Source organism: Pleurodeles waltl, chromosome 7 (assembly GCF_031143425.1).
Source record: "Pleurodeles waltl isolate 20211129_DDA chromosome 7, aPleWal1.hap1.20221129, whole genome shotgun sequence".
In the NCBI taxonomy this organism is placed as follows: Eukaryota; Metazoa; Chordata; class Amphibia; order Caudata; family Salamandridae; genus Pleurodeles; species Pleurodeles waltl.
In genome coordinates this window covers 1494401891-1494473979 of record NC_090446.1, presented here as the reverse complement: position 1 = coordinate 1494473979, position 72089 = coordinate 1494401891, and the positions used below count along the sequence as shown (strand labels likewise).

At 45.9% G+C, this 72089-nt stretch overlaps 1 protein-coding gene across 1 annotated transcript; it reads left to right on the top strand.

The window, feature by feature from the left end:
* The first annotated feature begins 25406 nt into the window (after positions 1-25406).
* On the top strand, positions 25407-60284 carry LOC138246567 (chemerin-like receptor 1). The gene is made up of 2 exons (XM_069201249.1): positions 25407-25857; positions 58578-60284. The coding sequence occupies exon 2, from the start codon at positions 58604-58606 to the stop codon at positions 59714-59716; it is 1113 nt and encodes a 370-aa protein (XP_069057350.1). The 5' UTR covers positions 25407-25857; positions 58578-58603; the 3' UTR covers positions 59717-60284.
* The last annotated feature ends 11805 nt before the right edge of the window (positions 60285-72089 follow it).

Here is a 72089-nt window from a genome sequence, read left to right as displayed (position 1 = left end):
AGTTACATGCACCCTGATTCGAGGGACTATTCTTTCTACTCTATGTTCACTCCACGTACTCACGCATCGATTATATCTTTATCACCCATACCCTTCTCCATGCTTTAGATTCTGCTGAGATCTCAGACATCTCTATATCGGATCATGTGCATGTTGAGATCCATTGGTCCTGATCGACCCACACTATGGCAGAGCCACCACAATGGCACTTACCACCATGACTACTCCGAGACCCTGTTGACATAGCAGAAGTATGCAAAGGGATCACTGATTACTTCACTCACAACAATTACCAAGAGTCTCTCCCCACATGCTGTGGGATGGATTCAAAGCAACTATACAAGGAATATTTTCATTGAGAGTCATTGCACGGCGTAAGGAGAACAGACTTGTGGAAGATGGATTAACCTCTAAAATTAAGATCCTGGAACAATTAGACAAGCTGGGTAAAGACCCAACCCTCTGCTCATCATACTGCCCCATTGCCCTTCTAAACACTGACGCAAAACTCTTTACAAAGATCCTCTCCTCTAGATTGAATGCATTATCGACCCAGATCATGTTGGATTTATTTGAAACCGCCAAGGCATAAATTATGTGAGTAGAGTGGCTCATCTAGTGGGGAAGGCCCACCATCATCAAATCCTGCCCTGCCTCCTATCCCTGGACATGGAGAAGGCATTCAATAGAGTTATTTAGACCTTTCTCCACTCAGTGCTGTGGAAAATTTGGCTAGGACCTACTGTGATCAATAGGATCATTGCCTCCTGTACGGCTCCAATGGCATCAATATGGGTCAATGTGTGCACTACATTCCCTATAACCATAGGCAGAAGGACTAGACAGGCTACCCACTCTCACCTCTGTTGTCTGCGCTGGCGGTAGAGCCCCTGGCAATTGCGATACACCAGACCCAGGATATCTGTGGAATCCCTTTTGGGGGTCAATAAATTAGGTCAGTCTCTTTGCTGATGACTTGCTGCTTACTTTGACACATCACCAAACCTCACTCCCGGCTTTGGTAACCTGCCTTTGCGCTTTCAAGGCAGTCTCTGGCTTTAATGTAAATATGTCAAAATCTATCTTGAACCTGACTATCCTGACTGCGACATGCCTAAACTACAACGATTAGCATCCTTCACTTTCTCTTCACTACACTCAAATACCTGGGTCTTAACCTGACAACTACATTAACAACCTGGTTGGCACTATGCTAAGCCACAGCTGAAGAACTTAGGCATTGGAAAAACCTATTCATCTCATGGCTGGGTAGGATCAATGTAATCAAAATGAATATCCTCCTCCAGGTCCTGTACCTCTTCCAAACTCTTACCACCCTAATACCCCATGACGATATCCTACAGCTCCAACGTGAGCTGCGAACATTTATCTAGGGAGGAAAAAAACAATGTATATCCACAATGCTCCTGACACAACCTAGGGACAGGTTAGTGTTGGCATGCCCTAATCTCTTAGAGTACTATTGGGCAGCACACCTGCGCTTCATGTCAGCCTGGGTGGCATGTGAAAGCCACTGGTTCCGCAAGAACAGGGCAGTAGCCTGTAGGCCTTTATGGGACTTGGCTTGGCTTCCCAAACACGCCCGTCACCACAGCACGTACACAGCAACCCCAACCAAGGCAGCACTAGATATATGGGATAAGCTAGTAACATTGTACAGTTTGACTCCCTTTCCTTCTCCAAACACCCCGATCTCCCATAACCCAGAATTCACTACAGGCTGTACCCTCACGCCTTCCAGGCATGGACCGATAAGGACTGCAGAATGCTGAGAGACCTTTTTCAGGGACCCATGCTAAAGACTTTTGAGCAATGTCGGGAGGAAAATCGTCCCCCGGACACAGCTAGATTGGAGCACCTACAGCTGCTCCACTGGGCACTTCAACCCACAGTCTACCCTGTGGGCATACGCCCCTATAGCCTATTTGAAAGACTGGTGTGATCATGAGATGGGACGAAAGGGCTCAAATCCAACACATATCAAACACTTTAACCCTCAACACCTATTGTCACAAACCATTACCAAACCTTATGGAATGGGGAAGCTGTTTAAGCAATTACACCCAAACAGTGGGATACCCTCTGGCGTGATATTACTATCATATATTGTAGCCTCTCCCTGTTGGAAACCACCTATAAACTCATGTACCTATGGGATTGTACTCCCTCTCGCTTGTGAACCATCTACCCTGGCACTTAAGTAACTTATAAGTCACCCATATGTCTAACCCTCACCCAGTGAGGGTTAGGTGCAAAGTTACTAAGTGTGAGGGCACACTGGCACTAGCCAAGGTGCCCCCACATTGTTCAGGGCAATTTCCCCACACTTTGTGAGTGCGGGACACCATTACATGTGTGAACTACATATAGGTCAATACCTATGTGTAGCTTCACATTGCTAACTCTGAACATGGCCATGTAACATGTCTAAGATCATGGAAGTGTACCCCCAAGCCAAATCTGGTATTGGGGTGCCAAACCCATGCATCCCCGGGGCTCCAGCATGGACCCTGGGTTCTGCCAAACTAGCTCTCTGGGGTTTTCTCTGCAGCTACCGCTGCTGCCAACCCTCAGACAGGTTTCTGCCCCCCTGAGGTCTGGGCAGCCCAGTCCCAGGAAGGCAGAACAAAGGATTTGCTCTGAGAGAGGGTGTTACACCCTCTCCCTTTGGAAATAGGTGTTAAGGGCCTGAGAGGAGTAGCCTCTCCTGGCCTCTGGAAATACTTTGAAGGGCACAGATGGTGCCCTCCGTGCATAAACCAGTCTACACTGGTTCAGGGATCCCCCAGCCCCTGCTCTGGCACGAAACTGGACAAAGGAAAGGGGAGTCACCACTCCCCTGTCCATCACCACCCCAGGGGTAGTGCCCAGAGCTCCTCCAGTGTGTCCCAGACCTTTGCCATCTTGAATGCAGAGGTGTGAGGGCACAATGGAGACCTCTGGGTGGCCAGTGCCAGCAGGTGACGTCAGAGACCCTTCCTGATAGGCTCTTACCTGGTTAGGTAGCCAATCCTCCTCTGAGGGCTATTTAGGATCTATCCTGTGGGTTTCTCGTCAGATAACAAATGCAAGAGCTCACCAGAGTTCCTCTGCACTTCTCTCTTCGACTTCTGCCAAGGATCGACCGCTGACTGCTCCAGGACGTCTGCAAAACTGCAACAAAGTAGCAAGATGACTACCAGCAACATTGTAGCGCCTAATCCTGCTGGCTTTCTCGACTGTTTCCTGGTGGTGAATGCTCTGAGGGCTGTCTGCCTTCACCCTGCACTGGAAGCCAAGAAGAAATCTCCTGTGGGTCGACGGAATCGTCCCCCTGCTAACGCAGGCACCAAACTTCTGCATCACCGGTCCTCTGGGTCCCCTCTCATCTTGACAAGCGTGGTCCCTGGAACACAGGAGCTGGATCCAAGTGACCCGGACAGTCCAGTGGTCCTTCTGTCTAAATTTTGTGGAGGTAAGTCCTTGCCTCGCCACGCCAGACAGTGTGTACTGCGTCATCTGCAGCTGCTAGGGCTTCTGTACACTTTTGCAAGACTTCCTTCGCGCACAGCACAGCCCAGGTCCCCAGCACTCTGTCCTGCATTACCCAACTCGCTGAGGCGACCTCCGGCTTCGTGGACCCTCTTTTGTTGTGTTGAGATGACTGCCATGCTCAGATTCCCTGAACGCCTGCTCGGGTGCTTCTGCGGGTGCTGCCTGCTTCTGCATGGGCTTTCTCTGTTGCTGAGCGTCCCCTCTGTCTCCTCCTCCAAGGGGCAACCTCCTGGTCCTTCCTGGGCCCTGGCAGCACCCAAAATCTTCAACTACGACTCTTGCAGCTAGCAAGGCTTGTTAGCAGTATTTCTGCGTGGAAACAACTCTGCATCCTCCAGTATGACGTGGGACATCTTCTTACCAAAGGAGAAGTTCATGGCACCTTCCATTGCAGAATCTTTGGCTTCTTCCACCCGGAGGCAGCCCTTTTGAACCTTCATCCGGGGTTTAGTGGGCTCCTGCCCCCCCCCCCGGACACTTGCGTGACTCTTGGACTTGGTCCCCTTCCTTTGCAGGTCCTCAGGTCCAGGAATCCATCTTCAGTGCTTTGCAGTCAGTTGTTGCCTTTGCAGAATCCCCTATCTCAACTTTACTGTCTTTCTGGGGTAATAGGGTAATTTTACTCCTACTTTTCAGGGTCTTGGCGTGGGGTATCTTGGACGCCCTTAGTGTTTTCTTACACTCCCAGCGACCCTCTACACACTACACTAGGCCTGGGGTCCATTCGTGGTTCGCATTCACTTTTGGAGTATATGGTTTGTGTTGCCCCTAGGCCTATTGTCTCCTATTGCATTCTATTGTGTCCTACAGTGTTTGCACTACTTTTCTAAGTGTTTTACTTACCTGATTTTGGTTTGTGTGTATATTTTGTGTATTTTACTTACCTCCTAAGGGAGTATATCCTCTGAGATACTTTTGGCATATTGTCACTAAAATAAAGTACTTTTATTTTTAGTAACTCTGAGTATTGTGATTCTTATGATATAGTGCTATATGATATAAGTGGTATAGTAGGAGCTTTGCATGTCTCCTAGTTCAGCCTAAGCTGCTCTGCTATAGCTACCTCCATCAGCCTAAGCTGCTAGAACACTACTAGTCTACTAATAAGGGATAACTGGTACTGGCACAAGGTGTAAGTACCATCAGGTACCCACTATAAGCCAGGCCAGCCTCCTACATTGGTGGTGCAGCGGTGGGATAAGTACTTGTAACTGCTTTACCACTTTGTCATTGGTGCTTTTCATAAGAAAAACATATACCAAATACGTCAGAATATATGCAGTAACCTAAACAGTTTAACTTTCCTTCTCTAAAACTTTCTAAAACGTTTCTGAAACATTTCTGAAAACTTTTAAAAGTTTTCAAAAGTTTGAAAAAGTTTTTCTCTGTTCTTTAAAAAGTTCCCAAAAACTTTTTTCTCTCACTGTCCTAAACCTTTTCTGTAATGTCTGCAATAGAGCTTACTCCCACAGTTGTCCAGGTAACATATGGGAATCTAAACTTTAAAAGTTTGAGGGGTCTCTGCATTGAAAGAGGTTTAGCAATTGGTAAGAATCCTACCAAAGATCTTCTCCTTAGCCTTCTCCTAGAAAGTGACCAGAACCAGTCTGGCCCATCCCAGGATCTGGAGGTAGAGGAGGGGGGTACACAGCCAGACTCAGAGGAGTCCCAGGGGATGCTGGGGATGGTTCTTCTAAGGACCTGCCAGCTAACAAGCCACCTAGTGACACTGGTAGTGGGAGGGGGGTCACACACAAATAGGGCACCTTTCACTCCTAAAGGCCAGGTTACTAGAGTCCAGCCTGTTAGGGACAGGTCTCTCTCTGCCAGTTCCCACATTTCTTCTGTGTCTCACAATTCCCAAGCCTCCCACCCTGAGGATAATTTAATGGAAAGAGAACTCTGAAAGCTGAAGTTGGAAGAGGCCAGGCTGAAGCTTAAACAGCAGCAGCTGGCCTTAGGCAGGGAATCTCTGGATGTAGAAAGGGAAAGGCAGAGGTGGGGTTAGTTCCCCATGGTTGCAGCAGCAGTGTTTTTGATAGTAATCCTGTTAAAGAGCAAGATTCCAGAAACCTGCATAAGATAGTTCCCCCTTACAAGGAGGGGGTGACATTAACAAGTAGTTTGCTGCACTTGAGAGGACCTGTATGGTACAGTTGGTCCCTCAAAGGCAGTGGGCTGCTATCTTGTGGCTATCTTTCACTGGTAAGGGTAGGGATAGGCTCCTTACTGTCAGAGAAAGCGATGCTAATAACTACAAAGTTTTGAAGGATGCACTCTTGGATGGATTTGGCTTAACCACTGAACAATACAGGACTAAGTTCAGAGACACCAGAAAAGAGGTCTCTCAAGACTGGAAAGACTTTGTAGACTGTTCAGTGAAGGCCTTGGATGGTTTGTTACATGGCAGTAAGGTGACTGACTATGAAAGCCTGTATAATCTAATCCTGAGAGAGCATATTTTGAACAATTGTGTGTCTGATTTGTTGCACCAGTACTTGGTAGACTCAGATCTGACCTCTCCCCAAGAATTGGGAAAGAAGGCAGACAAATGGGTCAGAACAAGAGTGAACAGAAAAGTTCATACAGGGGGAGACAATGATGGCAAGAAGAAGGATGGTACGTCTTCTGACAAGGGTGGGGACAAAGATAAAAAAACAGTCTGAGTCTTCATCAGGCCCACAGAAATCCCAGGGGTGGTGGGTCCAAATCCTCTTCTCACAATCAGAAAAAGCCATGGTGTTATTTATGTAAAGTAAAAGGCCATTGGGCAAGTGATGCCACTTGTCCAAAGAAAAACACCAAGGCTCCCACTACCACAACCCCAACTGCAACCTCTAGTGCCCCTAGTAATAGCAGTGGTGGTGGGATGTCTACTACAAATAGCCAATCCAAGGGTGTAGCTGGGCTCACTATTGGCAGTGTAGTTGGGGTTGGTCTTGTTAGGGAGACCGCAGAGGCTGTTTTAGTCTCTGATGGTGGCATTGACTTTGCCAGCTTGGTTGCTTGTCCCCTTAATATGGGTAAGTACAAGCAACTACCCCTAATTAATGGTGTTGAGGTTGAGGCCTACAGGGACACAGGGGCCAGTGTAACTATCGTTATAGAGAAACTGGTTCACCCTGATCAAAAGAACGATGGATTAAACCCAGATCTGTGACTGAGGGTGAGTGTTTGCATTGTTCAGCATTCCGTCCATCATCCTTTTATGTTGCTAAAGTTGCCCTAAGTGGGAAGGGTATTCCCAGATGTGGGTCCCTTGCTCACTGTGCCACTGGATTCAAGCTAGCCTGGCTGATGAAGGATGGAACCCTGAAACCGGTCCCAGGATGCTTGTTTCTGGTCCAGTGAGGACCTGGCTTGGCAGTTCGGGCTGGACTGTTCCCATGAGGAACGGGGTCAAGACTGATTTGCATATGGCTGGGTCCAAACTGGGGTGGCATGGTGAGCACAAGAACGATGGACTAAACCCAGATCTGTGACTGGGGGGTGAGTGTTTGCATTGTGGGGGTGAGTGTTTGCATTGTTCAGCACTCCGTCCATTGAAAGTTGTGGTAGCCACTGAATTACCTGTAGATTGCTTACTAGGCAATGATTTGGAGACATCAGCTTGGGCTGAAGTGGAGTTGGAGGCTCATGCAGCAATGCTGGGTATTCCTGGGCATATGTTTGCTTTAACAAGGGCTCAGGGCAAAAAGCAAAAAGGACAGGTAAACTTGGATCTTGGAACAATGGACCAAGTGCTCCCAAAAGCTAGGGGTAGGAAGGGTAAATCCTTGCCCACAATCCCTCCCTCACCAGAAGATTCCCCTTTTGAGGAAGAGGAATCCTCTCCCTATGCAGAACCTACACCAGAGGAACTAGCAGCAGACACTGCTGAGCTTTTGGGTGCAGGGGGGCCTGCTAGGGAAGAGCTGAGTGTGTCACAGCAGACCCGTCCCACACTAGAGGGTTTGAGACAGCAAGCTGTCAAACAGCAGAATGGGGATATCAGAGATAGCCATAAGGTGTATTGGGAAGACAACCTCCTGTATACTGAATCAAGGGACCCTAAACCTGGAGCTACCACGAGATTGGTCATCCCTTTGCAGTACAGGGAGTTCCTTCTTACCTTGGCACATGACATTCCTTTGGCTGGGCATTTGGGCCAAAGTAAAACTTGGGACAGACTTGTTCCCCTGTTTCATTGGCCTCATATGTCAGAGGACACAAAATAGTTTTGTCGCTCTTGTGTCACCTGCCAAGCCTGTGGTAAGACTGGTGGCACTCCAAAGGCCCCCTTAATTCCACTTCCTGTGGTTGGGGTGCCCTTTGAAAGGGTAGGGGTTGACATAGTTGGCCCCTTGACCCTCCAACAGCTTTAGGCAATAGGTTTATCCTTGTGGTAGTGGACCATGCCACTAGGTATCCTGAAGCTATCCCCTTAAGGACCACTACAGCTCCTGCAGTGGCAAAGGCCCTCCTGGGAATCTTTTCCAGGGTGGGCTTCCCTAAGGAAGTGGTGTCAGACAGACGTAGTAACTTCATGTCTGCATACCTCAAAGCAATGTGGAAGGAGTGTGGTGTAACATACAAGTTCACTACTCCTTATCATCCACAAACAAATGGTCTGGTTGAGAGGTTTAATAAAACTCTCAAAGGTATGATAATGGGTCTCCCTGAAAAACTCAGAAGGAGATGGGATGTCCTGTTACCTTGCCTCCTTTTTGCTTACAGGGAGGTACCCCAAAATGGAGTGGGCTTTAGCCTCTTTGAACTCCTCTTTGGACACCCTGTGAGAGGTCCCCTTGCACTTGTTAAGGAGGGTTGGGAACAACCTTTAAAAGCTCCTAAACAGGACATTGTGGATTATGTTCTTGGCCTAAGATCAAGAATGGTTGAGTACATGAAAAAGGCCAGTAAAAACCTTCAGGCCAGCCAGGAGCTGCAAAAGCAGTGGCATGACCAGAAGGCTGTCCTGACCCAGTACCACCCAGGACAGAAGGTGTGGGTATTGTAGCCTGTGGCCCCAAGAGCACTCCAGGACAAATGGAGTGGACCCCATCTAATTGTTGAGAAAAAGGGTGAGGTTACCTACTTGGTAGTCCTGGGCACTGCCAGGAGTCCCCTTACGGTGCTCCATGTCAACCGCCTAAACCCTACTATGACAGGGCTGATCTCACCCTGCTCATGGCAACTGATGAGGGACAGGAAGAAGAGAGTGACCCTCTCCCTGATCTCTTCTCCACCACTGAAGCTGATGGCTTAGTGGAGGGAGTAGTACTTGCAGATTGTCTTACTGCAGAGCAGAAGGGCAACTGTGTAAATCTCTTAAGTCAGTTTTATGAACACTTCTCACTGATACCAGGTACCACTACTTGGTGTGAGCATACAAGCAATAGAGAAGACAGTTTACCTGTCAAAAGTAAGATTTATAGGCAGCCTGACCATGTCAGAGACTGCATAAAACAAGAGGTTCAGAAAATGTTAGGCTTAGGAGTGATTGAGCCTTCAGAAAGCCAATGGGCTAGCCCAGTGTTGCTTGTTCCAAAACCTCACAGTAAGGGTGGTAAAAATGAGATGAGGTTTTGTGTTGACTATAGAGGGCTCAACCAAGTAACCAAGACAGATGCTCACCCTATACCCAGGGCAGATGAGCTGATAGATACATTGGCTTCTGCCAAGTATCTAAGCACTTTTGATTTAACTGCAGGGTATTGGCAGATTAAACTATCAGAAGATGCTAAACCCAAGACTGCATTTTCAACCATTGGAGGGCACTATCAATTCACTGTGATGCCCTTTGGTCTGAAGAATGCACCTACCACCTTTCAAAGGTTGGTGAACACAGTCCTGCAAGGGTTGGAAGCTTTTAGTGCAGCATATCTGGATGATATAGCTGTCTTTAGCTCCACCTGGGATGATCACCTGGTCCACCTGTGGAAAGCTTTGGAGGCCCTGCAAAAGGCAGGCCTCACTATCAAGGCTTCAAAGTGCCAGATATGGTAGGGGAAAGTGGTTTCTCTGGGCCACCTGGTAGGTGGGGAACAGATTGCACCACTGCAGGGGAAGATCCAGACCATTATGGAATGGGCTCCCCCTGCAACTCAAACCCAGGTGAGAGTCTTTCTAGGCCTCACAGGGTACTATAGAAGGTTTATTAAGAATGATGGCTCCATTGCAGCCCCCCTTAATGATCTCACTAGTAAGAAGATGCCTAAAAAGGTATTGTGGACAGCTGCTGTCAAAAAGCTTTTGGTGAGCTCAAACAGGCCATGTGCTCTGCACCTGTCCTAAAAAGCCCTTGCTACTCCAAAATGTTCATAGTCCAGACTGAGGCTTCTGAATTGGGGGTTGGGGCAGTGCTATCACAGCTTAATACTGAGGGCCAGGATCAACCTGTTGCTAGAGGTTGACCCCTAGAGAAAAGCGTTGGTCTGCCATAGAGAGGGAGGCCTTTGCTGTGGTCTGGGCACTGAAAAAGTTGAGACCATACCTGTTTGGTACTCACTTTATTGTTCAGACAGACCACAAAGCTCTACTTTGGCTAAAACAAATGAAAGGTGAAAACCCTAAATTGTTGAGGTGGTCCATCTCCCTACAGGGAATGGACTATACAGTGGAACATAGACCTGGGAGTACCCATTCCAATGCAGATGGACTCTCCAGATATTTCCACTTAGACAATGAAGACTCATCTGGGCAAGGTTAGCCTTATTGTCCCTCGTTTGGGGGGGGGGGGGTTGTGCAGGAAAGTACCATCTTGCCTGGCATGTTACCCCCATTTTTTTACTTGTATGTATATTTTTATTGCCTGTGTCACTGGGATCCTGCTAGCCAGGACCCCAGTGCTCATAACTTGTGTCCTGTGTGTGTTCCCTGTGTGGTGCCTAACTGTATCAGTGAGGCTCTGCTAACCAGAACCACAGTGTTTATGCTCTCTCTGCTTTTAAAATTGTCACTGCAGGCTAGTGATTAATTTGACCAATTCTGATTGGCACACTGGAAAACCCTTATAATCCCCTAGTATATGGTACCTAGGTACCCAGGGTATTGGGGTTCCAGAAGATACCTATGGGCAGCAGCATTTCCTTTGCCACCCATAGGGAGCTCAGACAATTCTTACACAGGACTGCCACTGCAGCCTGAGTGAAATAACTTCCACGTTATTTCACAGCCATTTTACACTGCACTTAAGTAACTTATAAGTCACCAATATGTCTAACCCTCACTCAGTGAAGGTTAGGTGCAAAGTTACTAAGTGTGAGGGCACCCTGGCACTAGCCAAGGTGCCCCCACATTGTTCAGTGCAATTTCCCCGGACTTTATGAGTGCGGGGACACCATTACACGTGTGAACTACATATAGGTCAATACCTATGTGTAGCTTCACAATGGTAACTCCGAACATGGCCATGTAACATGTCTAAGATCATGGAATTGTCCCCCCAAGCCAAATCTGGTGTTGGAGTGCCAATCCCATGCATCCCGGGGCTCCAGCATGGACCCCAGGTACTGCCAAACTAGGTCTCTGGGGTTTTCTCTGCAGCTACCGCTGTTGCCAACCCTCAGACAGGTTTCTGCCCCCCTGAGGCCTGGGCAGCCCAGTCCCAGGAAGGCAGAACAAAGGATTTCCTCTGAGAGAGGGTCTCCTTTTGGAAATAGGTGTTAAGGGCCTGAGAGGAGTAGCCTCTCCTGGCCTCTGGAAATGCTTTGAAGGGCACAGATGGTGCCCTCTTTGCATAAACCAGTCTACACTGGTTCAGGGATTCCCCAGCCCCGGCTCTGGCGCAAAACTGGACAAAGGAAAGGGGAGTGACCACTCCCCTGTCCATCACCCCCCCAGGGGTGGTGCCCAGGGCTCCTCCAGTGTGTCCCAGACCTCTGCCATCTTGAATGCAGAGGTGTGAGGGCACAATCGAGACCTCTGAGTGGCCAGTGCCAGCAGGTGACGTCAGAGACCCTTCCTGATAGGCTCTTACCTGGTTAGGTAGCCAGTCCTCCTCTGAGGTCTATTTAGTGTCTCTCCTGTGGGTTTCTCATCAGATAACGAATGAAAGAGCTCACCAGAGTTCCTCTGCACTTCTCTCTTCGACTTCTGCCAAGGATCGACCGCTGACTGCTGCAGGACGCCTGCAAAACCGCAACAAAGTAGCAAGACGGCTACCAGCAACATTGTAGCGCCTAATCCTGCCGGCTTTCTCAACTGTTTCCTGGTGGTGCATGCTCTGAGGGACCCTCTTTTGTTGTGTTGAGACAACCGCCGTGCTCAGATTTCCTGATCGCCTTTTCAGGTGCTTCTGCTGGTGCTGCCTGCTTCTGCGTGGCCTCTCTCTGTTGCTGTGTGCCCCCTCTGTCTCCTCCTCCAAGGGGCGACCTCCTGGTTCTTCCTGGGCCCTGGCAGCACCCAAAATCTTAAACCGTGACTCTTGCAGCTAGCAAGGCTTGTTAGAGGTCTTTCTGCATGGATATAACTCTGCATCCTCCAGCACGCCGTGGTACATCTTCTGACCAAAGGAGAAGTTCCTGGCACCTTCCGTTGTTGCAGAATCTTTGGCTTCTTCCACCCTGAGGCAGCCCTTTTGCACCTTCATCCGGGGTATAGTGGGCTCCTGCCCCCCCTGGACACTTGCGTGACTCTTGGACTTGGGCCCCTTCCTTTGTAGGTCCTCAGGTCCAGGAATCCATCTTCAGTGCTTTGCAGTCAGTTGTTGCCTTTGCAGAATCCCCTATCTCGCCTTTACTGTCTTTCTGGGGTAGTAGGGTAACTTTACTCCTACTTTTCAGGGTCTTGGGGTGGGGTATCTTGGACACCCTTAGTGTTTTCTTACACTCCCAGCCACCCTCTACACACTACACTAGGCCTGGGGTCCATTCGTGCTTCGCATTCCACTTTTGGAGTATATGGTTTGTGTTTCCCCTAGGCCTATTGTCTCCTATTGCATTATATTGTGTCCTACAGTGTTTGCACTACTTTTCTAAGTGTTTTACTTACCTGATTTTGGTTTGTGTGTATGTTTTGTGTATTTTACTTACCTCCTAAGGGAGTATATCCTCTGAGATACTTTTGGGACATTGTCACTAAAATAAAGTACCTTTATTTTTAGTAACTCTAAGTATTGTGTTTCTTATGACATAGTGCTATATGATATAAGTGGTATAGTAGGAGCTCTGCATGTCTCCTAGTTCAGCCTAAGCTGCTCTGCTATAGCTACCTCTATCAGCCTAAGCTGCTAGAACACTACTAATCTACTAATAAGGGATAACTGGACCTGGCACAAGGTGTAAGTACCATCAGGTACCCACTATAAGCCAGGCCAGCCTCCTACACCCAAAATCAAGGAGGTTTTATACATTATTCTTGTAAATGGAATAACAGTAATCACAGTAAGAGTAGTGTAAGCAAATGTATCATTTCATCAGCAAATACGAGCACATGTGTTAGCAATGGGGTCTTTGGTTGGCAGTCGGGTTACCCCCTGTCCAAGCAAGGACCCTCACCCTAGTCAGCTCATAGGAGAAACACACCTTGTTAACCCCCACTCACCCCCTTGGTAGCTTGGCACGAGCAGAAAGGCTTAACCCAGGAGCAATGTGTCAAATATTTGTACCAACACACACAGTAATAAAGTGAAAACACTAAAAAATGGACACCACACTAGTTTAGTAAAATAGGTAATATTTATCTAAATCAGATAATACAAAAATGACAAAAATCCAACATACACTAGTCAAGATATGAATTTTCAAAAGAATATAGGGGGTCATTCTAACCCTGGCGGTCCAAGACCGCCAGGGCTAAAATGACGGGGGCACCGCCAACAGGCTGGCGGTGCCCCGCTGGGCATTCTGACCGCGGCGGTTCGCCCGCGGTCAGAAGTGGAAAACCGGCGGTCTCCCACCGGTTTTCCGCTGCCCAAATGAATCCTCCATGGCGGCGCAGCAAGCTGCGCCGCCATGGAGGATTCTGACACCCCATACCGCCATCCTGTTCCTGGCGGTTCTCCCGCCAGGAACAGGATGGCGGTATGGGGTGTCGTGGGGCCCCTGGGGGCCCCTGCTGTGCCCATGCCAATGGCATGGGCACTGCAGGGGCCCCCGTAAGAGGGCCCCAAAAAGAATTTCAGTGTCTGCTTTGCAGACACTGAAATTCGCGACGGGTGCAACTGCACCCGTCGCACCTTCCCACTCCGCCGGCTCAATTCTGAGCCGGCGTCCTCGTGGGAAGGTAGTTTTACACTGGGCTGGCGGGCGGCCTTTTGGCGGTCGCCCGCCAGCCCAGTGTAAAACACAGAATAGCCGCAGCGGTCTTCCGACCGCGGTGCGGTATTCTGGAGGGGGGAAGTCTGGCGGGCGGCCTCCGCCGCCCGCCAGACTTAGAATCACCCCCATAGTCTTAATCCATAGAAAACAATGGAAATGTTGATCTTACATAAAGTACCTGGTTTGTGTCAAAAATAAAGCCGCACTGGCGAGTGTGCATTGGAAAAGTCAGGGATGCGTAGATTCCTTACTCGCAAGTGAGGCCGTGCATCGTTTCTTCTCCGGTCGGGTAGGCGAATCTTCTTTTTTCTCTCAAGAGAGCGATGCTTCAGTTTCCGGACGGAGGACCTCGGATCTGCGCAGGTTCATGATTTTTGACGCCCAGGGACGATGCCTGAGAAATCCGGTCGCACTGTGTTATAAAACCGTGCTGCGTGGTGTTTGCATCATTATGAGCAGCCGCAAGCGGGTGTTGCGTCATTTCTCCAGCCACGATGCGTTGATCTCCCAACCGCGATGCAGGTGGAGTGTTGATTATTGCTGCAAAGTGGGTGGTGCGTTGTTTATTAGCCATGTTAGAGATTGTGTGTCAAAAATTTCCCCACACAGCGTTCTCTGCATGGATTTGAGCTCTAGTTCTGCCAACTTCACCTTTCAAGGGCCCAGGGACTGGATAGGGCACCACTTGGCAGGGCAGGAGTCTCAGCCGAGAGTCCAGGTGCTGGCAGAGGAAGTCTTTAATGGCCCTGAGACTTCAACACAGGAGGCAAGCTCAGGTCAAGCCTTTGGAGATTCTTCTCAAGCAGGAATGTACAACAAAGTCCAGTCTTTGTCCCCTTTCACAGGCAGAAGCAGCAATGGCAGGATAGCCCAACAAAGAACAGGCAGGGGCAGCATTTCTGAGCTCTTCAGCTCTTCTCCTTGGCAGAGGTTCCTCTTGGTTCCAGAAGTGATCTAAAGTCTGGGGTTTTGGGTCCACTACTTGTACCCCTTTCTACCTTTGAAGTAGAAAAACTTCAAAGGAAAGTGTCTGTTGTTTACAGGATTCTACCTTGCCCAGGCCAGGCCAGGCCCCAGACACACACCATGGGGTTGGAGACTGCATTGTGTGAGGACAGGCACAGCCCATTCAGGTGTAAGTGACCACTCATCCCTCCACTCTAGCTCAGATGGCTCATCAGCGTATGCAGGCTACATCCGAGTTCCCTTTGTGTCACTGTCTAGAGGAGATTCACAAACAGCCCAACTGTCAGTCTGACCCAGACATGGAATCTACAAACAGAAAGAGTCACAGAATGGTTTAAGCAAGAAAATGCCCACTTTCTAAAAGTGGCATTTTCAAACCAAAAATTTAAAAACCAACTTTACCAAAAGATGTATATTTCAATTGTGAGTTCAGGGACCCCAAACTCCAAATTTCTATCTGCTCTCAAAGGGAATCTGCACTTTAAAAATATTTAAAGGCAGCCCCCATGTTAACCTATGAGAGAGATTGGCCTTGCACAGGGAAAACCGAATTTGGCAGTATTTCACTGTTAGGACATGTGAAACACACCAGCACATGCCCCACCTTTAACATATACTGCACCCTGCCCATGGTGCTACCTAGGGCCTACCTTAGGGGTACCTTAAATGTATAAAAAGGGAAGGTTTAGGCCTGGCAAGTGGGTACACTTGCCAGGTCGAATTGGCAGTTTAAAACTGCACACACAGACACTGGTCTGAGCCAATTTTACAGGGCTACTCATGTGGGTGGCACAACCAGTGCTGCAGGCTCACTAGTGGCATTTGATTTACAGGCCCTGGGCACCTCTAGGGCACTTTACTAGGGACTTACTAGTAAACCAAATGTGCCAATCATGGAAAAGCAAATTACCATACCCTTTACACGGGAGCACTTGCACTTTAGCACTGGTCAGCAGTGGTAAAGTGCCCAGAGTACCAAAAACAGCAAAAACAGAGTCCAGCACACAGTCAAAACATCAGAAGCAGAGGCAAAAAAGACAGGGGGAGACGATGCCAGGTCTAACAACATTTAAAATAAACATCACAATGCCTTCACACCTAAGCACTAACACACTACTTAAATAATAATTCAAATCCTCTATGCTAATGTTGCCCGGAGATGCTATAACAGAAAAAGATACATTAACAATAGCATGTTATGTGAATGAATAGAGCACAGTGATTCAGTGGAAAACCCCTTGGGATGTTACAAGTCACAACAGAACAAAGAAAAGTTAATTGAGAACAGAATAATGATGACTGGAAATAAATTGTTCAATGTCAGCTTCACTGTGTGCTGCAGTTTGCAAGAAGAGAAGGTGGGCAGGGGGGGCTAGGGCAGAATCAGTGACAGCGATTACTTACATTTCAAGCAATATGGAGTCTGCATTCAAATGTGATCTATTTAACATTCATTTGAAAAGCACATTACTACGCATCATAGAAACTTTGTTTCAAGGATAATAGCACTAAATCAATGTACACATATGAGTGTGAAAATTAATTCTGCTCATCATTAGAAATGCACACAATATAAACTTATAAAGGTATCTTACAGAGCTGACATGTTATGTCTAATGCCTTTGCCACTAATCTGTCTGACACGTTTAGCACTGTTTCATGCAGTTACTAGGGTCTCATTTCAGTCAATGTACCTACTTCATAACTTTAGATGTTCCTACTTCAACTTTGTGGTTCCAATTACATGCATTTTTTTGCAATGGTGAAAGCTTAAAGTGGCAGGTCTATGATTGAAATGAGTCTACAGGCTAAACATATGCCTTTGCAGTAGCAGGTTTTTAACTCAAACCACTATATTATCTGTTCACTACTCTGTCCAATAGTTTACTTTATATAGTCAAGCCTTTTAAGGATTTAAAAATTCACCAATGTTTTATATTTTTTCTTTAGTAATGTTGACCCCTTGGTTTTTGGATGCAGACATGTCGCTCCTGTATTCTTTTACTACTTTTTCTTAGGTCATTGTAAGTTGTGGGGTTGAATATGAAGGAGTTGTACTGGCGGAGCAAGCAGAGCTGGCCCTCCTCTTCCTCTTTAGAATCCATTGCTGTGTGGTAACAGATGGCTATATCTGCATCGCCATGTGGATGATACTCAGTGTAGGAAGGTATATTCTACTGCCCATCACACCAAAGATACCAGATGCATGGATTTTTTTGCCCACATGTTAGGAATTCAATGATGTAAAAGGTTGCACTAATTACTCATTTTTATGGTTAAACATCCTGTGGCAATATAGCATGGACCACAACGTGTATGTGTGCAACATTCAGTTGTAACTGTATATTGAATAGGGAATATTGTTTTCCATGCTTGGAATACCAAATGCAGTGCTCAACTTACATTTTTTGATAATGGTCAAAGTGTGCTAAAATTGTCAGTGCATACAATGGCGGTAGGCTTGGTAGGTCACTAAATTGTATTGCATTGATATTCACAATTATAGTTCGTAGCATTTTTAAAGCAATGCTTGAAATGTGTTTTGTTCTTGGTGCCTAGTTTAATATACCTAGACTGTAGCACCTAATGGGTTGCCAACCGTACTTAGCCACCAAATGTTATCCACATTTGAGCTGTTAATTCCTTCTGGCAGGAAACTCAAGTCACACACTTTAGTACTGATCAGCTTTCATTTGTTACATCTCTTAATGCACTCGAATGTACTCATGACAGACCTGCTAAGCATATGTGGGCGGTCTTAATGCATGATTTCACTTCTTGTGATAGCACTTCCTGTGAGGTTATAGGCCATGATGGCACTTCCTTTGAAGGCACAAACAAGATCACGCACAGTGATGTCACTCACACACTGCCTTACCTGGTTAAGTCTCTACACTTCTTTGTTTGGGACTTGCGTCCCAAGACTGGGGGTGGCAGACCAGGGATATCAGGGTAATTGTAACAGGCAGGCTCAAGAGACTCTAGGGCACCTAGGAGGCACGAGGTTCCCTACACCTCCACCCACGGTTCGAACTCTCACACAGCCTTGCCCAAAAAGCATATTATGGGGCCATAGCTGAAGAGGGATAAAGGAAGGGAGAGTTGGGCTGGGACATTCCCAAACTCTGTGGGCCGAATTTTTTAAAAGTGGCACTCCATCCAATGTAGTGCCACTTTTCTTGTGTCTCCCTATATCCCCGTAACGCCACCATGTTTGCGCCATATTTAAGATACGGCACACCATGGCAGTAGTTAGAACAATAGTGTCAAAAAATTTTACATTATTGTGGCGCTTTACTACACTAGCTTCAAAAATGTTGACGCTATTGTAGCAAAGTGCAAGGAGGCCCATTGATTTAAATGGGTGCGTCATTTTAATTCCTGCTCTGAGCAGGCGTTAAAAATGACAGAAAAAATGGTGCAGTGAAATCTTTTACATTTCACTGTACCATATTTTGGGGCCGCCTAACGGGAGAACGCTCCCCCTTCCATAAATTATGCCTGGCACAGGCATAATGTGGTGCAGGAGGTTACAAAGTGACTCAATGCATGCATTGCCCCACTTTGTAAATATGGGGCGGGGAAAAGGACACCTTAGCGCTGCCTTAAGTGGTGCTAAAGAGAGGCAAGTAGCTCTTAAATCTGCCCCGGTGTGTCTTGGACTGGGCTTTACATTCCCAAGGCCCCACCCTGGAAGGCCTCTCGGGCTCCCCTGGGAAACCATCTGTGCTCTTGGGCAGACCCTGCTGGAGCCCTGGTGAAGGATGCAGGGGACATCACCCCACCTGCTACCCTCTCAGATTTGCATGAGTCAACAGACTAGGGTATTAACTTAACTATGAGGCTGGTTCCTCAGGGAGAGATAAGGCGAAAGGATGCAGGTTACAGTAACCGTGATGTATGGGAGAGTGGAAGATGACTCCAATGCTGCTGGCACTCAGGGGCGTGTGTGGGCACTAGAAGCCTGGTACCAGGTATTGCTCATCATAAACTCACAGATAAGGCCAGCCTTGGGCAACATGTTTTATTTCAACTTTCATCAGAATGGAGTCTTCCTCGTAAGCCTTCATCCATTCATCATCTGGTACCACATCGGGCGCGCCTCTGAAATGCGTCAGTTGCCGCTTCCACGCATTCTTCAGTTTCATCCAATCCTCGTCGCCACGCGAAGAAGTAATTTAAAGTTAGTTTATTCGGATACGAAGAGCTCAGATGGGAGCACGAGCGAGCAGGGCATCAACGCGGCCAGGAAACTCCGTCTCCAACAGAAAGGTACGCGAAAGGCCCCAACAACCTGCGTCTACTCTCTGCCAGAACATTCATGACGCTGAGACGAAACACTCCGCACAGAAAAGCATCAGCAACATCAAGGAGGTACAAACAGGGGCGTGGCTTCAGGGGGTGTTTGGGGCGTTACACCCCCCTAATAAATGCATTTTCTGGTAAACAGTTGGGTACAGACGCTTTCAGTCGTGCATGGGGGGGGTCTCGAAGCTTCCACCAGTTTTGACATACACACAGACACAAAAGCGTAGACTCTCTTCCTTTCTCTGTTTTGATAGTCTTAAAAAATATTGGTAATTGTACAAAATACTGTGTTTATCCTTACTTAGTACCCCTAGCAATAGCGATCTGCATCCCTTGCCCTTTCCCCTGCACCTCAAGCCCCTCTCATGTGCCCTGCCCCCATATAATATATTTTTACATTATATGCCAGTCTGATTGTTGGGAATATCTGAGGTGCCCACCCCCCAATCTTACTGACCAAGCTACGCCCCTGGACACAAAGATGAAATAAATAAAATAACCAATGACGAATGAGTAATTGTACAACAAGTCATTAACAGCTCTCACTGTACAGCACTCGGGTGATCTGAGCTGTGTCCGCTACACATACACACTATGGGCCTCATTACAAGTTTGCCGGGTGGCAGGGGCCACCTGCCAAACGCATTCCTCCATCAGGCCGCCAGTGTGGACTGAACACTACCAGCCCTATTACGAGTTCACCACAGGACCGGCAGGCGGAAACAGTGTTTCCGCTTGCTGGTCTTGCGGTGAACAGAGCCTTAACATTGACGCCGGCTCCTAATGGAGCCGGTGCCAATGTGACGGTGCAGTGCACCCGTCATGCATTCCAGTGCCTGCAATACGGGCAGTGGAATGCGCGACGGGGCAGTGCAGGCGCCCCCAGGTGCCCCCCGACGCCCTCATTCTACCATCCTTTCCATGGCGGGGTACCCGCTATGGAAAGGCTGGTGGTGTTGGGACTCGTAATCCCCAGGGCAGTGCTGCTTGCAGTGCTGTCCTGGTGGATTACAACCGCCTGGACTGCCAGGCTGCCAGCTGCCAGCAGCCTGGAGGTGTCGGCGGTCAGACTGTGGCATTGTGTGCGACTACGGTGGTCAGACTGCCACCTTGGATCTGGCGGTCTGAGGACCGCCAGACTCATAATGAGACCCTATATGTCGTTATCATCCTTGGCGTAGCTCACATGTGCCTCTAGCACGGCTTTGTAGCACCCTGGCAGGCAGGGCTTTGAGTGGTCTGGGTCCCAGAACTGGTAGATTTTTTAACGGAGACTGAAACAGATCTGTATCGGGCCCTAAATATTCAGGTCCTTAACTTCACAGAGAAAAACAATGATGATTTCTGAACAATTAATGTAAAAGTTGTTCAGGTAATCCTTGTCAGTGACTTAGTTCCCTTTATATTTAACCCTGCACCCATTAGAGAGTTAGCTATCCCCAGGATGTCGGTTTTTGTATTTTTTTCGTTAAGCATATTACTCTTGTTTAATGCATGCTTTAAGCTGAACCTTTCTAGTGGTCAGTCTGAAAGCAATACGAGTTTTCCACAGTCTGACAGTAGGTCAAAAAGGTGTTCAGAATACATGGTCATCCAATTCTTGACCTCTCTGCAGAGCGCACACAGACAGCCATTGACAATGCCAATAGTCCTGGCTGGTTTTAGGGTTATGTAAGTTGTTTTATTTCTGGATGCAATAACAGAAAGCTCAGAGAGGCACCAAAATACTGGTCAGGTGCACACTATGGGAACCACAGAAATGTAATGTATGTGTTTAGGTTAGGCCTATAACTACCTAGGCCATGCCCATTGTAGAGACCCTCCACTTTTTCCATCCCACTAAAGCCCTGCTGAAGGGGGTAATTTCCAGGTGGTTCTAGGGTTTCCTCACAGGCATGAGTAGGAGCCGTCATACAAGGATGTGTCACGTTTATCGCATTCTGCTCTTTCCCAAAGACAGCGCACTATTCAATGTAAGGAAAGAAGCTTCAGAATACTTTACATCATCACTTGAATAATGACTTTAAACACTTAACTGAAGTCTCACATTGACCCAGTCTCTGACCTCATACACTTCAGTGAAGTCTCACTCATCCCCAGTCACTGGCCTCAGACTCTTCAGTGGACTCTCACTCATTCCCATAATCTGGCCTCAAACACTTCTGTGGAGTGTCACTCATTTACACACGGACGCTTCATACACCTCAGAGGGGTCTCACTCATTTCCACCCTTTGGCCTCATACACATCAGTGGAGTCTCACTCATTCCCATAATCTGGCCTCATACATTCAGGTGCGTCAGTGGAGTCTCACTGATTCCCACACTCTTGAATAGTACATGTCAGTGAAATCTTATTCATTCCCACACTCTGGCCTCAGACATGTCAGTAGAGTCTCACTCATTCCCACAAACTGGGCAAGTAAACATCAGTGGAATCTCATTCATTCCTACACTCTGGCCTCAGACACGTCAGTAGGGTCTCACTCATTTCCACACTCTGGCCATGAACACTATAGTGAAGTCTCAGTCATTCCCAATCTCCAGACTGGTATACATCAGTGGAATCTCATTCATTCCCACACTTTGGCCTCAGACATGTCAGTGGTTTTCACTCATTTCCACACTCTGTCCTCACACACGTCAGTGCAGTCTCACTAATTCCCACACTCTGGACTAGTACACTTCAGTGGAGTCTAACTCATTCTGATACTCTGGACTAGTACACTTTGTTGCGGTATCACTCATTCTCATACTTTTACACATCAGTGAAGTCTCATTCATTCTCATTCACTGGCCTCATGCACTCCAGTGGAGCCTCACACATTCCTCATCATTGGATTAATAAACATCAGTCAGGTCTCACTCATTCCCTCATCAATACCCTAATGTGTCTCAGTATCTTGGCACTCAGTCTGTATCAGTGGCCTCACATACTTCAAAGGAGACCCACTCACTCACTCACCTCAAACTCTTCAATAGAGACTCACTCGCTTCACACATGAACAAATGCAGAGTGTTCCCGGCCGCTCCACCATGACACTGTTGCATTCTGGGATTAATTCACTGAGGGTGCAGCGCTGGTTTACGCATTGGTGCTCCTTATCTGCGCTTGACACATGTAGCCTGGGATGGGGAGGGGGTGAGCTGAGATGCGTGGGGGCGGGGCTGAGCTCTGCAGAAAGAACAGAAACACTGTGGGCTTGATTCACAAACTGCGCTTTTGAGTAAGTTTACACTTTTGAACATATTTGTTACTTTTCTGGATTCACAAACTGCACTTTTTTAATGACATACACTTTTGTAGTAATTTGCACTTTTGTAGAAATGTACACTTTTGTAGTATGTCCAGCACTACACATGGCCAACCTCTGCAACACCCTCCCAGAGAAAATAATGGAGTTAAGGACTTAAAATAAAAATCCAAAGGAAATAATGTTCAATTAACTTTCATTATTTAAAATAGTAAAACATTATAAATAAATATAAATTAATGTTAAACATATATACAAATTATACATATTTATTTTGTAATTATAAAATGCACAATTATAAAATATTTAATATCCTACAGGTTGTTAAACATTTTACAATGAAATAATAAATATGTAGTTTTTTATATATTTGGTTTATTGAAGTCAACACTCTTGTTTGGAGATGTACAGCCAACACACGTTTCGTCCATTACAGCCAGAAGCCTTGGGCTTTTTCAGGACTCTTATTTGACGGTGAAGGTATCCGGTATTGGACCGTAACATGGAATGCCGTCTCTTGAGTATCCTGCGGAAGAGCATTTGAGGGACATTATCATGGTCTTTATCTTAGCCTGATGCTGTAGCTTGTTACTCCAACAGGGAACCTATGAACTTGTGGGGTACCAGTATGCAGCAATCGTAGACTCTGGTGTTGTGAAATACTCTGTAATCTGTGTTTGGACCTAGGTGAACTGGGACCAGAATTCAATTTGCCTAACGCGTATCAGACACCTCCCCACTTCTACTGTCAGTAGTTGAAATAGTATTAGAACATTGGAATGCTGGAGGCTCCATTGAAAACAATGGAGTGCTGCAGGCTTTTACTGGCTGGTAAAAGCCCGCAGCGCCAACATTCCAATGTTCGCTTTGTTCACGGGAAGCGGGCCTTTAATAGCCGGTAGAGCCCGCTACGGCGGGTTCTAAGGCTATATTAAAGAAGTTTCAGTATTGACCCCAAGGTACAAGTTTGCTACTGAGGAGACCGTGCATTCTCTCATGAAAAATATCAAACTTCCTACAGAGCGGTGCAAGTAGTCTCTGTGTAAAGTTTAAGGGCAGGCTGAACTCACGGAGTTTCACTCCACAGAATTACATAAAAACTCTATGAGATTCCTCATAGTTATGCAAGTGAGTGGAATCAGCCATGTTGCGCTGCTTGTGCTGATTTCTAGCACCGAAGGCTTCTTCCGTGCTGTAAAATCAGCTCTGCCGGCAAATTTCACTGAATTTTGCCCTCGCCACGTTCCTCTTGGAACCAGAGGGCGCTGCTTCTTTCTGCCGCTCGAGTACATTTTCTATTTGCGCATCCGTTTTCTCAAAATGAATGCTTGTGGCCTGCTACAATCTCCCATATTGAGAAATCTCACCAGGAGGCGTGCTAGCACCTGGAAATCATACTTGGGGACACAAATTCTTACTCGTGCTCAGTAACTTAACGTTGGCAAGCTATGCATGAGAAAAAAAAAAAACACACGTGGTGGTTGGCAGTGTTTTGTCCAAACTCTGCACTCCAAGAGGAACGTGGCAAGGGCAAAATTCAGTGAAATTTGCCGGCAGAGCTGAATTTTTCACCCACCCATAATAAAATTAAAGAAGTGCAGGTACTCAATACCTATGAGCACCTTCCCATTTAAAGCACTGCCTAATGGCCTATCAGCGGTGATCCTGAGATGTGACTGACTCTACCCCAAGTCTTCATGACTTTCAGTTTGTGTCCTTGAACCAGATTGACTATTCACCGGACCAATTGGTCTTTTAGAAATGATCCCAATATGTGATAATCTGTGTCCAACATCCACCCATTCATTGATCGACATGGCTTGTGACTGACAACCTCAGCCTGGCTAAGAGCCCGGCGCCATTTGCGGGTGGGCGTCATTAGTCGCTCCACCGTGGAGGGGTGGAGGTCTGAGGTGGGTTATGACCGGAAACAGTGGTGGGGATGTGACTGAGGGGAGCAGAGTAGGACCCTTTAAAAATGGGCTAAAACCTGGTGGCCCTCTTTTTGTCCCCCTGATCTGCTGTGTGCGACACGGAGGTCGCAGACTGAATTTTGCCACCCACCCCAGCATGTCAATATTAGAGCCCATTGTAGGGTAACGCAGAGATTGTGTGGGGCGTGGCCAAGAGTCACAGGATGCCCCAGCAGTGACCAATGCTGTATGCGGTCTCTGGAGCCATCAGCAATGTTTAATGTGGCACCTTATCTCACCTGCTCTTTCCTATCTATACTGCACCCAAATGGGGATGTTAAATAGGATATGTGCAATTCTGAGTTCAGGCTTGCTGTGTACTTTTCTCTCGTGTAATGTTATTGGTTGCAGTGGTTGTTATACCACCTTGTTTCATGTGAAGTAACTTTGCTGCGCCCTAAACCAAGACGTCTATTGCCTCTGTGGAGGGAGGAAGAGAGGACCACGGACCCCATCATCATTGCACGAGTGAGTGCACTATGAACTGTGGCAGACTTCTTGTGGCCCTTGTCGCTCCATATGAGGGCTTGCATTGTGGCTAGCTGTGCCCAGCGTCTTCTGTTCATTCACATATAGAGACATGGCTTGTGACTGATCCTACCCCAGCCTGCCAGCACTCAGCCTGAACCGTGACAGACTGCGTTGTGGCCCTCGCCTCCTTTCATATGTGGGTTTACCTTGTGACTGGCTGTGCCCAGCGTCTAACGCTCATTCTTTTACAGGCATGGGTTGTGACTGACTTTACCCCGGCCTCGCCAGCTATTAAGAGAACTGTGCCTGAACTGTGACGGACTGCTATGTGACCCTCGCCTTTTTCATATGTGGTTTGCCTTGTGACCGGCTGTGTCCAGCGTCATCCATCCATTCATATCTACACGTGGCTTGTGACTGACTCAACCCGACATTGTCAGCCTTTCAAGGCTGCACCAGACCTTTGTCTGACTAATGCCCCCGGCCCCACCATCTCCTGGACGAAGACCCAGCCATGGCAATCTTTCAGATATAGCGCTGACATGTGGCTGATTTTGCCCCAGCCGCGCCGGCCTCTCAGAGACTCTCGCCCATTAGAAGGTCTCTAGACAGGGCTGTAGTTCAGGTGCCCAGTGCCAGGCTCTGGCTGGGCATGGGCGGTTTCACTATGAGAAGGGCTGATGTACAGAGAGCCCTCGGCTGCCAGAGCGTCAAGGCGCACAAGGCTGGCGCGGCGCTGTGCATCCTGGCTGGGATGGGAGCCTGGCCTCTCTGCGGGCAGCGCTGGCAGCGAGTGCACCAGCCTGTCTCAGTGAGAGCGCTGGGGTGAGCCCTCCCTCCCACGGCGGGGGCCGGCACTCGGGACCAGAGTGGACCAGGGAGCGCTGCCCTCCACGCCCACAGCGCGGCCGGCATCGAGGCACGGGACAGCAACCGCAGCCAGCGCCGCCTCCGGGCAAGGATCCGGGAACTAACAATCCACTAGGAGGGAACCGGGAGGCAGAGAGAGCCGCAGGCAGCGATCGGGGTCTCGAGGCACCCCGGGCACGGAGTGGAGGCTTCCAGAGAGCGCTAGAGTGCAGCGCGGGCAGGTACGAGGCGCTATACAACTCCTACATAGTGCTTTCAGCATTACACTCAAGAGTGGAGTTTGGAATAGACAATGCACCAGGTTTTCCACTCTCACTAGAGGACACTGTTAATCCCCTGCTGTCTCCTGGTTATTGTTTCGGGCATGTTAGGGGCTAGGGTGGATACTCATCCTAACCACCCTAAGGAAGGGAGTGCACCCCACCCCCCTTACACCTTCACAGAAATGTTAGGGTCTTGCAGACATATCATCTCCACTTTTTAGACACGCTGGGCTGTGGGATTAGGGATGTATCCCTCTTGATGTGGGAGTGAGGTTACACTTTTCCTTTCTCGGACACAGTGGGGGTTAACTTTGTTTAAGTTTCTTCTCAATGACAGGGTGTTGGATTGTTGGGAATTCTTATTTCTACTCAAGGTGTTGGCTTTGTGTATGAACTCCTATTCCTTCTGCTTCATGTAGGTATGTTGTGGAGAATCATTATTTGTTATGAAATAGTCTTAAACTTGGGGTGCACTCTCCTTAGGGGGGTTATTCCCCTTATTTCTTCTCAGAGAGGATGTATTTTCTGTGTGCAATTTCTTTACTTTCCCCTAAGCATGCTGGGATGCCTGACGTGTATTGTTCATCCTAAATCTCCGGCAGCATGGGGTTAGGATGTAACAAGGTACGGTGGGGTTAGGATGTAATACCTCTATCTCGGTCTCAGGCACGCGGGGTTAGGATGTAACGCCTCTATCTCGGTCTCAGGCACTTGTAACACCTCTATCTCGGCCTTAGGCACGGTGGGGTAAGGATGTAACAACTCTATCTCGGTCTCAGGCACGGTGGGGTTAGGATGTAACAAGGCACGGTGGGGTGAGGATGTAACAACTCTATCTCGGTCTCATGCACGGTGGGGTCAGGATGTAACAAGGCACGATGGGGTCAGGATGTAAAGCCTCTATCTCGGTCTCAGGCACGGAGGGGGTTAGGATGTAATAAGGCACGATGGGGTCAGGGTGTAGTGCCTCTATCTCGATCTCAGGCACGGTGGGGTAAGAATGTCATCTCTGTGTTTGTTTCAGTCGTGTATGGATATCATTAAACTATAGCGCCTTATCGCCTGTACCTCGAAGTGCTCCAACAGATGTTATCACTGTTACCAAACTCAATTATGCTTCCTTTGAGTGCCATTGAGTTTGGGGTGACATCCGTGTTTCCTTTTTAAACGTGTTGGCGGTGTTGTCTAAATTCTGCCTTACAGGTGTGTTTGGTTGTTCCTTTAAAGGGCCACGCTCCATATGTCATGTCAGGCATGTCAGAGCTCTAAATGCTGGGATCTAAACTCAAAGCGGCAGATTTAAGAGCCCCTAGCGCCTCCTTGTGCCACATTAGCGTCATTTCTTTACGCTAATGTGGTCCAAGAGGCCAAAATGGCTGCACCATATTTACAAAGTGGCGCAATGCATGGATTGCGCCACTTTGTAAACCCTTGCGCCACATTATGACTGCGCCTGGCATAATGTATGGAAGGAGGGCGTACCCGTGTTTGGGGGGGTGGGCGAAAAAATGGCGCTTTCTTTGTGTAATTTATATTGCCATTCTTAACGCCTGCTCAGAGTAGGCGTTAAAATGAGGCTCCCATTGTTTTCAATGGGCCTCTCGGTGCTTTGCAGGATTGGTGTCAACCTTTTTGACACTAATCCTGCAATGCGCCAAACTAGCATAAAAATTGTTGACGCTAGTTCCCTAACTTCCGCCATGGTGCGCTGTATGTTAAATTAGGCGCACACATGGTGGCGTTAGGGGGACGCTAAGGTGCACTTTTCTTAAATCTGCCCCAATGTTTCTTGTCGAGCATGTTGAGTCTGTGGTGTAGTCTCCTCAATACTTCTTGGGATAACCTTTCATCCTCCCCTTTTCAATTCTTTCTTTTCCCATTCTATTCCTCTCCCATTTCCTTCCATCGTTTCTTTGTTCCTCCCTGCAGCCCTCTGTTTTATGTCCCCTTCATCTGCTCAGCGCTTCTCTTTTCCTTCCCCTTATATCATTTGCTTTTCTCCCTCTGTCTCGCTCTCCCTTCCGTCCATCCTACATGCCACATGTTTCCTGCTCCTCTCTCTCTTCTGGTCCTTCTCCCTGCTCTATCCCTTCCTCCTTCCCTCTCCACAGGCACGTCTAGTATTTATTTTGTGCAGGTTTGGCTGGGGAGCGACTGAACGCTATGTACCAGGACACTGTAATTATGTGGCAGACAGGAGAGGGCCAAATTATGCGGCAGGGTAATCCTCACGAGGAAATCATGCGACAAAAAAGCCAAATTGTGCGGTATAACATGGCACATTTTGTAGCAGTATCACTTCATTATTTCATTTTTAACCTGTTAACACAGTATTTTCATTGATTGCACCTCATTAGTACCCACTTAATACCCAAACACAAGAAGAAGATATAGAAAGGTGAACAGTCCATCTTTGCAAAGCGCCTTCCACTGCGCGGCAACATGTGCTGCTGCGGTTTTCGTAACTTTTGAACCGTTTGAGCTAGAAACAAAATATTTTGCTAAAATCTGCAGAGTAGGAGGCGCTAGATTACGAATATGAAGCCTGATTTTACGGTTTTGAAGTGCCCGATAACATTACAGTTCTGTCTGCATTCCACACACCTGCATGCATTTGGCACAGGGGTGGTTTTCCCACAATTCCAAGATTTTTAGCCAAGTGCGGGCTGGGATTGGAACTCTGGACAGAGGTTTGGGATAGACTTTGCAGCGCAGAACTTGATTTGCTGTGGACGCAGCACTAAAGTAACGCAAAGACGAGCATTGGTCTATGGCATGGTATTTTGTGTGAAAGGGTGTACCATAGTTGGTACATGGACGTGCCCATGCAACCACTCACTCCAAGTCCTATCTCCTAAAATAGAAAGACTTGGCTTTACCCTAGAAATGTGCGCCTCTTGCAGACTTTTGCAACATTGCATGTGTGCTGTGGGACACAGCATACACATTTGGAAAAGGGATGGGGCCATATGTACCAATGCATTTTCCCATAGACACAGAATGGGTAAAACCCTTTGATACATCTGGCCCATAGTGTATATCTATGCATAGGGCTGTGGACTGCAAGCATACCCCTCCCATTCCAAAGCCGTACTAGACTGCAAGCACTCACCTGTGCATGCTGGTGCAATGGTGGGTGCATGGCACAATGCAGCCTTATGGGCTGCAGGGCAGGGGTATACACGCAGCGGCACATGTCAACAGATATGACAGTGTTCTGCTATCTCCCTTTCCTGCAAGGCGGAGCAGTCACTTTGGTTGCTGGACTGCGCTGCACAAAAATTGTTAAATTTGACATTAACTGTCCAGTTACAAAGGCGATCTGACTCTACCAAACATCCCAGCCGAGGACCTCCACTCAGCTCAACGGCTCCTTATCCACCAACAGCCCTCCAGATGGCAAGAACATGGAGGTGGATATCAAGGGAGTAGTAAGAAAAGTAAAATAACCCACGCTTTGATCCATGCTTCGAGCGCCGATGGGTGAGCGAAGCAAATAAGCTTTACCCACTCTAGATGAGTTCCCTTCATCTTGCCTTTCGTCCATTTATCGCACCATCGTTTAAGCATTTTATGCATCCATCCATCTAACTATCCATATTTTTATCCATCCATCCATCTTTACAGTCCCCCTTCCAAACATTCATACGTCCTTCTACCCGATCAGTCCATCCACTCATTACATTTTTTCATTCATCCACTAATTCACCCTCCTGTAATCAATCCATTCTTTCACCTGTCCATCCAACTATCCATTCATCCATTTATCCAAACATCCAGCCTTCGGTCATTGCAGTCACTTTCTTTCGCCCACCGACTGAAATGTGGTTTTATTCTTCCCTCCGATCGTCCTTTCGTCCTTGCAACTATGCATTCATCCTTCCCCCTTCCTTCTTGTCAATTTCTTCCTCATTTTTTCATCTTCTTTCGCTCTTCCTTCCAGCCCTCTCTCTTTTTCCCCCTCTCTTTTGCTCTTCATTTCTTTACTGCGAGTAACTTCGCATCCCTGGCCTCTTTTATTGTTTTCTCTTAGTTTTGTTTCTAGAGGTTATGTCTGCAGACGGGTAAGGCTCATAAATAACTGTGTCCACACCATCCTTGCTTAAGCTGTGAAGGCGGGGCTCACTATGCCACTGCCAGGGCCCCCATGGCCCTGGACTCTGGAGAGCCCTGGATCTCAGTCTGAGAGCAGAGGACATCCACCACAGGTCCCCACAGCTCCTGAAGCCAGCTGTTTTCAGGAAGCCATCCTGCTGAGTTAATCACACCTGGTGTTAAATATGCAGCTTGTGCTGATCTTAAACTGGAACAATATCCCGTATCTGCAACATTCTCTCAGTCTGGCTTGCATCCAGAAACCACACAGCTTCAGAGGGGTCTCGGGTTCCCCATGACCCGGGTCACAAAGCTGGAAAGAAGTCAGTGGAAACGCATGAGCCTTTCCTAGGATATCACCCGCCCGGGCAAAGTAGTCCAGAGGGCATTCAGGGATGTTACCGACCGGCTGGCGATCTTCCTGCAGAGCATCTGTACAGGCCATTAGGACTATGAGCTCATCTTAGCCTATGAAAGAGGCTCTGCAGCGAGGCCAAGGATTGTATGGGCGCAGCGGTGCCGGCCTCCAGCTTGACCGGTGGCACAGGGAGTTGCTGGGACTCACCCAGCTACTCTCTGCCTTGAACATCTGCTGAAGGTGAGTCAGAGAGTCCGCTCTCAACCTCTGAAGCAGCAGAATCGCAATTCACATGTTTTTGTTTGGAAAGAAGTAACCTCAGGCCTCGTGCTCAAAGTCCGGTGGTAAACACAAGTTTAGGGTGTATTTGTGCATGATGTCGCGGAAAATGCAAAAGCCTTCTTGAAAATCTCCCTGCTGGCCACACTAGTCCCCCACTACTCCCCCACAGCCCCACCCCCACCGCACTAGTTGAGGATGATGGAGAGTTGGTTGCATCTACCCTTTTATCAGGGCCAGTGGAATTATGCGGCATGAGGGGGTCAAATGATGCGGCAGTGTTGAGTAAATATGCAGGATGGATGCATCAAGAAAACTCAAATTATGCAGCATAATGAGAAATATTTTGTAATAATGTCACTTTATTATTTTTACTTTGTAACACCTTATGGACATTTGTTGCACTTCATTAGTACCAGATTAACACTCAGATATAGAAATAAGCAACAGAAAAAGGACCAGTAATCCACTGTTCAGGGCCTTCCAGTACATAGGAACGCACGTCGACACGTTTTTAGTAATATTTCATCTGCTTGCGGTAGAAACAATTGTTTTTGTTAAAATCAGCAAATTATGGAGCATATGATGGATGATGCGGTAAATGTGTCAAATACATAATTATGTGAAAATTCTGCAGCCACAAAATATCATAATTTTAGTGGCTCTGTGATTAATGTTGTTTACACTGTTGTGGAGTATACCACATGAGTTACTGTTTACAATCATTTATATCACGTGTGAGGTATTGTGTACAATCGTGTATACCGTGGGCGGAATATTGTGTGCAATCATCTATACACCAAGTGTGGGGGATTGTGTCAATCGTGTATACCACATTTGGAGGATTGTACACAATTATGTATACCACATGTGGGGAATTGTGTCAGCCGTGCATACCCCATGTGAATTAGTGTGCACAAACATGTGAACCACAGCTTGGGTATTGCAGTCCAGCTTTGCAAAGGGCCTCCCAGAGCACAGCAAAACGTGTTGCTGCATTTTTAGTAACTTTTCAACCGTTTGAGCTAGAAACAACATTATTTGTTGTTAAAATCTATAGCACAGGTGGCAGATGATTGGTTATGTGGCAAATGCAGTGAAGCTATAATTATGCGAAAGTCACCGCACAGTTGCATACTTCCAGTGGCCCTGCCCATGAACCCTTACTCCCTCAGTGGCTGGAAGGTAATGAAGGAGTGCAGAAAACTGTTTTGATGTAAATTAATGTCCTCCCGCCACCTCTCGCCGTATGCTCATCCTGCCTATACATTCCCTATCTTTAAGTCCCTGGACTTCAGCTTTACCTCTGCCTTCTTAATGGTGCTAACATTAAGGGAATTTGTTGTTACTACTGTGTCTTTCACAAAACAGCCTTTGGTTTTAGGATCACCTGTCTCCTGTCTCCTGTTTGTCTTACTCCTTAGGAAATGTGGCTTCAGATCATGTCACAACAGCCCAGACGTGGCCTTTAGAGTGTATTACAACAGCCCAGATGTGGACTTTAGAGTGCACCGCATGCACCCTGATGGCTCCTTTAGAGTGTCCTACAACAGCCGAGAGGTGCCCCGTAGAGTGTACCACAACAGCCCAGGTGTTAGAGTGTACTACAACAGCCCAGAGGTGGCCTTTAGAGTGTATGACAACAGCCCAGATGTGGACTTTAGAGTGTAATACAACAGTCCAGGTGTGGCCTTTTTAGTGTACTACAATGGCCCAGATGTAGCCCTTAGAGTGTACTACAAAAGCCCAGATGTCACCTTAGGAGTGTACCACAACAGCCCTAATGAGTCCTCTAGAGTGTACTACAACTCCCCAGATGTGGCCTTGAAAATGTACCACAACAGCCCAGATGAGTCCTTTACGCTGTACCGCAACTACCACAATGTGATCTTTAGAGTGTACTACAACAGAGCAGATGAGTCTTTTAAAGTGTCCTGTAGTGGTCCAGGTGTGATCCGTAGCGTGTACCACAACAGCCCTGATGTGATCCTTAGAGTGCATTACAACAGCTCACATGTTGCCTTTTATATGTACTAGAACAGCCCTAGTGTGGCTTTTAGAGTGTACAACAACAGCCCAGATGAGTCTTTCAGAGTGTACTACAACAGCCTGGATGTAGCCTTTGGAGTGTACTACATCAGTCCAGGTGTTGCCTTCAGAGTGTACTACGACAGCCCAGATGAGTCATTTAAAGTGTACTGCAGCAATCCAGGTGTGATCCTTAGAGTGTGCTACAACAGCCCAGATGTGATCCTTAGAGTGTGTACCACAACAACCCAGATGTGGACTTTAGAGTGTACTATAACAGCCTAGATGTGGACTTTAGAGTGTACTATAACAGCCTAGATGTGGACTTTAGAGTGTACTGCAACAGCATGGATGCAGCCTTTGGAGTGTACTATAACAGCCCAGATGTGCCCTTTGGAGTGTACTACAACAGCCCAGATGTGGACTTTAGAGTGTACTATAACAGCCCGGATGTGGACTTTAGAGTGTACTGCAACAGCCTGGATGTAGCCTTTGGAGTGTACTAAAACAGCCCAGATGTGCCCTTTGGAGTGTACTACAACAGCCCAGATGTGATCCTTAGAGTGTACTACAACAGCCCAGATGAGTATTTTAAAGTGTACTGCAGCGATCCAAGTGTGATCCTTAGAGTGTGCTACAACAGCCCAGATGTGATCCTTAGAGTGTGTACCACAATAGCCCAGATGTGGACTTTAGAGTGTATTGCAACAGCATGGATGTAGTATTTGGAGTGTACTACAACAGCCCAGATGTGCCCTTTGGAGTGTACTACAACAGCCCAGATGTGGACATTTTTGAGTGTACTACAACAGCCCAGATGTGGACTTTAGAGTGTACTGCAACAGCCTGGTTGTAGCCTTTGGAGTGTACTAAAACAGCCCAGATGTGCCCTTTGGAGTGTACTACAACAGCCCAGATGTGATCCTTAGAGTGTACTACAACAGCCCAGATGAGTCTTTTAAAGTGTACTGCAGCGATCCAGGTGTGATCTTTAGAGTGTACTACAACAGTCCAGATGTGATCCTTAGAGTGTGTACCACAGCAGCTCAGATGTGGACTTTAGAGTGTACTATAACAGCCCAGATGTGGACTTTAGGGTGTACTGCAACAGCATGGATGCAGCCTTTGGAGTGCACTATAACAGCCCAGATGTGATCCTTAGAGTGTGTACCACAGCAGCTCAGATGTGGACTTTAGAGTGTACTATAACAGCCCAGATGTGGACTTTAGGGTGTACTGCAACAGCATGGATGCAGCCTTTGGAGTGCACTATAACAGCCCAGATGTGATCCGTAGAGTGTACCACAACAGCCCAGGTGTTAGAGTGTACTACAACAGCCCAGAGGTGGCCTTTAGAGTGTATGACAACAGCCCAGATGTGGACTTTAGAGTGTAATACAACAGTCCAGGTGTGGCCTTTTTAGTGTACTACAATGGCCCAGATGTAGCCCTTAGAGTGTACTACAAAAGCCCAGATGTCACCTTAGGAGTGTACCACAACAGCCCTAATGAGTCCTCTAGAGTGTACTACAACTCCCCAGATGTGGCCTTGAAAATGTACCACAACAGCCCAGATGAGTCCTTTACGCTGTACCGCAACTACCACAATGTGATCTTTAGAGTGTACTACAACAGAGCAGATGAGTCTTTTAAAGTGTCCTGTAGTGGTCCAGGTGTGATCCGTAGCGTGTACCACAACAGCCCTGATGTGATCCTTAGAGTGCATTACAACAGCTCACATGTTGCCTTTTATATGTACTAGAACAGCCCTAGTGTGGCTTTTAGAGTGTACAACAACAGCCCAGATGAGTCTTTCAGAGTGTACTACAACAGCCTGGATGTAGCCTTTGGAGTGTACTACATCAGTCCAGGTGTTGCCTTCAGAGTGTACTACGACAGCCCAGATGAGTCATTTAAAGTGTACTGCAGCAATCCAGGTGTGATCCTTAGAGTGTGCTACAACAGCCCAGATGTGATCCTTAGAGTGTGTACCACAACAACCCAGATGTGGACTTTAGAGTGTACTATAACAGCCTAGATGTGGACTTTAGAGTGTACTATAACAGCCTAGATGTGGACTTTAGAGTGTACTGCAACAGCATGGATGCAGCCTTTGGAGTGTACTATAACAGCCCAGATGTGCCCTTTGGAGTGTACTACAACAGCCCAGATGTGGACTTTAGAGTGTACTATAACAGCCCGGATGTGGACTTTAGAGTGTACTGCAACAGCCTGGATGTAGCCTTTGGAGTGTACTAAAACAGCCCAGATGTGCCCTTTGGAGTGTACTACAACAGCCCAGATGTGATCCTTAGAGTGTACTACAACAGCCCAGATGAGTATTTTAAAGTGTACTGCAGCGATCCAAGTGTGATCCTTAGAGTGTGCTACAACAGCCCAGATGTGATCCTTAGAGTGTGTACCACAATAGCCCAGATGTGGACTTTAGAGTGTATTGCAACAGCATGGATGTAGTATTTGGAGTGTACTACAACAGCCCAGATGTGCCCTTTGGAGTGTACTACAACAGCCCAGATGTGGACATTTTTGAGTGTACTACAACAGCCCAGATGTGGACTTTAGAGTGTACTGCAACAGCCTGGTTGTAGCCTTTGGAGTGTACTAAAACAGCCCAGATGTGCCCTTTGGAGTGTACTACAACAGCCCAGATGTGATCCTTAGAGTGTACTACAACAGCCCAGATGAGTCTTTTAAAGTGTACTGCAGCGATCCAGGTGTGATCTTTAGAGTGTACTACAACAGTCCAGATGTGATCCTTAGAGTGTGTACCACAGCAGCTCAGATGTGGACTTTAGAGTGTACTATAACAGCCCAGATGTGGACTTTAGGGTGTACTGCAACAGCATGGATGCAGCCTTTGGAGTGCACTATAACAGCCCAGATGTGATCCTTAGAGTGTGCTACAACAGCCCAGATGTGATCCTTAGAGTGTACTACAACAGCCCAGATGTGGGCTTCAACAGCAGGACACAATACACCAGATCAAACTTGCAGCACAAGACACCACAAATGAACATAATCTGCCAAACATGGTCTCCGCAGTAATATAGAAAACTCAAAATGGGGTGAACAGGTCTGGATACTGCACCTCAGATAGGCTGTCAGAATGGTGTGCAACACCCAAGCTGTGGTTCACATGTTTGTGCACACTAATTCACATGGGGTATGCACGGCTGACACAATTCCCCACATGTGGTATTCATAATTGTGTACAATCCTCCAAATGTGGTATACACGACTGACACAATCCCCCACACGTGGTGTATAGATGATTGCACACAATATTCCACCCACGGTATACACGATTGTACACAATACCTCACACGTGATATAAATGATTGTACACAGTAACTCAGATGTGGTATACTCCACATCAGTGTAAACAACATTAAAGACGGAGCCACTAAAATTATGAGATTTTGTGGCTGCAGCATTTTTCACATAATTATGTATTTGCCACATCGACAGCATCATCCATCTTGTGCTCCATAATTTGCTGATTTTAACAAAAAGGTTTTGTTTCTACCGCAAACAGGTGAAATATTACTAAAAACATGTTGACGTGCGTTCCTATGTACTGGAAGGCCCTGAACAGTGGGTTACTGGTCATTTTTCGGTTGCTTATTGCTGTATTTGGATATTAAAATGGTACTAATAAGGCAAAATATTTTCCCAGACAGTGTTACAGTATGTAAAAATGAAAATTAAAAGAAAGAATGAAATAATACTATCACAAAATGTATCGCATTAAGCTGCATAATTTCCTTTTTTTAGTAATGCATGGTGTAGTGACGTAGGCTGCATAATGTGGGCTTCCTGTGCCACACAATTCCAGTGGCCCTAATTATACACAACGGGCCAGATGAGACCTCTTGAACTGTAACAAATATTCCAGATGTGAACTTCGGACCAGGATACAAAATCCATATCTTGGCTCCAGAAAACAACCCAAAACTCTGCATGTGGCCTTCAGAGGTTGATGTGATGCTCCACACGTGACTTGAGAGTCTGATATGATTCTCCATATGTACCCTTTAGAGGCTGATGTGATTCTCCACGTCATCTTCAGTGGCAGATGTGAAACTCCACACATGACCTTGAGAGGCCAATGTGATATTCTACTTGTGACCTTCAGAGGCTCATGTGACACAGTACATGTGACCTTCATTCAACACGTGTCACCTTCAGAGGCTTATGTGATTCTTTACATGTGACCTTCAGTGGCTCATGTGATACTCCACATGAGGCTTGAAGAACTGGACATAATACTCCAGATGTGGTCCCCAGATAGGAACAAAATACTCAAGATGTGACTTCCAAAGCAGGACGCAATCCTACAGATAAGGCCTCCGAAAACGTACACAGGACCCCTTAGAGTCGGAACTGGACTACAGGGCAACCTGCTAGTGATGGAATGGCTAGCCTGACACGTCACTCTATGAGCTGTACTTTTGGGCTATTTGTGGGACTGCTTTATGGTCAGGTGGTCCCGTTTTTACTTTTGGTTTCCCTGATGTCACCACAAACATTGCTTGCAACAAGCACAGATACACACAATCTCTCATAGCCATAGAGCATGTCTTTACAAGTTCGAAACTAACCCGGTTTGCAGAATGTGGGCGACATTTTAGCTCTCTCATTTACTAAGGGGCCATTTTTATTTTAGTGCCTGGGCCTATTTTTTTGGCCTGCTCTGACACAGGAACCCCTTCTGCCAAAATGTAAACAAGGACATTTAACACACATATTGCCAAGAAAATATGACACAAAAAGTGATGAATGGAATGCTTGAATTAACTTCAGTCACTGGTAATTACTCAGGCCGCATCCCAATCCATTGTTATTTTGCACACAAGGTCATCTCAGTTTGGACCCAGCCATATGCAAATCAGTCTTTATCCTGCTTCACTTGAAGCAGTCCAGCCCAATTGTCCAAGCCAGGTCCTCCCTGAACTGGAACACAGGCAACCCAGGACCGTTTTTACCCTATTTATGGGCTCATCAGTGGGTACAGCTTGTTTCTAGTGACACAGTGTGCATGGGACCCACTTTTGGGCACACCCATCCCACTCAGGGCCACACATAAAGGACACAAAAAGGGATGGATGGAATGCTTGACTTAATCTCAGCCACTGGTAAAGTATTCAAGCCTCATCCCAATCTATCGTTTTTTTTGCACATCATGTCACCTCAGCTTGGACCCAGCTGTAGGGAAATCAATCGTGACCATACTCTAATCAGAACAGTCCAGCCTGAACTGCCATGCCAGGTGCTCCCTGAACTGGAACACACGCAATCCAGGACCGCAGGGTCAACACTGATTTGCACATAGCTGGTCCAAACTGAGGTGACATGGTGTTAAAAACACTGATGAATTGGGATGCCAAGCCTTCTCTTCAATCTTAAAAAATACATTGTCTAAAGACAAAAACATATTTTTTGGTCTTAGAAAGTACAGATTGCAATAGTAGTGCCAGACACTGAAGGGAACTACCTGTGCATGTGGTCCATGAGAAAGGGCGGTAAGCCATCACTCACAGTGAAGGTGTTCATTGTGAAGGGGCAGTATGCCATCACTCACAGTGAAGGTGTTCATTGTGAAGGGGCAGTATGCCATCACTCACAGTGAAGTTAGCCAATGGTTGAAATAGAATGACCCTCTGCCCCTTGCTGCAGCTGTAGCAAATAGACAAAAAATGTGCATGACACAGCAGACAAATGGATGAAGAGGGCAGGCTCAAAGTCCTTACTAAGTTTATTATATATAAGAGTAGCAAAATCAAATGTTCTTGGCTAACGCCAGGCCTAAGAATGGCAGGATGTTGCAGATGCATGTCTTCATACACTCTTAAACATGACATCACAAAACATGGAAATACCAAATGAAACAAGCAATGACAAAGCTAAAAGGTCCAGGCAATATCAGACCACAAACAAGATATGTTGACTTTGCCAATGCTTGTTGGTGGTGGTAGGGTTTTTTGGTGGTTTAGTTCTGGTGGCTGTAACATTGGTAGTGTTGGTAGTGCTGTGGGAGGTGGCATTGTTTTTGGTAGTGATATTGGTTGTGGTGATTTTAGTTACAGTGTCACTGATGGTTGTTTGGCATTGGTGGCGGTGTTGTACTCTGATACAGAATAGATGCAACTGTTATTAGTGGTATTGTTAAGGGCAGAAGAGTGGTAATGCCAGAATACTGATGTTGGTAGTATTAGTGAAATTAGTGGTGACACTGATGGTGGTATGTGTCATGGTGGCATTAATGGTGCCAGCACTGGCAGTGCTCTTGGACTGGTAGTATAGTTGGTGGTATTTGGAGTATTGGTGTTGTTGGGCATTGATGACATTGGTGTTAACAGTGGTAGCTGTATTTGTGGTAGTATGGGTGGTGACACCATTGGTGTTGATAGTATTGATGTTATTCATTTTGATAAAGGCATGAGTGGTGTGGGTTGTGGTATTGGTGTTAGTGGTGATGATGATACTAGTGGTCGTGGTGTTTGTGCCAGTTCCGGTTTAGGTGCTGGAGTTGGTAGCACTGGTGGTGGGTTACTGGTAGTATTGACCGTACTGTTGGTGATGGTCACATTGGTGGTGGCATTGGTAAGACAGCCATTGGAATTTGTATAGGTGGGACTGGTGGTGGCATTGATGATGTAGTATTTGTGGTGGTGTTATGATTGGTGTTGGTGGCAGCTGTAGCGGTCGGACATTACATAACGTCCCTTTACACATCAGATTTTAACCTTCATTCTTACAGCCCAAAAATCTACTCAGTGACACCCATTGATACCCCATGGGGGCCTGCGCGTGCCTATGAAGCCTGGCATGAATCCAGCTCTTTCATCTCTAAGAGATGCACACAGCCTCGGTATATAGAGATCTCCATGCCCGTTTAGGTTTGCTCCATAGCTCTCCATGCATAAGTGCAAACATACATAGATAACACACCTCTGACACTCCATACGTAAGTGCAAACATACATATATAACACACCTCTGACGCTCCATACATACGTGCAAACATACATAGATAACACACCTCTGACACTCCATACGTACGTGCAAACTTACATGGATAACACACCTCTGACACTCCATACGTACGTGCAAACATACATATATAACACACCTCTGACACTCCATACATACGTGCAAACATACATAGATAACACACCTCTGACACTCCATACATACGTGCAAACATACATAGATAACACACCTCTGACACGCTATGCGTACGTGCGAACAAACATAGACAACATACATAGATAACACACCTCTGACACTCCATACATACGTGCAAACATACATAGCTAACACACCTCTGACACACACTCCATACATACGTGCAAACAAACATAGATAACACACTTCTGACACTCCATACATACGTGCAAACATACATAGATAACACACCTCTGACATACACTCCATACATACGTGCAAACATACATAGATAACACACCTCTGACACTCCATACATACGTGCAAACATACATAGATAACACACCTCTGACACTCCATATGTACGTGCAAACATACATAGATAACATACATAGATAACGCACCTCTGACACTCCATACATAAGTGCAAACATACATAGATAACACATCTCTGACACTCCACACGTACGTGCAAACATACATAGATAACACACCTCTGACACTCCATACATACGTGCAAACATCCATAGATAACACACCTCTGACACTCCATACATACGTGCAAACATACATAGATAACACACCTCTGACACTCCATACATACATGCAAACATACATAGATAACACACCTCTGACACTCCATACGTACGTGCAAACATACATGGATAACACACCTCTGACACTCCATCCGTACGTGCAAACATACATAGATAACACACCTCTGACACTCCATACGTACGTGCAAACATACACAGACAACATACATAGATAACACATCTCTAACACTCCATACATACGTGCAAACATACATAGATAACACACCTCTGACACTCCATACGTATGTGCAAACATACATGGCTAACACACCTCTGACACTCCATACATACGTGCAAACATACATATATAACACACCTCTGACACTCCATACATACATGCAAACATACATAGATAACACACCTCTGACACTCCATACATATGTGCAAACATACATGGATAACACACCGCTGACATTCCATACGTACGTGCAAACATACATATATAACACACCTCTGACACTCCATACATACGTGCAAACATACATAGATAACACACCTCTGACACTCCATACGTATGTGCAAACATACATAGACAACATACATAGATAACACACCTCTGACACTCCATGCATACGTGCAAACATACATAGATAACACACCTCTGACACACACTCCATACATACGTGCAAACATACATAGATAACACACCTCTGACACTCCATACATACGTGCAAACATACATAGATAACACACCTCTGACACTCCATACATACGTGCAAACATACATAGATAACACACCTCTGACACACACTCCATACATACGTGCAAACATACATAGATAACACACCTATGACACTCCATATATACAAGCAAACATACATAGATAACACACCTCTGACACACACTTCATACATACGTGCAAACATACATAGATAACACACCTCTGACACTCCATACATGCGCGCAAACATACATAGATAACACACCTCTGACACACACTCCATACATATGTGCAAACATACATAGATAACACACTTCTGACATACCATACATGCGTGCAAACATACACAGATAACACACCTCTGACTCCCCATACGTGCGTGCAAACATACATAGATAACACACCTCTGACACTCCATACATAGTGCAAACATACATAAATAACACACCTTTGACATTCCATACATACGTGCAAACATACATAGATAACACACCTCTGACACACTCCATACATTTGTGCAAGCGTACATAGATAACACAGCTCTGACACTCCATACATACGAGCAAACATACATAGATAACACAGCTCTGACACTCCATACATACGTGCAAACATACATAGATAACACACCTCTGACACTCCATACATACGTACAAACATACGTATATAACACACCTCTGACACACACTCCATACATACGTGCAAACATACATAGATAACACACCTCTGACACACCATACATACGTGCAAACATACATGGCTAACACACCTCTGACACTCCATACGTACGTGCAAACATACATATATAACACACCTCTGACACTTCATACATACATGCAAACATACATAGATAACACACCTCTGACACTCCATACATACGTGCAAACATACATGGATAACACACCGCTGACACTCCATACGTACGTGCAAACATACATATATAACACACCTCTGACACTCCATACATACGTGCAAACATACATAGATAACACACCTCTGACACTCCATACGTACGTGCAAACATACATAGACAACATACATAGATAACACACCTCTGACACTCCATACATACGTGCAAACATACATAGATAACACACCTCTGACACACACTCCATACATATGTGCAAACATACATAGATAACACACCTCTGACACTCCATACATACGTGCAAACATACATAGATAACACACCTCTGACACACACTCCATACATATGTGCAAACATACATAGATAACACACCTCTGACACTCCATACATACGTGCAAACATACATAGATAACACACCTCTGGCACTCTATACATACGTGCAAACATACATAGATAACACACCTCTGACACTCCATACGTATGTGCAAACATACATAGATAACATACATAGATAACACACCTTTTACACTTCATACATACGTGCAAACATACATAGATAACACACCTCTGACACTCCATTCATATGTGCAATCATACATATGCAACACACCTCTGACACACACTCCATACATACGTGCAAACATACATAGATAACACACCTCTGACACACACTCCATACATACGTGCAAACATACATAGATAACATCCCTCTGACACTCCATACATGCGCGCAAACATACATAGATAACACACCTCGTACACACACTCCATACATACGTGCAAACATACATAGATAACACACCTCTGACACACACTCCATACATACGTGCAAACATACATAGATAACACACCTCTGACACACCATACATACGTGCAAACATACATAGATAACACACCTCTGACACTCCATACATACGTGCAAACATACATAGATAACACACCTCTGACACACACTCCATACATATGTGCAAACATACATAGATTACACACCTCTGACACTCCATACATACGTGCAAACATACATAGATAACACACCTCTGACACACACTCCATACATATGTGCAAACATACATAGATAACACACCTCTGACACTCCATACATACGTGCAAACATACATAGATAACACAGCTCTGACACTCTATACATACGTGCAAACATACATAAATAACACAGCTCTGACACTCCATACATACGTACAAACATACGTATATAACACACCTCTGACACACACTCCATACATACGTGCAAACATACATAGATAACACACCTCTGACACACCATACATACGTGCAAACATACATAGATAACACACCTCTGACACTCCATACATACGTGCAAACATACATAGATAACACACCTCTGACACACACTCCATACATATGTGCAAACATACATAGATAACACACCTCTGACACTCCATACATACGTGCAAACATACATAGATAACACAGCTCTGACACTCCATACATACGTGCAAACATACATAAATAACACAGCTCTGACACTCCATACATACGTGCAAACATACATAGATAACACACCTCTGACACTCCATACATACGTGCAAACATACATAGATAACACAGCTCTGACACTCCATACATACGTGCAAACATACATAAATAACACAGCTCTGACAAGCCCGGTGCAGCAGAACTTTCTTCTGGATAACACTCTGCCCCTGTTGACACAATTACCATCCTCTGTGTATATCACACGATGTCACACGTGTGTAATGAGAAGGGTTAAATTACACACCGGGCTGAGGCATCATTTGGCCGGGCGTCCGGAGCTTTGGGAAGGTAATGAAAGGTTTCTAGGAGCTGTAATCACACACTGATGTGTCCTCCAGGTGCTCTGACAAGCAGGTAATTGCACGGTAATGCGGTGTAATGAGTCAGGGCCTCTTTGTTGCCGGAGCTTAGATGCCTCACACGGGCTGCGCTTTCCCTCGGAGGGTGCTCTTCCTGTAAATACCTTTGTTATTCGACGGGCAAAGCCTGGGTGACACATTCCTCCCGTCTGAGGTAGGTTCAAAAGAGGGGCCTGTGGCTGCAGCCGGCTCCAGTAAAATCCTGCATTACGCCGAGAATTTGCAAGTCAGCTCACAGCAGCAGCGCCCAAAACAAATTGTTTGTGCTTCTCAGAAAGGGGGCGGGGCGAGGAGCATGTTGATGATGAAGCATAAACAGGGGGCTCAGGTTGTGTCTTATTTCTAGGGAGGATTTCATGCCCATTCATGCCTTTTACAAGGGACAGGAAATAACGTGCATCGGGTTCCTGATAAGTTCAACTTGCTTCCGGTGGGTAAGTCCCCGGCTGCTTCCTGGTGAGGAGGCAAGGGCAAAGTGGGATCTGGGGCAGGGCTTTTAGGGGGCCCTTGATAGATCGGGCTCTGCCCACCTCACAGTCCTGCGCCGATGACCATGAATGATTCTTCAACAGATGGTTTTAAATACCACTTTGTTTGAATTTATTTTTAATACGGGTGATGTGGGAGTATTTTACACACATTATGCAGAGACATGTTGCCTTTAGATTTTGCAACATCCATAAAAAAGTTCCTATAAGATCCAAGCAGGACCTGACATATGAGAAATGGCAGCGCTTCCTGGAGATTATTTGCAAGGATATTAGTAAGCTGCTGCTATATTACAATATTGAAAACCCACATCACTATCCTTGAATTTGAGATGGAAACACATTTAGAATTTGGACCAGTGTGCCTGTGCACTGTCACTAACCTAGCCAAAGAGGACATGAAAAAGCAGAAATTGGATCATAAATTCAAAGCTGTTCCAAACAGGCCCCCAAAATGCATTTGGCCCATGGCCCCCAAAATCCTTAAGATGTGCCTGATAAGAGAAGACACTTGTCTACACGGCCAGTGAATGGAATCCGTCAGTATGAAGCTATCCCTGTTCTGTTCTTCAGTAGGCCTGTGTGTAGGAAGGTGGCTCTGTACATACGATACAAAAGTAAGCTATAGTGTGCACAGAGTCCAGAGGATCCCAGAGGCTTTACAAAGGCCAAAGTCAATAATATTAATGCTCTCTTTTGTGCTAGTGTTGTTGCACAGTTAGGCTTATCAGAGGAAAATTCTAAGCATTTGTTGTACACACAAAGTCAAGAAATGAGGTGCACACTCAATGACTAACTCCAAGCCAATGATTTATGGATCACAAATATACTTTGTTACTTTATTTCTAGAACCAAAAGGGTCTTTGTTGCAGGTAAGTACAGCTTCAAGAATGTATCACGTTCAAGAATCAAATGCGCTTTTCTTGGAATATACAGATAAAACAGTTTTCAAGTAAGCTATACTTTTCAATTTCTAAAGTAGACACATTGCAATTTCTCATAGAAAGCAATGCAGTCCGAGGGTACGTAAAGTAACAACACAATTTGCAGGTAAGTACTCAACTTATGATCCCAGTCTTCAGGGGGTTAAGGTGCCCACAGGACAAGGTTTAGGAAGACACCAAGGGTGTACCACCAAGCACCGGCCGGGTGCAGAGGTCAAATTTGGTGTCGGGCGCACAATGGAATCCCATGGAGCCTGGGGTCACTTAAAAAGAAACAGCTTGCAGGAAAGTACCCCTGACTTCAGGGCACTGACCTGGGGGGTTTAGCTCAGCACCGGAGGGGCCAAAGGTCAACACCAAATACACACCTTCAGTGGCACGGGCAGCCATTGGGCACCCAATGCTTTTTAGTGGAGGAACCCCGGGGGTCACAAAGATGCTGCAGGCTTGGTTCAGGGAGTCGACTGAAGGAGACCAACATCTGGACAGGTAACTAGAGAGCCACTGGACGTTACTGGACTGTCAGTTAGGTTCTCCAAGGACAGCGGGCTGTGGGTGCAGGGGTACCTTTAGGCGTCTGGATATCTTGACCGGAGCCGGTCGCAGTCAGGGGGTCCTCTGGATTTAGGCTGAAGGCATCGTCATGTTGGTCAGGAGGGGTTAACCAAGGCTGGACTCGAGGGCAGAATTGGCTGCAGAGCTTCTCTGGACCGATGGGCCACCTGGACTTGGGCGCAGAGTGGGCAGGACTCGCAGATCCGGGAGGACCTAGAGTCCTTCTTGGAGATTTCTTGTGGACAGGGCCTCTGTCCTCAGGAGATCTTGGTCATTGGGTAGGCAGGCAGTCCTCTGGGAGTTTGTAGAGGTTGCGGGTCCTGCTGGATGTGTTGCCTTTTTGTAGCAGGAGTCTTCAAGCTGCAGACAGGCCAGTAGGGCTGGGGCCTAATCAGTTGTTGTCTGGAGTTTTCTCTGCTAGTGCGGATTTCCAGTCCTTCTTCTTCTTTAAGGTCATCAGGAATCTGAAGAGCAAGATTCAAGGGTGCTCCCAAATACTAGATTTAGGGGCGTTACAGGGGTCAGAGGGCAGTAGCCAATGGCTACTGACCCTGAGGGTGGCTACACCCTTCCTGTACGCACTCCCTTTGGGGAGGTGGGCACACTCCTAACCCTATTGGCTAATACCCTCCAAAACAAGATGGAGGATTCTGCCAGAAGGGGTTCACCTCTGCTCTGGGCACCCTAGGGGTGGTTCCATCTGGGAGGACACTCCTCCCGTTGCATACTAATGTTCCCACCGGACCTGCCGGCAAAAAGTGGGTCCTACTCTGGGAGGAGGGCTTCTCCACTAGCTGAAGGGCCCTGATGCAGCAAAACAAAAGGCAGGAGCCTTTGAGGCTCCACACAAAGTGTTGCTGTTCCTGCAGGGTGGAGGTGTGATGCACCTCTACCCAGAGCAGGCTTTATCCATGACCCCAGAGAGCACAAAGGCTCTCACCCCATGGGTTCAGAAGCTTGTCTGTTAGTGGCAGGCTAGGACAGACCAGTCAGCCTCACACTAGAGGGTTGGGTGAAATACAGGGGGCATCTCCAAGATGCCCTCTGTTTGCATTTTACAATAAATCCACCACTTGCATCAGTGTGGGTCTAGTGAGCTGAGAAGTTTAATACCAAACTTCCCAGCATTCAGTGAAACTATCATGGAGCTGTGGAGTTCATTATGACAAACTCCAAGCCCATGTACTTACTATGGCTACACTGCACTTACAATGTCTAAGAATGGACTTAGACACCGTAGGGGGCATATTGCTCATGCAGCTATGCCCACACTTGTGGTATAACACACCCTGCTTTAGGGCTGTAAGGCCTGTTGGAGGGGTGACTTACTTAAGTCACAGGCAGTGGTCTGGGGGCATGGCACCCAGAGAGGGATGCCATATTTACTTTACCCTTTTCTCCCCACTAGCACACACAAGCTGCAGTGGCAGTGTGCATGTGTTTGGTGAGGGGTACCTTAGGGTGGCATAATACATGCTGCAGCCCTTAGGGACCCTCCCTGGTCACAGTGCCCTTGGTACCAGTGGTACCTTTTACAGGGGATTAGCTACGTGCCATGGGAGTCCCAACTGTGGAAGCAATGGTACAGTTTAAGGAAGGAACACAGGTGCGGGGACCTGGTTAGCAGGCTCCCAGCACACACTCACGTTAGTATCAGATATCAGGCAAAAAGTGAGGGGGACCATGCCAAAAAGAGCACTTTCCTACACAATCCCCTCCAAAATGAAAGAGGATGAGACTAACTTTTCCCAAGAGAGTCTTCCTTGTGTAAGTGGAAAAACCTGGAAAGTCCACCTACATTGCCATGGGCAGTCCCAGGGCTATGTTCGACTATAAAGTCCATTCCCTGTAGGGAGATGGACCACCTCAAATGTTTAGGGTTCTCACTTTTCATCTGCATAAGCCACCTGAGAGGTCTGTGGTCAGTTTGAACAATGAAGTGAGTACCAAACAAGTACAGTCTCAACTTCCTCAGGGACCAAACAACAGCAAATGCTTCCCTCCAAATGGCACTCCAACACTGTTCCTCCTGCTAATAAAAGCAACAGGCATTGTTGGTCTAGGACATGACTGCTCCTATCCCATGTTCAGAGGCATCTGTCTGCAAAATGAACTGCTTAGAGTAGTCTGGAGCTTTGAGAACTGGGCTGAGCACAGTGCCTCCTTCAGGGTGTCAAAGGCCTTTTGACAACTAACCATCCAGTTAACTTTCTTGGGCATCTTTTTGGAGGTAAGCTCTGTGAGTGGGGTCGCAATGGACTCAACTCCTCACACAAACCTCCTGTAATATCCGGTCAAGCCAAGGAATGCCATGACTTGAGTCTGGGTGGTAGGAGCTTCCCAGTCCAGAATTGTCTGGATCCTGGGCTGTAAGGGTTGAACTTGGCATCTACCTACAACGTGGCCCACATATACAACAGTGCCCTGCCCTTTCTGGCATTTGGATGCCAAAATAGTAAGGTCTGCAGATCGCAGGGCCTGCAAAACCTTCCCAAGTGGTCCTGCCAGGTGGAGCTAATGACAGCAATATCATTTAGATATGCTGCACCAAGGGACTGCAATCCAGCAAGGACTTGATTCACCAACCTTTGGAAGTGGGCAGGGACATTCTTTAAACCAGAGGGCATAACAGCAAACTGATAATGCCCATCAGCTGTGGAGAATGCTGTCTTTTATTTTGCTCCTGGTGCCATGCAAATTTGCCAGTACCCTGCAGTCAGGTGGAAGTTACTGAGAAACTTTGCTGCACCTAATTTGTATATCAGCACTGGGTATGGGGTGAGCATCTGTCTTGGTGATGGAGTTGAGACCACTGTAGTCCGAACAGAACCTAATTTATTTATTTCCACCCTGGGGATGAGGCTTGGGGACTAAGACCACTGGGCTAGCCCGGGAATGTCAGAGGGTTCAATAACCTCTAAATCCAGCATCTTGTTGACTTCAACTTTGATGCTCTCCTTAACTTGGTCAGACTGCAGATCTTAGATTTGACAGGTAAGCTGTCTCCAGTGTCCACATTTTGGATACACCAGTGTGTCTGTCCAAGGGTTGAGGAGAAGAGCTATGCATACTGCTTCAGGGCTTGCCTGCAGTCAGCCTGCTGGTGGGCATTTAGGGTGTCTGAGTAAACAACTCCATCAACTGAACCATCTTTTGGACTGTAAGAGAGGAGGTCTGGGAGAGGTTCACTCTGCTTCCTGATCCTCATCAATAACCATCAGCAAGGTTGCATCAGCCCTGTCACAGAAAAGCTTGAGGTGGTTCACATGTATCACCCTCTTGGGTGTCCTGCTAGTGCCCATGTCTACCAAGCAGGGGATCTCACTTTTCTTTTCGAGGTTAGGGTAAGGGAAACTCCACCTGTCCTGAAGTGCCCTTGGAGCTACAGGCTCCAGAACCCACACCATCTGCGCTGGTTTGAACTCCACCAGTGCAGCCATTTGTTCATACCACTGCTTTTGGAGCTGTTGGCTGGCCTCAAGTTTTTTAGATGTTTTCTCCCTATACTCTGTGATTCTTGAAAGTAGGCCTAGCACAGAGTCCACCACATCTTGCTTAGAGTCTCAGAGAGGTCTCTCCCAACCCTCTTTCACAAACGCAAGTGGTCCCCTGTCAGAATGGCCAAACAGACATTCAAAGGGCGAAAGCCCTACTCCCTTCTGAGGCACTTCTCTGTAGGCAAAAAGCAAGCATAGCAAAAGGACATCCCATCTCCTTTTGAGCTTTATAGGGAGCCTTGTGATCATGCCCTTCAATATTTCATTGAACCTTTCAACAAGTCCAATGGTTTCTGGTGCAGCAGCTTGCTGTTGCAGGTCTTCAAGAGTAGCACAGGTTCTTTGTTGTTGGAACAGCTGTTCCCTAGAGCCCAAGAGCTCAACCTGGTAGTTTCAAGTTCCATGTGCTCAGTTCCCTCTGGGGTGGATAAGTCTTCTTCCTGGGAACAGGGGTCCTGGGCTTTTTGCTGTTTAGAAGCTGGTTCCTCAGTCTTCTTGTCCTTTCTCTTGGAAGGTTGGGCCATTATTCTAGGCTCCAACAATACTGTTTCACCCCGTGCTCTAGTTTTCACACTCAGCATCTCAGGCATTCCCAGTGTGGCTGCATGGGGTTTGTGTTCTACCTCAGCCCATGCTGACGACTCCAGGTTAATCCCTAGCCGTCATTCAGCTGGGATTGCAGGAGTGACCACTACCTGTTTCAGGCCATTCTAAGGTCACCATAGCCAGGTTCCTCCCCATTCTAAGGTCAACATATCCATGGGATGGACCTTAGTTACATTATCGGCATTGGTAACTGGATATGTTTGTCCAGCCAAGTACTGCCCTGGGGAAACCAGTTTTTCTATCACCATGGTGACATCTTTACCTGTATCACTCAGGGCGTCTACTCTAGTCCCATTAATCAAGGGATGCTGTCTGTATTTGTATTTGTTCATGTTAGGGTGTCAGGCAGCAATAGTGGCAACATCTACCCCATCCTAAGAGACCAAAATAGCTTCAGTGTGGACTCTGATTTGCTCTGGGCACATTGTAGATCCCACCTGTAGACTAGCTATACCAGTGCTAGCTGATGCCTTAGGAGGGGGATTCTTTTTAGGACAGGCCAAGTCTCCGGTTTGGTGTCCATCCTGTCTACAGTTGAAACATCAGGCCTTTTTGGGATCAAAGTTTTACCCTTGTACCCATGAGTGGATGGTGAAAAGGATTGGGACCCACCCCCTGGAGCAGGATTTTGGTGGCCTTTAGAAGACTCTTTACTTTTATCATTAGGTGTCTCACCACTCTTCCCCTGGGTAGGCTTAGTAACACCTTTCTTTTGGTCACCACCAGTGAAAGTCTTGTTCACTCTAGTCTTGACCCAGTGGTCTGCCTTCTTTCCCAATTATTTGGGAGAAATTGGACCTAGTTCTACCAGATATTGATGCAAATGTTCATGAAAGCAGTTACATAAGATGTATTCTTTCATAAACAAATTATAGAGCCCATCATAGTCATGTAATTCACTTCCAGTTAACCAACCACTTAGGCCCATATTTATACTTTTTTAGCGCCGCATTTGTGCCGCTTTTTGACACAAAAGCAGCGCAAACTTAGAAACTACAATTGTATTTTGTAATTTTGTGCCGCTTTTGCTCCAAAAAAGACACAAAGGCAGTGCTAAAAAAGTATAAATATGGGCCTAAGTGTTTTCACTGAGTAGTCTATGAAGTCAACCCTGGGTTGGCTCGAGGTTTTGTGAGCCTCCCTGAACCTGATTCGATACTACTCAGTGGTGAGTCAAAAGCCCTCAATCAGGGTAGCCTTCATAAGGTCATAGGGCTAAGCATCTGCTCCAGTGAGGTTGAGGAGTCTATCTCTACACTTACTTGTGAACAGTTCCCAAACGAGAGCTCCCCAGTGAGACTTTTTCACTTTCCCCATTCCACAAGCCCTCTCAAAGGCTGTGAATAATTTGGTGATCACATCACCATCCTCATACTTGGGGACAATCCCTTTGGTGATTTTCGGATCGTATGATAGCTCTATGTCCCTAGGTATTAGTTTTCTGCCACCATTAATGGGAACTATGCCCATTGTGCTCACTCCGTCTCTACAACGGCACAGCTCTTCAGTTGTCTCTCCAGAGCTAGTCTTATGGCCATCCTTACTAAAAGGAGGTTATCTTTACTGAGGGTGCCCTCAGTGTTCCCAGAGGACCCTGATTTCCCTGTGGGAGACCGAGGTCCTGTGAGTACTATCCTTGGAGTCAGGGGCACAGAGGCCATGTTCTCCCTAATTAGGTTAGGAGTGGGGAGGTCATCCTCCTGATCCTAACTTCTTCCCCGTCTGAGAGGAGGTCTTCCTCCTCAGCAGGGTGTTCCTTTGCACACTCTGCCAAAAGCCCAAAGTGGATAATACTAATGCTTTCTTTTGTGGTAGTGTGGCGGAGCAGTTAGGCTTATCAGAGGGTAGTGCTAAGCATGTGTTGTACACACACATTCAAGAAATGAGGCACACAGTCAACGACTTTCTCCAGGCCAATGTTTTATGTATCAAAAGTATACTTTGTTACTTTATTCTAGAAAAAAAGTATCTTTGCTGCAGGTAACAACAGTTACAACAATGTATCACTATCAAGTATCAAATGCACTTTGTTTGGAATTCACGGATAAAACAGTTTTCAGGTAAGTAATTCTTTTTTAATTTAAAAAGTAGATACATTGCAATTTCTCTTAGAAAGCAATGCAGTCGTAGGGGAGGAAGAGTAACAGCACAATTTGCAGATAAGTACTTGACTATGAAGGTTAAGGTGTCCACAGCACAAGGTTTAGGAAGACATCAAGGGTGCAACACCAGCAACAAGGGGCCGGCTGGGTACAGAGGTAAAAGTTGGCGTTGGGCGCCCAATGGAATCCTATGGAGACTGGAAGCACTTGCAGGTAAGTCCCCAAGACTTCAGGGCACAGACCTGGGAGATTTAGCTCAGCACCAGGGAAGGTTGGGGGCGCAGGCCAGCACCAAACACACACCCTCAGCAGCTCGGGGGCGATCAGATGCAGGGTGCGAACACAGGTGTTGGGTGCCCAATGCTTTTCAATGGAGGAACCCCGGAGGTCACAAAGATGCTGTTGGCTTGGTCCAAGGAATTGGCTGAAGAAGACAAACGGCTCAACAGGTAAGTAGAGTGCCCACTGGATGTTGCTGGACTGTCAGTTACGTTCCCCAAGGCCAGGGAGCTGCAGTGCAGGGGTACCTTTAGGCATCTGGAAATCTTCACCATAGCCAGTCGCAGTCAGGGGGTTCCTCGGGATTTAGGCTACAGGTACTGTCGTGTTGGTCAGGAGGGGTCAACCCAGGGTGGACTTTAGGTCAGAATCGCCTCTGGACTTTCTCTGGACCAGGGGGCCACCTGGACTTGGGCCGTGGGTGTTGGGTGCATTGTGGGCAGGACTCGCAGATCCGGGAGAGTCTGGAGTCCTTCCTAGAGGCTTCTTTGTGGATAGGACCACTGTCCTCAGGAGATCTTGGTCCTTGAGTAGGCAGGCAGTCCTCTGGGGGTTTGTAGTGGTCACTGGTCCTGCAGGATGCATCACCTTTTTGTAGCAGGAGCCTTGAAGCCGCAGACAGACAGGTAGGGCTGGGGCTAAATCAGATGTCGTCTGAAGTGTTCTCTGCAGGTGCAACTCTTCAGCCCTTCTTCTTTTTTCAAGGTTGCCACTAATCTGAAGAGCAAGGTTCAGGGGTGCTCTTAAATACTAGATGTAGGCGCATTACAGGGATCAGAAGGTAGTAGCCAATGGCTACTGACCCTGAGGGTGGCAGCACCCTTCCTGTGCTCACTCCCTTTGGGGAGTGGGCCACATTCTAACCCTATTGGCTAACACCCTCCAAAACAAGATGAATGATTCTGCCAGGAGTGGTTCACCTCTGCTCTGGCACCCTAGGAATGGTCACAGCTGGGTTGGACCCTCCACCTGGTGCTCACTAATTTTCCCACCAGACCTGCCGCCAAAAGTGAGGCCTGGTCTGGGGGACGGGCATCTCCACTAGCTGGAGTGCCCTGAGGCAGCAAAAAAGGCAGGAGCCTTTGAGGCTCATCACCAAGTGTTGCTGTTTCGGTGTCGCTTAGGCTCTCATTATTCTAATGGGACCACTGGATTTTGAGCGGCAGTATCGCCCACGATGTGGGTGACTAAGTCAGACCCACTGCAGGTGACACGTGTTGCTCCAATCTCGGGTTTTGCTCCGGCCAACTAGCAGTGCCTCATCTCCACCCAAGGACAGGGATGACTAGGCAGCCAAGCGCATGACATAAATGGTTTCTCAGGGAAGCCGTGGCCACTCAGGTCTCATCCGTTTCTCTCGGTTACCTTAGTCTCATGTATACAATGACAAACAGAAGCAGTATATGTTTCAATAATGTTTTTAATGAAGCAACTGCATCTTAGATAGCAAAGCATGAGCTGCAATAACCAAGACGACACAGCATGACAGTATTAAAATTGTGACAAGAAGAGTGAAGCATAGAAATAACGCTATCATATTGTCACTACAGTTGACAGACTAACTCCTACCTAGGCTATGATAGAGCACAGCATGTTAAGCTCTAATTCTGCCCTTCAGGTTCCCCCAGGAAGACATCATCCACCATACCTGAGCAAAGGCCTGCAGTCTGCATTAGCATCTGTAGCAAAGCATCTGGCAATCAGCATACAGTTGTGGTTCTCTGGCTGGAATCTCCCTCTAAAGTGTAAGGGACAGGGAAGTGTTTTATAATAATACAGCTGATGTTCTGAGAAAATGTCCCTACGTAAGGATGTGTATTTTCTACGAATGTCGGAGACTAAACTCATACCACGTTCACCGGCAATGTACCGTGCTGTAGCCTTGCAAGAAGCACAGACTGAGCAAGAATGTCTTGTTTGAGAACAGAGTGGTGGCCTAGGCAAAAACAATTGGATAAACAGAAAACAAAACAAAACTGTGAAAGTGGCTACTGTAATTATAAAGCCGAATAAAATATATCTAGGTTAGAGTGCACTGCGGCTTGGCCTAGTGTGTTAAAATAACGTGCATGGAGCTATAGCTAAAATGGCTACACAACACCGGCAGGGGAGAGGTGTGAAGCGCCTCCACCAAGAGCAGGCTTTGTCCCTGACCCCAGAGAGCACAAATACTCTCACGCCATTGGAGTCAGAGGCTTGTCTGTTAGTGGCAGGCAGGCACATACCGGTCAGCCTCAGACTAGAGGGTCTCAGTGAAATACAGGGGGAATCTATAAGATGCCCTCTGTATGCATTTTACAATACATCCAACACGGGCATTAGTGTGGGTTTATTGATCTGAGAAGTTTTATACCAAACTTGTAATGACAAACTCCCAGCCCATGTACTTAATATGGCTACACTGTACTTACAGGGCCTAAGAATGTATGTAGACACTGTAGGGGCATATTGCTCATGCAGCTATGCCCTCACCTGTGGTATAGTGAACTGTGTCTTAGGGCTGTAAGGCCCACTAGAGAGAGGCAGGCAGTGGTCTGTGGAAAGGCACCTGGAGAGGGATGCCATGTCAACTTTACCTCCCTCCTCCCCCCACCCCCCCACCAGCACACACAATCTACAATGGCAGTGTTTTTGGTGAGGCGTCCCATAGGGTGGCATAATACATTCTGCAGCCCTTAGGGACCCTCCCTGGCCACAGGGCCCTAGGTACCACTGGTACCTTTTACAAGGGACTTACCTCTGTGCCAGTGGTGTGCCAGTTGTGGAAGCAATGGTACCATTTAGGGAAAGAACACAGGTGCTGTGGCCTAGTTAGCAGGATCCCAGTACACACTCAGTCAAGTTAGCATCTGTTATCAGGCAAAAGGTGGATGGTGACCATGCCGAAATGGGCACTTTCCTACACTGTAGTGTTGCAATTTTTAAACCACAACCAGCAGTCCAAAATATATTTCTATTTTAAGTTTGAGGAGGGCCTTACTCTCAATGAGAAAGAATGGAAAAAGGAGATGGATGGATTGGTTGAATTAACCACAGCTACTGTTAATTACTCTGGGCCACATCCTAGTCCTTTGTTATCTTGCCCACCATATCACCTCAGTTACAACCCTATTATATGCAAATCAGTCTTCACCGTGCTCCAGTGGAAAGAGTCCAGTCTAAACTGCCAGGCTAGGTCCTCCCTGAACTGGAACACAATCAACCCAAGGTCAGTTTCCCTCTTAATAGGGCATATCAGACAGGTATAACTTGGTTCCAGTGGCACAGTGCATGTGCCTGCACCTGACTGAAAAGCACCAATGATGGCAAACCCAGGCTTGAATAGCTTGTGTTCCGATTCAGGGAGGACCTGGCGAGGCAGTTTGGGCTGGAGTTTTCCAATTGGAGGAAGGTCAAGACTGATTTACATGTGGCTTGGTCCCTTCTGAGGCGGCGTGGTGGGCAAAAGACTGATGGGGTTGGAATGACACCTTGAGCAATTGCCAGTGGTTAGACTTATTGCAATAATTCTTCAGATCACTATTTGTCAATTTGACTTCACTCCAAACAAGAACTGGGTTAACCACCAGTGACCTGACACACGTTACAAGATTTTGGTCTTAATAGTTTTCACTGTGCACAGAACACAACTTCATGGGCCTTCATAATGCTGGTACCCTGTGTGAAAAATATTTTACTAATAACATCAATTAGGAGACGAGATAAAATTCATTACTTTTATTTTTATGTGAAATCTAGGATCCTGGCTCGCCATATCATACAGGGAACCGGAATCCTGAAATCCAAAGTGGGCTATAAGAAATTAACCATGGCTATGCTTTCATACGGCCAAAGCCAGCTGTGTATCTGGCGTTGCTCCATTGACTTCCATGTGAAAACCATTCAACACAACAGAACAATTCTGTAGCTCTCCATGGTGCTGAATTCTCCATATGACAACATGGGGCAATTGCAGTCAATGGGTGCTGTGTTGGTGAAATGAATAGAAAAAATAATGATGGACTGGCAGCCTAACAGATTTCTAAAAGCTATCTCTTGAACTATTCTTTATAATTGTTGATCTACTTCCTCCTAAAGTGATTATTAATGAGTTATTCCTTTACACAATAGGTGACATGCCATTTTCTCGGTACAGTTACATAAAGTAACAAACATATATTGGTAATTAAATCGGAAATCAAAAAAAAGTAATGGAGAGAGCAAACAGATAAACCAAATGGTTAAGTTAAGGGTGTTATTAGGGGGGAGCGTAAGAGAATGACATCTCCAAACAAAACTGGAAAGTCATAGCTTAAGGAAAAAGCTGGAGTTTACCAAAAGGAAATAAAAATACAAAACAAAAAATACAGAATGGATACAGGTAAATATTAAAGGTAATGAATGAAAAAGAAAAACAGAAAAGGTATACATTAACAAAAGTTGATATAGGAGTTGCCCCCTAAAAAAAAAAAAAAAAAAGGAAACTATGAAATACTAAAAATGCCCACGATTAATACATAATTACTATTATACATCTGCAATACTAAAGGCAAATAACAGAGGGGAAAGGCTAGACGTCAATGGCAGGATTGGGGGGGAGGGTTGGTCACAGCCTAGCACTAGATACCGAAAATCGTACAGTTGGGGATCATGGACACATTTGGGGAAACAAGGGCTGCATGTGCCTTCATTGCCACGGCCTATTTGATAGTGAAGACAGACCTGATCCCCCCTCCCACCCCCCCACACCAATTCATGAGTGGACAAGAGGCATGGACTATTGGATATGTTGGACAATAAGGCACTGGGTGTCCCACATACATAGAATTGCATATGGGCTCCCTGAAACACTACGCTGGGCCTCCTAGCTGAATAGTACTGCAGGGGGTCAAGCCAGTTTCTCTGCCCCTGGGCCGCCAGCGCTGCGGATACTTTCTGCAGGTGAGGGGCACCCGGTGCTACTACAATTTTGGGCTGAATCTGTCTCTATGTATGATGTACTCTCACTTATAATGATGATGGTGGGAGTAGCCCTCCTTGCTCTGGCATGGGTGGGGTTGAGCGCAGTTATGAGCGCGTCATTGTCTGTATGCTTATGTTTTTGTTTCCCTTTTGTTCTTCTTCCTTTGCAAAAAACAATTGTGTGTTATAAAAAAATACTCTTCTGTTGTGCTTTAGTTGGCTCCTCTCCTTAGCTAGGCCTTAACTGCTCAATCGAGATGCCCGGAGAGGCAACGGGGCCCTGCAGTCTACACAATCAATTTCAGAGCGATAACTATTTGTAGTATGGAACAGGACTGGGTATTTTTATTATTATTTTTAGTTTGGGATAAGAGAAAGAAGATTCCAGGGTCAATCTGCCTTTTCAGAGTTAACATTCCACTTACGGCAGACTGAAAATATAGCCGGAAGTATACTGCATCGGCCCGTGGATTGCTTCAGGAATCCTGTCCACATCCTAGCCATGCAGTGTGCAGTCCGTGCATCAGCTTTTGTGAGCCGAATGGGTCTAACATTGATTTTAATTGGTTGAAATGGTGGCCAATCGGAAGTGCTAAAATAACATGTTTGCTTCAGCAATTCTGGTTGGCCATTCTTGCAACCAATCGAAAAAGATACCGGTGTAGGGAGTGGGTTCTGCCATCCAATCAGTATAGCTGAAGGAAGCCCAAACGCTAGCTGTTTTCTTTGATTAGAATGTAACTTTGTAGGATGGCTTCAGTATAAAAAGCTCACGCCACGTATATGTAAAAACACTTTACATATGGAAAGCAAATACTCCACTTCAGTGTATGTTGCCTTGCTTTTAAGTGTTTATGCAGTCTGGCTCCAGATAACCTATGTATGGCTGTTCTAAATGATGTCACTCCTGCTTACTTACAAGATTGGTCACACAAAGGTTTATTGCAGGACTCCACCAATAGATCAACAAAAAAAATGAGAACACCTCTTCTCTCTTATGCCTCCAATAACCTTCTGGGGTTAATTAGACAGCTTCACTCACGTGTGTACTTCAACACACCTAAAACATTGTTATTTAACATCTAGATCTCATCATTTAGCCCCCCCCCTCCGTTGTCTTGGCTTGCAATATAATCAGCTGGTACCCAGTGTCCAGATAATCTTTGTGTGAATAAGACACTATATAAATACAGTCAAAGGTTAATGATTCCTTATGTTAAATCAATGGATAAGGTGGCACATCAGAATCACTACAACACTGAACCATCACTGATGGCTCAAAAATGGTTCATATCTTCAATTGTTTTTTGTTTCTTTCAGGGGTCCTGCACCATCTTTCCCTGAAGATGAACGATGTCACCGGTGCCCCTCTTGCCACCTCTGGTGACACTGGGATGGACTCAAGCACATGGTACGAGTACTATGAGGATGATGAGGAAGCCAACCATAACCTTCAAACGTCCTTACACGTGCTGTCCATGGTGTTCTACAGCGTGGCATTCCTGCTAGGAGTGATGGGCAACGGCCTGGTCATCTGGATCGCTGGCTTCAAGATGAAGAAAACGGTCAACACTGTGTGGTTCCTGAACTTGGCCATTGCCGATTTCATATTCACCTTCTTCTTGCCACTCAGCATCGCCTACACAGCCATGGACTTTCACTGGCCCTTTGGCACATTCTTGTGCAAAATTAACAGCACAGTGGCCTTCCTTAATATGTTTGCCAGCATCTTTATTTTGATGGCTATCAGCATTGACCGCTGTTTTTGTGTGGTGTCACCAGTGTGGTCACAGAATCACAGGACACCTTGGCTGGCCACAAGGGTGGCCATTGCCATCTGGATCATGGCGGTTCTTATTAGCTCTCCCTACTTGGCCTTTCGTGACACAGCTACTTCTCTGAATGAAGAGAATATAACAATTACACATTGTTATAACAACTTTGCTTTTTCCGACAACTATGAGGATGATGAAATCAACCTCTTGAGAGCCACCAGACATCAAGCCATGATCATAACCCGTTTTGTGTGTGGATTCATCATCCCGTTTTCATGCATTATTGCCTGCTACTCCATTATCGCACTGCGATTAAAGAAAAACCACCTTGCAAGGTCCAGTAAGCCATTCAAGATCATCATTGCAGTCATTGTGAGCTTTTTCATCTGCTGGTTTCCCTACCATGTCTTCTCTATACTCGAACTGATTATCCACACATCACAAAGCTTTAAGCTAAGAAAAGCCATGCTGATTGGGATCCCGTTGGCGACCAGTTTGGCTTTCCTGAACAGCTGCATCAACCCCATTCTTTATGTCTTCATGGGCCAAGACTTCAAGGAGAAGTTCAAGATGTCTATTCTCTCGGCCTTCGAGAGTGCCTTTAGTGAGGACTCCACTCAGACAAATATCAGCAAAAACCACAAGTCCAAGTCGCTATCTGTCACAGAATCAAACTTTAACTGATAGAGTCTGCTCCAGCCTGATCATGGACAGAGCATGAGATGGCTGAACAGTTTGGTTTGGGTAAAACAATGCTTTTACAGCTGGGTTGTATGCTTCTAACAGAGCTTTGGCCAATATTGATAGACTGTGGTTTGCCAATCAATGTCAAATGAGTTGATGGTCTTAGTTTTGTTGCCCCAGTGCCAACTAAATTTGGACTGATTATTCTAAGAAGGCAAGAATTTGTTGGACCTAAATTGGCCAGTGCTCAAATGTTGACCTCAGACACTCCATGGGAGAGACACAAGCAACAGCATGGAGGTTCAACAAGGTTCTTAACTTCAAAAAGAATAGGATCTGGAGCAGAGCAGAAGCAAAACAATATGGGAGAGGATCGCTCTCAAAATCTGATCAGAAATCTTAATGTTGTACATAACACTACAACATTCCATAAGTTTGACTAAAAGCTCTTAATTTTATTATTTTAATGTGTATTATTCCAGAATCTTTGGTAGATCTTACATAATGCTTTGGAACTATACTGCTCCTGGAATTGGGTCAACTTATTAAAATGCACTATCCAAGTCCATTCAATGCCTCGAAGAATGGTAACTTACCACTACCTAGCATGGGTGTTTATTCTGTTGTAAATAAAGGGTACTAGTGACTCAATTTTCAGGCTGAAGGTACCACCTTTGTTGGTGGTGATGGGTTGGCGAAATGTTTGCCAGTTTAGAAGGACGCAAATGTGTCATTTTGTAGTCTGATTGTCGATTGGTTGAGACATGGAACATGCCAGCCAATCATTGTGTTCAAAATGATAGAGCACATTAGTCAATTGTGAATATGGGACAAATATCCACATAGCCAGTCTTCATTCATGTTCCTCTCCTGAGATCGGATGCATATGAAGTACTAGAATTCACCTTCAGTGCATAGATCTGATCCACTCAAATTTCATATAGTTCATATAGTTGATCCTTGTTAGAAATGGTGTTCCTGGTTGGTTAGGATAGGCACCTCAGCCATGCAGTAACCACCATTCTAGTCAGGGCGAGGAAGTTACACACCCAAGATAACCCCTGCTCACCCCCTTGGTAGTTTGGCACGAGCAGTCAGGTTTATCCCAGAGACAATGTGAAAAGCATTTGCACAACACACACAACACACGTGACACAATAAATACACCACAAAGGAAACACTACAAGTTATATAAATAAACTGTATTGCATAAAGCATTCTTACCCCACACACAACATGTATCAGTAATATCCTACTACACAAGTAGTTGTCAGAACATCACACAGGTTATTAGTACTCTGCGGCAATAAGCAGCAGTCAGGTAAACATATAGGGTACTGGTATTCTGCAACACTAGCAGTAGTCAGGTGGTCATTATTATCAAAAATGCACATGTCAGAATAAACATATTATCAGAAATGGCAAGACATCGTGTGTATACATAAAATGAAACATTCTGATGTGGTACATGTCATGAACGAAAAATGCACATAGAAGGGAGCCATTTCCCAATGGCATGAGTCATAGCCTTATTCTGTAATGCCCCTCCTGAAAATTATACACGTCCTCCCCCCAGCAAGATGAAGGTGATCACACTCCTGCGCTCCTTTGGGAAATGTAGGGTAAACAGGGACGCATGGGTCCCAACCCAGGTGCTTGTGCGCTCCGAGTACAGATCATGTGACCATTTCAACTGATATTGGTAGGGCCTGGGACCTCCTTCAAGGGTCGCTACCATGGCCAGCTACTAGTGCAGCCAAAAAGGGTCCCCCCCTCAGGAGCACTACCCTTGAGGAGAAGTGGATCGGTCCCTGCGCTCAGCTCTGTACTGAGGTGGCTCCTGTCGGCTCTAGTTCCCCACACCCAGAAGGGTACGGCGCTGCCTTCCGGGAGCAGCATGCCAGGAGCTCTCCCAGGGCCTCCCAGGCCATCACCACCTCCTCTCTCCCCGGAGTGCAGCGGCCCCGGGACAGCTTCGGGTAGGTGTGTCCGCAAGCCTGAGGCTCCCCATACTTCATGCTTTCACAAGGAGGATCCTCGCAACTCCTGCTGCGATGGGGAGGAGGGGGAAGCCTCATCCACAGGGGCATGCGACGCTTCCTCACGCCAAGGTCGACAGAGATTAATGTGAAAAGTGCTCTCTCACTGAGGCACAGGGAGCTTCCTCAGTTCCAGGTCAGTGGGGATTAACCTAAAAAATGCTCTTCTTGTACTAGTTTTGTAAAAGGGGCCAAGGAGTGGGGCACAGCGCTGGGCTCCTCAGAAGGCAATGGACGGGACACGGAGGGGCAGATAGGCCAGCACACACAACAGGAAATTCGAGTGGTGGTTCTTTCTAGCTGCCCTCCAGATCCTTGGCAGTCCAGAGATAGGGGAAAGGACAACAAAGAGCAGCCCAGATAAGTCTTTTGTGCAGCCAGGCAGTCCCTCTGACAGAGGTTCGGTCCCACGTCCAAAAAGTGCTCTCTAAATGTGGGGGCTAGCCCCCTGTACTCATTTTGCATAGCCTCCACAAAAGGGGGAGAGGGGTCTCCAATCAGCACTAACCGGTCCAGGAATGTCCCCTCTCTCATCCAGCTCTAGCTCCAGACATCAGTAGGGGGTAAACAAGCCCTTTGTGTGAGGGCAGGGCACAGCCTTTACGGATGCAGGTGTGCTCCGCCTCTACCTCTCCCAGCCCAGGAAGACCATCCAGTATGCAGATACACTCTTGTGACACCTCCACCCTCCATGTACACAGGCTGTCTGAAAAGTATGCACAAAGCTCAGCTGTCACTCTGCCCAGATGTGGGTTGGAGTCAAACTGCAAAACACCAGAGTCATGAGCACAGAGAAAGGCTCACTTTCCAAAAGTTGCATTTACATAATGGTAATGGTAAAAAAATCCCACCTACACCAGTAAGCAGCATTTCTCACTACCATTACAACCATAGCAAACATGCCTATGTCCCGCTCATAGATCAGACAATATCACATAGACATATGTTAAAGCATTTCCAATGCAATCCTACGAGAGGAGCAACACTCACAGTAGTGGAAACTAAATAGGCTGTTGGACATATGTCCAACCTTTTATATACAGATCACCCTGCCCATAGGGCTAGCTAGGGCCTACCTTAGGGGTGACCTATATGTAGTAAATGGGGAGTTTCAGGCTCGGCAAGTAAATTTAAATGCCAGGTCTCTGTGGCAGAAACTGCGCACACAGGCCCTGCGGTGGCAGGTCTGAGACAGGTTTGAAAGGCTGCTTCAGTGGGTGGCACAAGTTGCACTGTAGGTCTACAAGTAGCATTTATTTTACCGGCCCTGAGTATGAGGGATATCACTGTACAAGGGACTTACAGATAATTTAAATGTGCCAATCAGGTGTAAGCCAATCATACCAAGTTTGGAAGGGAGAGCACCTGCACTTTAGCACTGATCAGCAGTGGTAAAGCGTTCAGAGTCCTAACGTCTACAAAAGGGGTCAGATAAAGGAGGTGGAAGGCAAAAAGTTTGTGGATGACCTGTAAAAGGGCCAGGACCAACAATTGGGCATTGCTCATAATTTTCCAGTGGTATCCTCTGGCTTGTGTTATTGCTTCTGCACACCCAGAACAATCTTAGAAGGGCTCCAATTAGCAGTATGACCCCTGGAAAAATGCACACCACAAACCTCCTGTTCTTAAGGACAAACACAATGCAGTCAAGTGTGACGAAATTGAGAAGGATATACAAGTAGCAAAGTTAGATCACAATTATGCAGCAAGAAAAATATAAAAGTGAAAACATGCACCTTTCTTTTATGAGATTGCAAACACCAAGAGAGATCTGGCACAATCAAGATCCAAACATTGCCCAGAAGACCCTTCTGCTGTTTTGGGTGCTTCAGTTGAATATGATGGTTTGCTATGATTTCACCAAGTTCTTCTGTCCAATGAAATCCCACGTTAAAAGCATCAATGTGCACACATTTAGAGAAGTAGAACTGTATGCCACTTGGGAGGTTAACAAGGCTATTACTTTTCTTGTGTTGTTTAAGGGCACTGTTGCATTCTTCTACATTTTATTTGACTACACTTGTACTGGAAAGCATTGTGGACAGAGATTTCACATCTGAGACACTCACCATTGTTCTCCATCACTGAACATTTATTCAAAACAATCAAAAAGTTATTGCTCCAGGCACAACTCAGGGTCTTCATTATTGGAAACCATCACAGGATGGCAAACATTCTTCACAATTTTGAGGCTTCGCCTCAGTCCTCGGGCTCCTTGGAAAAAGGTGGAAGCATCCTGAGAAAGTATTTTGTGATCCCTGCTATCTTTTGAAGCACGTTTTCCTTGTCATGTGTAAAAAGACTGGTAAATCCCTTTTCATTTATCACCTCTGTTGAGTTGGCACACAAATGAGTGTTTTTACAGCCACAAAAGCACACGTAATAGAAGGAAAACTAGCAAAAACTGTTAAAGTAACTTTCAGGTGCTTGTATAAAAATAAAATAAGGTGTCGGGTATTTTTATAATTTCATCAGTGCACAGCTATTTTTCCAAGAATAAAAGTTACAGATATAAAACATTATTTTACTGAAAGTTTATTCAGCGTTGTAATTGCTACTTGCTCTTTATTTTTCAGATGATAATATCATATCATTAAGCCAATATTTTCCTTCTGGCAGATAGAACTCAACTGGGTTAGAGTTTGAAGAGAATAAAATGATCCATAGTGTGAAATTCGGTTGTATAGAAGACATTTGTAGACAAGAAGTAGTGCCATTCTATAAATCACACTTTCTGTGTATATTCTCTTCACCTCTCTCTCTCTCTCTCTCTCTCTCTCTCTCTTCGTGTGAAATACATATTGAGGGCTCAGCAACACTCTATTTAGGTTAATATCATTAAACCATTGTCAAGGTAAGTTTGGTAGCATTTCTCGCCCTTGATAGAGCGGTCCGTAGTAATAATTTACCTGTGTTCGGACGCTCTTTAGGCCGATGAATCTTTTGACTAAGTGGGAACTCTCTGTACTCTTAATCAATCAATTTCATTAAAATCAATAATCAATAACGTACATAAGCAATACCCTGCTCAACATAACACTTAACAATTAATCCAGAATACATTTTCGGCGAACCCTGACCTTTCAGTCAGGAATAACCACACCAGTTTATTCAAAGTTAGTGAATTTTATTTCCCTATATTAGCAAAGCTAGCACAATATATATGTGTCTCAACACCAAATGATAAACGTAGATGAACATTAATAGCTGTCCATAGCGGCGAAACAAGTGTAATCTATGTAGCATTTGAATCACAAGACATTCGATAATAGCAATGCAAATCACTAATACGATAATCTGTAATGAACTAATCGCATACATTTAGTCAGCATAACAAGATCTCAAATTGCATCGTGCAACATATGGAATACTCATCTAGCCTCAAATTAGCATCGGCATGTGGGACTTCATGCGAAAACAATTTAGCAACATTAATTTAGAAAACTCCTAACTAGGGACTTTATCAAAATCAGCAGTTGGTTACCTAAAAGAAACACAATGCAATTTTACAATTTCCTTTCATATTTACCAATTACGATCAGCATACAAGGAAGTCTTCGTCTCACAGGTACCGTTCTTCGGTCAGCATGGGTACCGTTTTCGATCAGCATGGGACGGGGCAAAGGGGCAGGGGTGGACGGGGCAATTGCCTCACGGCGGCAAGGTAAAACTACTACTTCATGCAAAGGGATCAAATCAAAGTTAAAGTTTCTAGGGCCAGAATCATTTAAAGTCTCTTTCTCTCGATTAGAGAAAGCATCAAAATCTCTCAAAATGGCGTCGCAGCAAAGTGGGCCATAATAGCTACGAAGTCTGCAAAATGGCGGGTATCGAGCTGGTAATGGCTGTAATGGCCGTAATGGCTACCTTCTTCTCGTGCACCTGGTTTTTATAGACAACAGTTCAAATCCAGTAGGGTCTTCCATTGGAGGGTTCATAGGTTAGCTTCAAATTGTCCAATCAAAAACGACAGTTCTCAAGCTTTTACTTAAGCATACATTATCCTTGGAGATGGGTACGCAAGTTGCAACATTGTCTACCAATTAGCTCACTTTCAGAGCCTCCATTGTCCGCACATGCAAATCGACCTTGGAGTAAAAGAAAATATGCCAGGCTGGCACGAAACCTTAAGATAAGCATGTGAACGGTTTCTGTGGAAAGGTACAGCTTCAAGCAAAAATACACGTTTATTAGCACAGTGGAAAAATACGAGCATCTAAACCGTGAGACCAGGCAACTAGGCCAAAGCCTCCGCTAAAGTCATGCTAAGCTAAAACATTTCAAACGAGCAAATCGTAGCACACGTTTATGATTATGTCGGATTAGTACAATTCTAGTACACTACGTTATATAAAGCACGCGTATAAATGATGGCAAACTACTCTGAGGGCACATTTTGCCCCGTACAATCTTTATTAGTTCGGTTAAAGTCACACATGATTATTTCAGCACTACGTTTAAGCGTTAATAAATCAAAACCTTCATTTTCTGCTTCATCAATCACTCCTCTGATGACTACTTGTCATCACACCAAATCATGCCCACAAATTTTATTTCATTAAAATTCTGTCTGTTCCCATTTTCTTTTAGTTCCCCTAGTTTGCGCTTTGTATTCTTCTGCCATTCTTTTCATAATTTTCTCTTCTTTTCTTCTTTTAATTCTTTCCATAATCATTATTATTCCCCTTTTTATTCCCCAAATTCCAAATACACAAATTATTACTATTAATATTTCTTCTATTATTTTCAATAGTATTCCATTCCAAATTCCCCCAATCCAATGTCCCACTGAAGCAAGTCCCTTTCCAACCTTCTCCCACACTCCTGGTTCTTTCAATTCCTTCAAATCTGCACTTTCTTTTGTTAGATTAGCAAGCATAGTTTTAATCTTCACACTATTGTCGGGTATATAGGTACAACAGTGTCGTGCACCAAGCATTTTGCAAACGCCTCCATCCTTTGCTAAAAGAATGTCTAAAGCAAGCCTATTTTGAAGAGTCATAGCTCTTTCTGCTGCAAGTTCAGCATCTATCAGTATTATAGCGCCTGAAAACTTTGTCAACATGTTATCCACTATAGTAGACAACTTTCGTATCTTGATGGAATTCAACACAACTCTCAATGAAGGAATCATGGCTCCAAATATATCTCCTACCACAGCAGCTGCGGTCTCTCTTTTCTGGATACGATGGGATCCAGATGTCTTTTGAATCATCGATACGTCATCCAGTTGATAAACCTTTGGGAACACTATACCCAAATAACATCTCCCCCACCATCCCTTTGGAAGGCGATAATAGGCATTATACCCGCAAATGTAATATACACCTGGAATGACAGGGTCAATTCCGTTCATCATGAATGTCCATTTGGCCTTAAAAATAAACGTATGTTTACACTCACTTGCTCCTACAAAAATATTGTCATAATAGGATTCTCCTCGATATATACAAAATTTCCCTACATGCCAAGCATCTAAAGCTATTTTCCCTTGTGTCTTTATAGCAGCAAAATCATAATTATCTACTGAAGTCCTCTTATGTAGCTCTTTTTCTAATTTCGCCTTCATTTGTGCCCTTCTATCATCTGTGCGATCTAAAAAGCTTATTTCTACTGCAGAGACTGAGCAAGTAAGGTTCTCCCTATGAGCATGAGCCGTTTCAAAAGGTTGCATTGGCTCGAAAAATTCCCTCATTATTTTAGCATCCCAATCTTTAGCAATCTGGCTTAGCTGCGCTATTATAGGAACATATGCAAAGGTAACATCATAATTTGAGTAAAAATACTGTATGTTAGTTTGACCATAAAATCTAGACATTACTATACTACATGTAATCCCGTATGTAAGAGGCATGTGGTGATAAGTCACCCCTTCCTTTACTGATGTCGGTATCTGTGTACACACATAACAATCTTTCGCATCCATAGTCTCAACATACTCTGTTAGCAAGCGATAGAAAACGTTATACGAAAGCTCTTTCTTATCGTGCAAGAGCCTCTCATCCAATGCTAGTCTTTTCAATGGGGTTAGTTCAGTGACAGTAACAGGAGCAAAAGTAGAAGCCTCAATATTCTCCTTCTCACCCTTTCCATGCATTCCAAGCACAATTGCCATTATTATTATTACACATGCAATTACTAAGCCTATACACACATATTTACAATATTTCTTTCTATTATTTTGCGTAGCGTACCTAGTCATGATCTGTATAGAATCAGAGAGCTAGAAGCACCTTTAAAAGAAACTATTTAGCAATTCAGTTACAAAGCTGAACGAGCGCAATGTTCACACCGTCTTCTTCAAGAGGCCGGTCACTTATCGGTTAGCTGCATTTGTCTCAATTCGGCAATAACACAGTCTTTATCGGTTTTGCAAATGTCTCATCCGGTTTAGCAATGTCTCAGCTGGTTGTTTGTTTCACGTTAGATTGTAGCAATCAATATCATTTATTACTCTTTCAATCGACAGAGTCTATGAAACTTTTCTTTTCTATTGGTATCTCTTCTTCTTCTTCGTTCTCGATGCTTAGAGATACAAACTCGTCAGTCCAATCGTCATTGACTGCATATGCCCATTCAGGACCGGAATATCTCCTGTTTGGTATCCTTTTCCTTTTCAATTTTGCTTCCCTTTTCGATTCTGCCTCGCTGGTACTTTCCTCTTTTGTCAAGTCTTTTTCTTCACTTGACAATTGTTCCACAACAGTCACTTCCTTTCTTTTCTCTTTCACTTTTGGCCTTCCTCCCTCGTTCAAACTTTCTTTACCCCTTTCTTTTATTGGTGAAATACTTAGTCTCCTCTTTGCGCCGTGTCCATTTGATGGACCTGCAATCTTTTCTGTGGAAGCTTGAACCTTTTTGTTCTGTTCTGTCTCGTCCCCTCCTTCTGGGGAGTCGATCACGCTCTCTTTTTCTTTTTCTGTATCGTCTGCTTCTGGGAAAGCCCTCCTCTGATCAGGCTCTCCTGCTTTTTCAACTTTTTCGAGCCCTTCGTCACCGTTACTTTCGTCAGGCTCTTTATCACTTTCAGCTGCTTCAGGTTCCTTGTCACCTTCAGCTGCTTCAGGCTTTTTGCTACCCTCAGCTGCTTCAGGTTCTCTGTTACCTTCAGCTTCTTCGTCGCTGTCTGAACTTTCTACTTGGTCTTCCCCAAGCAAGTTTGTCTCTTCGTCCCCAGAGAATATCTCTTTCTCTCCCGCTTCTGCCTGTTCGCCTTCAGTTCGGTTTTGCTCTGTCTCAGCACTCAGCACTGTTTTATCAGGCACTGGTAGTTTCAGCGCTTCAACTTCCTCATCTGTGGGACACAACACCTTCTTTGTGTGACTGGCGTGAATCCAGTTGGGAACCCCCGCACACTTCACAGCGGTAGTTGTCGTCAGGATCACTTGGAAAGGGCCTTTCCAACGGGATTCCAGACACGACTTTCTCACGTGCTTCTTTACCACGACCCAGTCACCTGCTTTCAGTGCGTGTCCTGGACCTTGGATCGGTGGCAAGGTGGTCGCTTCCACCTGGTGAGAGAAAGAGCGAACCACGTCAGCCAGTCCTTTGCAGTAGTCTAACACCATATCATCTGTAATATTCAAAAGCGCATTTGCAGGAACTGCAGGAAGTCTCATAGCCCTGCCCATGAGAATTTCGTGCGGAGACAATCCAGTCTTTCTATCGGGAGTATTTCTCATTGACATTAGTACTAAGGGCAATGCGTCAGGCCATTTCAAATTTGTCGATGCACATATTTTCGCCATTCTCGATTTCAGTGTACCATTCATCTGCTCCACCAGTCCTGATGCTTCAGGGCGATAGCTACAGTGCAGCTTTTGCTCAATGTTCAGCGCTTCGCAAAGTAACTTTATCACCTCGTTATTGAAGTGACTTCCCCTATCTGATTCTAAAGAGATCGGGAATCCGAAACGTGGTATCAACTCCCTCAGCAATAGCTTCGCAACCGTAAGGCTGTCATTTCTACGTGTGGGGTATGCCTCAACCCAGTGACTAAAAATGCACACAATCACCAACACATATTTCAGGCCTCCATGCACAGGCATCTCAATGAAGTCCATCTGCATTCGACTAAAAGGCCCGCTTGCCCTACCAATGTGACTCGCGTTCACAACCGTTCCCTTTCCTGGGTTAATCTGCTGGCAAGTGACACATCGATGGCAAACTGCTTCTGCAGCTTGACGAAATCTGGGGTTAAACCAATCAGTTTTAAACAATCTTATCATGGCATCTCTCCCTAGGTGAGCCTGCCCATGATAAAACCGCGCAAGCTGTGATAAGAGACTGTTTGGCAAAACAAATTTTCCCTCATGTGAAACCCATAACTCGTCTTGTCTCTTTATACATTGTGATTTAATCCAGGAATCCCTTTCATCCTCCCTGACATTATTTTGTAATGCTTTTAGTTCATCTATTGTATCTACGACCTTCAAGGCAAATGCTTCAGCTGGTTCGAGTTCTGGTTCATTTATTGAATTCCATTTGTCCCTGAGTAATATACAGTTCAAGGCACAAAATCTTGCGACTTGATCCGCATATGCGTTTCCCAGAGAAACATAGTCCTGTCCTTTCGTGTGAGCACTGCACTTTACTACTGCAACTTCGGCTGGCACTTGAATGGCGTGTAACAATTCCCTTATCCTCTCCCCGTTCTTCACTGGGGATCCTGAAGAAGTCAGAAACCCTCTCTGTGACCATAGTTGTCCAAAGTCGTGCACAATCCCAAACCCGTATTGACTATCTGTGTAAATGGTGACTTTCATCAATGCAGACAGTTGACATGCTCTTGTAAGGACTACAAGTTCTGCTACTTGTGCAGAATAGACTCCTTGAAGCCATCCCGCTTCCAAGACCCCTGTTACAGTACATACAGCATATCCTGCTTTCAAAATCCCCATCCCGTCTCTTAGACATGAACCGTCAACAAAAAGAATTTGGTCATTTTCATCAAGCTTAGTATCCTTAATGTCCGGTCGGGGTTTTGTGCAAAATTCAGTCACCTGAAGGCAGTCATGCTCGACGTCTTCAGCGTTCTCAATTTCAGCATTTTCTCCAGGGAGCAAGGTTGCTGGATTCAACGTAGTGCACCTTTTCAGCTGCACGTTCGGTGAGCCCAGAATTATCGTTTCATACCTTGTGAGTCTTGCTCCAGTCATGTGCTGCGTTCGGGAGCGGGTCAAAAGTATCTCGACTGAGTGAGGGACCATGACTGTTACTGGGTGTCCCATCACTATTCCTTCACTCTGAGTGAGGCTGATACCAACTGCTGCTACGGCGCGCAAACACCCTGGAAGTGCTGCTGCGACCGGATCCAAAGTAGCTGAAAAATACGCTACTGGTCTGTTTACGCCACCATGGGCTTGAGTCAAGACAGACAAAGAACATGCATCACGTTCATGACAAAACAATGTGAAAGGCTTTGTGTAATCAGGCATACCTAAAGCTGGAGCCCTGCACATGCATTCTTTTAATTCAACAAAAGCATCCATCTCATCTCCTTTCAGTTCAATTTGATCCAAGGCATCCTTCTGGGTCAGTTTCAGTAAAGGCTTTGCTAGAGTCGAGAAGTTGGGAATCCACTGGCGACAATAACCCACCATTCCCAAAAACTTCCTCACCTCCCTCCTTGTCTTTGGTGGACTCATTTGAAGTACGCTTCTTATTCTTTCCTTCATTATTCTCCGTGACCCTTTCACTATCTGGTGACCCAAGTATTTCACTTTCTTCTGACAGAACTGCAACTTGGAAGGAGACACCTTGTGTCCATTCTTTCCCAAATGGTTCAACAGAGCAATGGTATTGGCTGTGCAGCCACTTTCCGTCTTTGATGCAACCAATAAGTCATCAATGTACTGTACTAGGGTTGACTCGAATGGCAACTCTAATGCTTCCAAATCTTTCTTTAGAATCTGATTGAATATTGACGGTGACTCAGAAAACCCTTGAGGAATTCGACACCAACTGTATACTCTGTCTAGGAATTTGAAACAAAAGAGGAATTGGCTGTCCTCATGAAGAGGCACCGAGAAGAACGCTTGTGACAAATCGATGACTGGGAACCACTCAGCATCGCAAGGAATTTGAAACATTATCACGGCTGGATTTGGTACGACAGGGCAACACTTGACTATGATGTCATTTATTTTCCTCAAGTCCTGCACAAGTCGGACCTTCCCACTTGGCTTTATTAGTCCCATTATTGGTGAATTACATGGACTGCTCAACACTTCTTTCAGTACCCCCTGTTTTACAAATTCGTCAATAAGTTGAGCAACTTTCATGAGGGTGTCTTGTGGCATGTGGTATTGTGGGTCTGGGGAAAGATTGCATTG

Excerpts from the sequence above, each read along its gene's own strand:
- LOC138246567 (XM_069201249.1), top strand. The coding sequence starts at position 58,604 with ATGAACGATGTCACCGGTGCCCCTCTTGCCACCTCTGGTGACACTGGG.